The 72,089-nt window shown below is 46.0% G+C and overlaps 2 protein-coding genes across 4 annotated transcripts in view; both read right to left on the reverse strand.

Annotated features, from left to right (window-relative positions):
- Positions 1-4,240: 4,240 nt before the first annotated feature.
- On the reverse strand, positions 4,241-42,088 carry LOC115082427 (trihelix transcription factor GT-4-like). Its single transcript, XM_029586662.1, has 2 exons — positions 41,551-42,088; positions 4,241-4,475 (listed from the first exon to the last, which is right to left on the reverse strand). Exons 1-2 carry the CDS (start codon positions 41,810-41,812, stop codon positions 4,471-4,473), a joined length of 267 nt encoding a protein of 88 aa, XP_029442522.1. The 5' UTR covers positions 41,813-42,088; the 3' UTR covers positions 4,241-4,470.
- Positions 42,089-47,451: 5,363 nt separating this feature from the next.
- The window catches only part of LOC115078928, a 134,205-nt gene continuing 109,567 nt past the window's right edge, over positions 47,452-72,089 (reverse strand). For all 3 annotated transcript variants that reach the window (XM_029582040.1, XM_029582039.1, XM_029582037.1), the window contains 5 exons: positions 70,231-70,284; positions 50,999-51,043; positions 50,849-50,911; positions 50,086-50,169; positions 47,452-49,397 (listed from right to left, as the gene is read on the reverse strand). In XM_029582040.1, the coding sequence (XP_029437900.1) occupies positions 49,192-49,397; positions 50,086-50,169; positions 50,849-50,911; positions 50,999-51,043; positions 70,231-70,284 (452 nt within the window). In that variant the 3' untranslated portion in view covers positions 47,452-49,191. The remainder of the gene's footprint in view (positions 49,398-50,085; positions 50,170-50,848; positions 50,912-50,998; positions 51,044-70,230; positions 70,285-72,089) is intronic.

Consider the following 72,089-nt stretch of genomic DNA (forward strand, 5'->3'; position numbering starts at 1 on the left):
GGAGCCATTGGAGACCCGGGAACCACCGGTGGAAGGGCGGTTATGAGCGCCTCCATCCGGGACAGCAGTTAACCCTTGGTCACGGATGTTCTCAGGACTCTGTATCTGCGATTGAGTTTAATAAGACCCTCCCCCTGATTGGCTTCCTAAGTTTAACTAAGTTAAACCTTTACTTAGGTGGACACAACAATATTTAGTGCTCCCTGGCTCCACACTGTGCACTGGCCACAATAGCTCTCCTGCTTCTCAAAGTTTAGCTCCCCCAAGTTCTGAGACAGCCACACCCTATCTAGATAGAACAGGTCACTTCTAGAAGTGTGTGTCCTTTTTTGTAACTTTTACACAGCTCTTATTCCCCAATATTAATATTTAAAAGATTATTAGTGCCAGCTAACTCCAGATGAGAAATAGATTTTATCAGAGTAGAAGCTGGAGTGTTTTGGGGTTTTTTTCCCCTTAAATCTATAGCAGAGCTACCAAACAGCAATTCTGTTTTTAAATCTTAACTCTATAGCAGAGCAACCAAAAGCAAATTAATTTACTAGAATAATATCTGACTATAATGAAATAAAAATACAGACAGGATTTATACACAGAAGCCTTGTACAATACTTATAAGTAATAAGAAGGAATACTTAGCCTCAATGAGGATTCAACTCCACAAGATAATTCAGGTCCTCACTGTGCACTAGCCTCAATGAGAATTCAACTCCACAAAGAGAATTCAGCTCCAAACTGTGCACTGGCCACAATGGCTCTCCTGCTTCACAAAGTTTAGCTCCCCCAAGTTCTGAGACAGCCACACCCAATCTAGATAGAACAGGTCACTTCTAGGAGTGTGTTTGTCCTTTTTTGTAACTTTTACACAGCTCTTATTCCCCAATATTAATATTTAAAAGATATTTAAAATATTTATCAGGGTTTAAGTTAAATTTAGATAAAACTGAGGCATTGTATTTGATGGGAAACCTCCAAGCTGACTGGCCAGACTTTCCTGTAAAATGGGCTACTGATTCAGTGAAATATTTAGGAATCTGGATTCATAAACACCCGAAGCAATGGTATTCTTTGAACATACCCCTCCACGATAGAAAAGATAAGGCAGAAATTAATTGGCTGGCAAGTCCTTCTGCTATCTTTATCTGGCCGAATAGCGGTCATTAAGATGGTGGTAGCCCCGAAACTTATTTTTTTCTTATGATACCATTTCTTTAAGGCAAACAACTGGAGGAGGCTGCAGAAAATCATTCAAGATTTTTTAATGGAAAGGCAAGAAAGCTCCCCTCTCCTACACTACTTTATGTGTGCCTAAATCTCATGGGGGGTATGGATTACCAGATTTTAGGCTTTATTCTTGGGCGGTGAATTTACGGTTTTTAGGGGATTGGTGCCACAACACCTCAGAGTACACAGATGGGAATCTGGTGGCAAACATATGTGAACCCTTTGACCCAAGCTATGTTTTGCATGCTTCTACACAGGCTCTCCAGCACAAACCTTCGCAATATATATTGATTGGGGTATCAGACGCATTTGGAAAGTGACCCAAAAATTGTTGAAACTTCCTGAGCAAATCTCGCCACATTACTTCTTACGAGGGCCCTCGAAAGACTCTTTATTAATCTTACCCAAACAACCTGGGCTTCGGGTGTCCCCAAATTGGAGGTTAAAAGACTTACTAGACCCCCAAACAGGGGAGATTTACTCATTCTTGCAATGTCAGGAACGATAGGGATTAAAACTGCACCAATTTTTATTGTATGGTTACTTGAGGGCTACGTGCCGAGACTTGCTGAAGGGGGTTGAGAAAGGGATTGATAATCCCGAATACAGGGGTTTATTTGCCTGTTTTGAAGCTAAATCGGGCTATCAACCTTGTATAAATTCTATATATCTATTACCCCTTATTCTATATTCTCAACTGGTAGCTAAATAGTCAAGAGATTGTCAAGAGGAGATTACCATTACCATGCTCAAGAATATATTGCCATTCCAAAGATAACAAACAATGTGACCCTGTGGGAATTGCAACAAAGAATTTTTCATTGAATCATCTTTTCCCCAGCCAGAGCATATAAAATGCACATGATTACCTTGGATTCTTGCCTTAAATGTGGAACTCCTCAGGCATTTCTTATTCATTACTTATGGGACTGTAAGGCAATGCAGAAATTTTGGGAGGCTATATGATCTCACCTGTCAACTGTTTTTGGTATGGCAATTATCTGGTCGTGTTCGTTCTGCAATTTACATAATGATGTAGGGGAGAGCAGTTTGAATCATAAGAATTTGGGCTTTTTTTCAAAAGTGTGTCTGATAGCCAAGAAATGTATTCTGACTTGCTGAATAGAGATCTCTCCGCCGACTAGGGGTATGTGGAACGATATGCTTTTGGAACTTTTTCAACTGTAATACGGATCTATGTATTGCCATTTCTCCATTAAGAAGAAACAGTTGTTTAAGGAAATATGGTTTCCCTTTTAAGGACATCTACCAGACTCTGTTCGCAAATTAGTTCTGTTGGGGGATGAGTGAGATGGTGCCGGTCCCTCTTTGAGATTTTGGTACACTTCTGGTAGTCGTAAGCTGCAGAAACTGTGAGCTAATGGTTTAGGGGGAAGATCCCACATGCTCTATTGATTGGACAATTTTTTTCTTTTTCTGTTTTTCTCTTTCAAATATTATGTAGATGTCAGGGTTTGGGAAGTGGGGAGGGAAGGAAGGGGATTCAGATAGGATAAACGGATAAAACCAAAGAGGATGTGAGATGGTATTGTGTTACACTTGTTTATTTGTATTATGACAGTTGCTCCACAATAAAACATATTTAAAAAAAATAAAAATAAACACATTAACTACTGCTTATTAGCTGCCTTACTGACTATTTAAAAATACAATCAGTATAACTTCTGTTTATTCGCTGCCTTACTATTAAAAGCACAATCACACAAACACACAGCCCGATCCAGTAAAGTCCGTGGGAGAGCGGACGAACGCCCGCTTGGCCGGTGCGTGCGATCCAGTATTTAAATGAGGCGACGCGGTGCAAACGAGCAAAAGGAGGCGCTAGGGACACTAGCGCGTCCCTAGCGCCTCCTTTTGGCCTGGAGCGGCGGCTGTCAGCGGGTTTGACAGCCGACGCTCAATTTTGCCGGCGTCGGTTCTCGAGCCCGCTGACAGCCACGGGCTTGGAAACCGGACGTCGGCAAAATTGAGCGTCCGGTTTTCAGCCCGACAGCCGCGGGCCGAATTCAAAATTTTTTTTTTTTTTTTTTTTTACTTTTGGGGACCTCCGACTTAATATCGCTATGATATTAAGTCGGAGGGTGCACAGAAAAGCAGTTTTTACTGCTTTTCTGTGCACTTTCCTGGTGCCGGAAGAAATTAGCGCCGACCTTTGGGCGGCGCTAATTTCTTAGAGTAAAATGTGCGGCTTGGCTGCACATTTTACTTACTGGATCGCTCGGGAATACCTAATAGGGCCCTTAACATGCATTTGCATGTTGAGGGCGCTATTAGGTGCCGCGTGTTTTCCTCCCCTTACTGAATAAGGGGTAAGGGAAAACACGCGTCCAGAGCAGGGTGACAGTGCGCTCCGACGGAGCACACTTTACTGGATCGACCTGACACTAAATAATATTCCCCAATAGTTAACTTCGCCCCAATACTTTAAAAAAAGAAAATTTCCCAAGCAAAACTTACTGATTCCTTTCAGCCACCAACAAGGTGATCCTCTCCTCTCCGTGCTCCCATTGGAGGAAAAAACCCACAGGAATGAAATACTCTTCAACTCCCCAAGACCTGTGGAGGTCTTGCAGTCCTGGATTTAAATTTATACTATATCTCAGCTCGACTACTAGGGTTAAGAGGCTTGTTTCAAACTATGGAGTCATGCCTTGATTTACAACAGGCTCAGGTAGCAGGAGTTAATCTCCCAGCACTGTTGGGATTATCTCCAGGCTCCAGAGTGGTGTCTCAACTATCCAGAAATCATTCAGTTTTTGCACACACAAGTTATGGGGAGTGGTAAATGAGCTCCTTAAGAGACCTTTGGAGGTGCTGTCTCCTATTACTCCACTGATGGGCAACCCACAATTGTCCTCAGCAATTCTATCATTGGATATGAGGAGCGGTTTGATAAGGGGCTTAATTTTTTAGATCATATCTGACAGGGTGATAATTTCAGCTCCTTTTCGGAATTGTAGGAGAAATATATTCCAAACCACACACACTGTTTATTTGTAACTGTGCAGACATTTATTCAGAATCAGAGGAGATAGGATTGTTTTAAGTTCTTGGACAGGTTTAGAAAAGATCTTGACACAACAATGTATTATGTCCAGAACTACATCAAACATTTATAGCTATATTCAGGAAGAAACTGATCCTTCATTGATACAAAAGTGGAATACTGATCTGTCGGCCCAGCTAGATGAAGATGATTGGAGTGAAATGGATACCCTTAAATTGTCAGTCTGTAACAAAAACAGAGAGTTAATGTTTAGATTACTGCATAGAATTTACAGATATTACTTATTTTTTACTAAATGTAGCAATTCCAACCCTTTCTGTTGGCAAAGATGCGGAATAAGTGCCTCTTACTTTCATATGTGGTGGACATGTGGTACAATACAGGATTTTTGGAATGAGATCCTTCATTCCAAAAAAAAAGGAAAACAGATGGGCAGGAGCCCCAAAGAGAGACCCGATCAGGAGGCCCGCCCCCCGACATCATCAGCCCAGGCGCCGACCCTCAAGTGAGGCACGACCATCAGGAGTCGCTCGACCAACGGTGACCCCACCGCAAGGGACCACAGCGGCAGGCGCCCGGTGCCTTCTAAAGAAAAAAGAAGCGAAAAGAAAGGAAAAGAGAAGGGCAGGAGCCCCAAAGAGAGACCCAATTAGGAGGCCCGCCCCCCCCCCCCCGATGTCATCAGCCCAGGCGCCAACCCACAAGTGAATCCTACAATTCAAAAGGAAGCGCGATACCTAGGCGTCGCGCGCTGAAGGTGCGTGACAAAGGGGCACTCCCCTTTGTGCACCCCTTAGTGCAAACCTTAGTATTTACACAAACTAGAAAATCCTACTATCAATACACCTCATCTCAACCATCTGGCGAACCAAAATGGAAACCACCAAGCTTCCTCCAAAAAATAATTCGAATGAAAAAACCAGGAATTAGAAGAAAATAAGTACAATCCCTCAAACTCAACATACAGGAATCTAAAGACATACTCCAAATGCATGCTCCTATCATTCTTCCTTATTAACGCACAATCCATAGTTTAAAAAATGCCTATCCTCTCAGACTTACTTTTCGATAACAAACCAGATTTCATAGCAATCACTGAAACCTGGATAAGACTCTGACAACGTCTTAATTAACCAAATAGAAGACCCTTCATACAAATCATTCACAATCCCCAGACCAAGAAAAAAAAGGTGGTAGTCTAATGCTAATCATAAAGAAAAGCTTACAAATGAAACTTATCACAGCTAAGATATACTCCCTCTTTGACTCTTCAAAGTTACAAATCTGTCTAGTATACTGTGCTTCTACAACCTTAGAACGAAATTGCTCCCCATTTATAGAATTCATGATTGCCAACCTAACCCTCAATAAACCAATCATTATCCTTGGCGATTTTAACTTACACATGGACACACGTCCCCTGTCATCCACATGCAAAACAATCACAGATGCTCTTGCAACAATGGGAGTAGAACAAATAGTCAACGGATCAACACACAAAGCAGGACACACCCTTGACCTAGTTTTTTTCAACACCAACATCTGGAACTCACACCACATAAAAATCACCGAAATCCCATGGTCAGACCACTACCTCATCCATGCCACCCTTACTCATATCAATATACTCACCACAACAGAAAACTACATAAAAAACATTTCATATCGCCCTCTCTTTGATAGCAAAACACTGCAACAAAATCTCCAAGAAGAACTCAAGAACATTGACTTCACAAACACAGAAACAGCAACAACATCATGGATAAACATTACCAAAGCCATTGCGGACAAAACAAACCCAATCATCATAAAAACAATAAAGAATTGTAAACATAACAATCAATGGTACGACGACACCATAAGATCAGCTAAACGAGAACTCAGGAAAAAAGAAAGATTCTGGCGCAAGAACAAAATCTCCCCATCACTCAATGCATACCGATCCCATTTAGCAAATTACAAAAAACGTATCCATAATACAAAGAAAGACTTCTACTCGACCAAAATAATCAAATACCAACAGAACCCTAGAATGCTTTTCACCATTGTAAAAAAACCTCATCAAATCACCTAATAAAACAAGAACACCTCCCAACACAAGCAAAAGCAATGACTTTGCAGAATACTTCACTGAAAAAATCAGAAAATTAATAAACAACTCTAACATCAACCCCACTACACACACCCAAACTCCAATACCATCTCTGGAAATATCAACAACCTGGCATGAATTCCTTTTACCTGCAGGAGTTCTCTGCAGCGCAGAGGACCCAGGACCCCCTGATGTCCCTACCTACGGTAGGCCCAGTGCCGCGGCCAACTCCTCCTAGACCCTCCGAGAAAATCAGCTCCTGATCCGTTGGCCTGCCTCCCAGGCAGGCCCCACTCCTACCTAGGCCTTCCTTCTTGGAGGGCCCTCTCAGCGCCGGCCTGACCGTCCACCGGCAGGCACAAACACTCTTCTCCCCACTGTCCACCGGTGGAGTTTCTTGCGCCTCTGGACTTCCTCTCTAGCTGGAGGAAAGCCCAGGAAGTGCCGCCTTCCCTCGCAGCCTTTGACCCGCCCACCAATGTGCTCCAGGCGGCAATGTGGGACCCGACAACTATTTAAAGACCCAGAGCATGCCTCTGGCGCCGCGCGCCTAAGGAGCGCGACAAAGGGGCCAGCCCCTTTGTGCGCACCTTCGTGCAGCCACTGAGTGTGACAGTCATTTTCCCCTCCCTCCCTTTCCTCCCAGCCTTTCACTGACCACTCTACTACCTTCATAACAGCCACACCTCTACTAAAACAAACTAATGATGCTAACTTACCCCATCCCTATAATTCCCCACCTCTACCAAAACACGAGAAAGCTAGCAACCCCTACTCAGCTTCATCAAAAGGAGAACCTTGATACCCATCATGACCTCCCCCTTCACACAGTTCCTTGGTCTCTCTCTTATCTCACTAACGCTCTTCAACGTACAATCCCTCACAAAAAAAAACCCACATTCTCAATGACTACCTATTGGACTCGAAACCGGATATTTGTGCCATTACTGAAATATGACTGAAACTCACAGACATAGCACTAACCAACCAACTACCAATGCAGTTCTACGATATATTCTCAATACCCAAACAAAAAAAAAAAAAGAGGTGGCGGCATCCTTCTAGCTGCAAAAAAAGAGCTAAAATTAATTCCTCAAACCTTGAAAACTGCCTCCAAACTAGAAATTGGCCTTTTCAAGTCTAACCAATTACAAATTTGCCTAATCTATTCCCCCCGGGGATCCTAGACTCAGATCCTTCTCCTCTCATTGAACTCATCGCCAAATACATCAACACGGACTCCCCAGCTATCATCCTGGGGGACTTCAACATCCATGTAGACATGATCCCACAGACTCCCAATTGCGAAGCTCTTATATCCTTCTTCAAAGCCATGGGATTTAAACAAATCATCCCACCCAAAAAGCTGGCCACACCCTGGACCTCATCTTCATAAACTCAACCACCTCTCTCAACTCCCCCCCCCCTGCACCCCAATCCCGTGGTCTGACCATCTGATGATCACCACAGACCTATCGATTAAGAAAAATTCGACACCCCCCCCCATCCTAAAAACAACCATTCAATTCAGGAAACCTTGCTCTATGGATGACCCAAGTTCCCACCTCTCTATGGACTTACAAAACCTCGACTTTTCCAACGCAGACTCTGCCCTGACTTCTTGGCTCAACATTACTAACTCTGTGGCAAACAAAATATATCCCATGAACACTAAAGAAATTAACCCGTCTATTAAAAACAAAAAACCCTGGTTCTCACTGGAGCTGAAGAACCTTAAACAAGAGCTAAGACACAAAGAACAGAGATGGCACAAGGATCCCACCCCACTTCGATGTCAGCCTACAAAGCCACCATGCACTCCTACAGGAACATTATTCTCCACACTTTTGCGCCAGCAAAATCCACAACTTCCTCTGCGACGCAAAGGCTCTGTTCTCATACGTGTCAGCACTTACTAAACCCTCCCCTCCCTCCATCCCAGATGACAAAGCCCAATCCAAGTCTAACGAACTAGCAACGTTCTTCGAGAGAAAAATCTCCAACCTCCTAGCCCCACTCATCCTCTCAAATACCCAGCCCGCCCCCCTCTACACCTCCCACAACAGCCAAAAAACAAACCTCGATTCCTTTGAATTCACTTCTTCTCTAGAAACTGAATCTATCCTCAAGAACTTGAAGCCCTCCTCTCATCCTTCAGACCACATTCCTACAAAACTTCTACTCTCCCTTCCAAACACCATTTCCAAACCACTAGCAGAAATTATAAACTGTTCCCTAGCCCAAGGATCAGTACCTGACCCGCTGAAACTCGCCACCATTAAACCTCTTCTAAAGAAACCCAACCTGGATCCAGTAGACCCTGCCAACTTCCATCCCATCGCCAACCTTCCTTTCATCGCCAAACTTATGGAGAAACTGGTCACTCAACTCTCTATCTTGACAATCACAAGATTCTTTACCCTGCTCAGTTCGGATTCCGTAAATCCTTAAACACAGAATCCCTCTTAATCTCACTCACCGATAATATCCTCATGGGTCTAGCAAAGGACAATCTTACCTATTGGCTCTACTGGACATTTCAGCGGCGTTTGACACTGTAAATCACTCCATTCTCATTCACCACCTTGTTGACATTGGCATCTCAGGCTCGGCCCTCAGCTGGTTCAAGTCCTTCCTCAGCAATAGAAACTACAAGGTCAGAACAAACAACAAATAATCCCACCCCATAAGCTCCTCACATGGAGTTCCTCAAGGTTCATCACTCTCTCCCACTCTCTTTAACATATCTTTTTTTCCCTCTGCCAGCTCCTTGCAAATCTAAAATCAACACATTACATTTATGCCGACGATGTACAGATACTGATCCCCATAACAGATTCTATCTCCAAAACCCTCAATTTTTGGAACAGCTGTCTACAATCAATCAACCTTCTCCTCTCTAGCATCTTAGTCCTCAACACTTCAAAAACGGAACTCCTCCTCATCTCTACCAATGACATTAACCATCCCCCCCCCCATCAACAACCTCACTACAGCCACAACAACACGTGAGAGATCTTGGAGCTATACTGGACAACCGACAACTTTAAAAATTTCATCAACAATACAACAAAAGAATCCTTCTATAAGCTTCACATTCTGAAAAGGCTCAGACCACTCCTGCACATTCACGATTTCCGCACAGTTCTCCAAGCCACACTATATTCAAAAATAGACTACTGTAAATCTCTACTCCTTGGCCTCCCTGCAACCTCCACGAAACCTTTGCAGATGCTACAGAATGCCGCCGCAAGGATACTAACCAACTCTAGTCGAAGAGAACATATCACACCCATTCTCAAGAATCTACATTGGCTTCCCATCAATTTCAGAATCCTTTACAAGTCCCTCACCATCATACATCCATTCCGGACGACCAAGCTCTCATTAAAGCTACAGAACTGGCCACCTTCTTTGAGAACAAAATTATCAACCTTACCAGGCCGTTTGCCACCCCCAACCCCCCCATCCCACTCTCGATGGTCCCATTATCTCAACAGGTCGCAGGGTTAGAATCCTTCGAGACCACCTCATCACTCGAAGTTGAAAATATCCTAAAGAAACTTAAACCCTCATCCCATCCACTAGACACTATCCCATCAAACCTCCTCATCTCAATCCCAAAGACCATTGCGATACCCATCGCTAAAATCATCAACTGTTCGTTAACCCAAGGACTAGTTTCCGATTCTCTAAAGCAGGCCATCCTGAAACCTCTCCTAAAAAAACTCAATTTATCAACTTCTGACCCGGCTAATTTCCGTCCCATAGCCAACCTACCCACCCTTTTCGTGCCTTCCTGCTCCCGGCTTCAGCCGCGCCACAGAACCTCCTCTGCTGGGGCTCACGAGGCCCAATCGGGGCAAGAGCCCGCTCGCCAGAGATAGCAGCGAGCCGCACAGAGGAGGCAAAAGAAAACAAAAAATAAAAGAGGAAGGGGGAATCTCCACCGAAGCGCCCGGGCTCCTTCGGGCTCCTCCTGGGGGAGCTCCGGCTTCCAGGGTGAAGCCTCACCACTGATCACCTAAGTCCCAGAGGCTGGGCTCCTACGGGCTTCTCCCGGGGGAGCACCGGCTTCCAGGGTGAAGAGCATCGTCTGCATCCTGCCTGACATCCGCCGCCTGGCCTGCTTGTATCCAGAGACTATAGTCCATCTTTCCCCAGTCTCTCGCAGGTCGGCCCAAGGGTCCACTAAACCGAGAATCCATAACAGATTGCAAGGCCATGGACTCGGCGGATGTGCCAAGCCCCCTGGATCTTCCAGGTTTGGCCCAGCAGTTGCAGTATCAACAGCAGAACCTCGATGTCCTCACTGGTTCTGTGGGGGGAACTAACTGCCCCGCTTGGATGCCAGAATCACGCACCCTTTGCCCGCCACAGGACCAGCACCCGAGGGCCAAGCCTCTTCCGTGACTCAGCTACCTGCACCCTCTCGCTATGCTGGAGGTGCAAGGACCTGCCGTGGCTTCCTGAACCAATGTTTCATACGGTTCTCCCTGCTGCCCCGGCAGTTTCCCACCGACATGGTGAAGGTAGCCTACATCCTGTCCCTGCTTAATGGGAAGGCCTTGGTGTGGGCCTCCCCCCTTTGGGAACACAATGATTCCTCACTAGTGGATTTACAGCAGTTCATCTCGAACATCCAACAGGCTTTTGATGAGCCGGCCCGATTAGCTACGGCTACGTCTGAACTGCTACAGCTCCATCAGGGGGCTCGCTCTTTGGCAGACTACGTTATGGAGTTCCGGACTCTAGCCCAAGAAGTGGGTTGGCAAGATGGTAGCCTCAAAGCCATCTTTCTGGAAGGACTATCCGGACGTATCAAAGATGAGATTGCTGCTCGTGGTCTTCCGGAGGACCTCAACGCTTTGATAGAGATGGCTGCCCGCATTGATCGCCGCTTACAACAAAGGGCCAAGGAGTTGCACCCGACCCGACGCAGTCCAGCCTCTGTTTCTACGAGACCAGTGTCTTCACCTTAGACTTCTCGTCCAGACGTTCCCACCTGTGAACCTATGCAGCTGGGACGTGCCCCGCTCTCTGCTGAAGAGAGACAACATCATCGTTCAATGAGACTGTGCTTGTATTGTGGCCAGAAGGGCCATTACTTGGCACGCCAAAGCCTAGGAGGTCGGGAGGAGCTCCTCCTAGGTTGTGCCACAGCTCCTCAATGTACTGTGCCTATTATACTGGAATACCCCGGAGGGTCTCTTGAGACGCTCACATTCCTGGATTCGGGAGCAGGGGGTAATTTCATCCTGCAGGACTTAGTCTCCCAGTTGCGGATTCCCACGCAGAGACGGGAGGTCCCGTTACAAATTACCTCCATCCAGGGGACGCTCCTTCCAGGACCTATCATGATGTCCACGGCACCCATCACTGTCCACACCGGGGCGATCCATTCGGAGGAGATAGCCTTCCTAGTGTTGGAGAAGGCCATCCACCCCATGGTGCTAGGGTTGCCGTGGCTACAGAAGCACTCGCCCATGATTCAGTGGGATACTCTACAGATTGTCAAGTGGAGCCCGTTCTGTCTTGCTAATTGTAAGAAGGTGCCTAAGTCTCCATGACTTCCGTTATTACACTCCGCCCTTAGTCCTCCGGCACCCTATGAGGACTTCACTGATGCCTTCTCCAAGACCAAGGCGGAGATCCTTCCGCAACACCGTCCATATGACTGCGCCATAGACCTGTTACCCGGAACTATGCCCCCTCGAGGTAGGGTATATCCTCTGTCACTACCTGAAACCCGGGCCATGTCCGAATACATATCTGAAAACCTGGCCAAGGGGTTTATCCGCCCGTCCAAGTCGCCTGCAGGGGCAGGCTTCTTCTTTGTCAGTAAGAAGGACGGCTCGCTGAGACCGTGTATTGACTATCGAGGACTTAATTCCATTACAAAGCAGGATCGCTACCCACTCCCGCTAATCCTGGAACTCCTTGATAGGTTCCAGGGAGCGAAGATTTTTACAAAGTTGGACTTATTGGGTGCTTACAACTTGGTCAGAATTCATCCCGGAGACGAGTGGAAAGCCGCTTTTAATACCAGAGACGAGCATTAGGAATACCTTGTAATGCCCTCCGGCTTATGTAATGCCCCGGCGGTGTTCCAACACCTGATGAACGAGGTGCTACGGGACCTACTGAACACCTGCATAATTGTCTACCTTGATGATGTTCTAATCTACTCCCGAGATTTGCCTACACACCGTCAGCATGTCCGTCAAGTGCTCCAAATACTCAGAGAGCATAGTCTGTACGCGAAACTTGAGAAATGTAGCTTCGAGAAAACTTCCCTGCCATTTCTGGGCTACATTGTCTCCGCAGCCGGCTTTCAAATGGATCCCGAGAAAGTGGCTGCAATCAAGAACTGGCCTCGGCCGAGGGGTCTTAAAGCGTTGCAACGCTTCCTCGGCTTCGCAAATTTTTACAGACATTTCATCCCCAATTACTCTCGCATCGTGGCTCCTTTAACTGCACTTACCCGGAAGGGAGCCAATGCGGTGGATTGGCCTGATTCCGCCTGCCAAGCCTTTGAGGATCTCAAGGAATCCTTTTTGCAAGATACCTGCCTTCGTCATCCTGACCCTAGCCGGCCATTCGTGGTGGAAGTCTATGCTTCCAATGTGGCGGTTGGGGCCGTACTTAGTCAGCACTCCGATACTGGACAACTGCTACCGTGCTCATATTTTTCAAAAAAATTCTCATCTGCGGAAAGCAACTACTGTATTGGCAATAGAGTTGCTGGCCATGAAATTCGCCTTGGAGGAATGGAGACAGTGGTTGGAGGGGGCCAACCACCCAGTTACAGTATACACCGACCACAAGAACTTGGCATTCCTAAGCCAAGCCCAACGCCTGAACCTGAGGCAGGCCCAGTGGTCTCTGTTCTTTGACCGGTTTAACTTTACCCTGCGTTATCGCCCAGCCTCTAAGAACATCCGAGCTGACGCTCTCTCACGTTCCACCGAAGTCAAGGAGACTCCAGAGACTCCACAATATATCCTGGATCCCACGAAGGTGAGCCTCTCAGCGACTTCTGTGTCCTCCCAAGGGAAAACCGTCATCCCACGCCGCTCTCGTAGAGCAGTCCTTGCCTGGGCCCATGATTCCCTCACCGGGGGTCATACCGGCCGTAAAGGAACCTTAGACCTGCTGAACCGGTATTACTGGTGGCCGACCGTGAGACAGGACATTCAAGCTTTTGTGGGCTCCTGCCCTACCTGCGCCTTACAGAAGCCACTCACCGGGAAGCCTAGGGGCCTATTACAACCTTTGCCCATTCCGGTGGAGCCCTGGACGCATATTTCCACTGACTTTGTGGTGGACCTCCCAGCGTCAGAAGGAAACTCGGTCATTTGGGTGACCGTAGATCGGTTCTCCAAAATGGCGCACTTTGTCCCTCTGCCAAAGTTACCCTCAGCGCCTGACTTGGCCAACCTTTTTGCTCAGCTTATTTTTAGACTCCATGGCCTTCCACAGGACATAGTGTCAGATCGAGGCCCACAGTTCACCGCTCGATATTGGAAGGCACTATGTAAACGTTTCAACGTGCAACTCAGTCTCTTGTCTGCGTTCCACCCCCAGAGTAATGGGCAGACGGAACGTACCAACTGGACATTAAAGACTTTCCTTTGCTCATTCGTTAATGAACGACAAGACAATTGGGCCAAGTTACTCCCGTGGGCAGAATTTTCATATAATAATCATACACATGCCGCTACTGGAAGTTCACCCTTCCTCGTTGTGTATGGGAAACAACTTCGTCCGCCTCTGCCTTCGCTAAATCCCAGTGCACTCCCGGCAGTGCAGCTTTCAGCTCGTCAGTTACTTTCTTTATGGACTTCTATCCAGGGGAAGTTGCATAAAGCCAACAGGACCGCCAAGAAATGGGCATTAAGCATCACCAGCCAGTGCCTATCTTCCTCCCAGGAGATCGCGTCTGGCTTAGTATTAAGAATCTACAGCTACGGATCCCGTCTCGAAGACTAGCCCCGAGATTTTGTGGACCATTTTGAGTCGCCGAGCGAGTGGGAACAGTCTCGTACCGATTACGCCTACCTTCCTCCATGCACATACATAATGTCTTCCAAGTGTCATTGTTGAAGCCTCTTGGTCTTTCCAGATATCATCCCCGGGCTCCTGACTCTCTGGATCCTTCAGTACCAGATGACACCACTTACCAAGTTCGGGAGATCCTTGATGTGCGCTTCCATCAACGACGCTGGGAGCACCTGCTTGCCTGGGAAGGTTGTGGTCCCGAGGACAACTCGTGGGAACCTGCTCGCAACATCCTTGACAAGGATTTACTACGGCAGTTCCACCAGGACCACCCAGGTAAACCCGGGCTTGCTAAGAGGGGGCGTAAGAGGGAGGTACTGTTACGGTCCCGGTCGCGAGTGCCACGAACAGGCATTTACCTCCGTGTTCCTGGACCCGCTCCCGCTTCTGTTGGCGGAATTCGCGGCCTGTATGGCGGCATCCCCGCGGGGGCAATGCTGGTGGAAGACCTTCGGTGGATGCCCTGCTCCTAGGCGCGCGCGCACGCAAGATAGACGCCTTAGTAGGCCCGTTCCCGCCATTCGAGACTCCGCCCACTTCCTGTTTTGCCATCACAACGGTTTACAGGAAAAATATATGAGGACAAAGTAACATTAGGGTTTTAACAGAGAGTATCATAGTTAAAAAGTAAGGTAACATTGGTGGAAGTAATAGTAGGGTTAGTTATTATATATAGGAAAATGTTCTTGAATGACTATTATAGGTTTCGTGGTTGTGTTGAGATTTCATGGGTAGACCGGGTGGTATCTCTGTTTTCTTGGTGTTGTCTGGTTGGGAGTCTGTTGGCGTTGATGATTAAGTGTGTCAAATAGCCAGGTTTTTAACTCTTTTTTGAAGGTTTTGGTGTCAAATTGAATTCTTAGATTGTGGGGTAAAATGTTCCTTAGAGAGGGGCTGGCGATGGATATATGATAGATTTATTTATTTATTTTATTTAAAAACTTTTCTATACCGTCGTTTAGTAATACACCATCACAACGGTTTACAATTAGGCACGTATAAAAGTTTGGTTTGTACATTTATCTAGGGTGTGCCAATCAATTTTTCAGTTACATTTTTCAAAAATCTATTCTATATGAAAAGTGGATTGGAACTTCCATTTATATGATTCATTGGATAATCATATACGATTTGTACTGTCTCTTAAATTAATATTTAATTATGATAAAAATAGTAAAGAAAGCAATTACGCTTTTCAGTGACTTTCAGCTGTGAGTAGGTGTTTTACTCATTGATCTCATTGTGAAAAGCTTTATTGAAGAGCCACGTTTTCAAACTTTTTTTGAAGAGTTTTAAATCTTCGTCAATCTTATTTCAAGTGACATAGTATTCCATAATATTGGACCCGCTAAGGATAGTGCTCTCTCTCTAACTTGGGTCAGTTTTGCTGATTTGACCGAGGGTATGGTTAGTAGAGCTTTATTGGCTGATCTGAGATTTCTCTGAGGGACATGCAATCGCAGTGCAGTGTTTAGCCAATCAACATTTTCTTCATTGATTAGTTTATGAATTGTGCATAGCATTTTAAATTGCACTCTTTGTTCTATTGGCAGCCAGTGTAATTCGGCAAGTGTTTGCGTGATATGATCCCTTCTGCTTTTACCAGTAAGTATTCTGGCAGCCGAGTTCTGAAGTATTTGTAATGGACTGAGTGTTGTATATGGTAATCCTAGGAAAAGTGTGTTACAATAGTCTGTGTTAGCAAATATTAGTGCTTGCAGAACTGTTCGAAAGTGTGCTTGAGTTAATAAGGGTTTTAGTCTCCTAAGGGCCATTAATTTGGCATAGCCCTCTCTAACGTTTAGTGATATGTGTTGCTTAAGGCTGAGTTCCGTGTCGATTATTACTCCTAGGTTACGAGCTTTATCATTTAATTCCACTGTCTTGTCATTTTTAAGTTTGGGATTCTGAATTATTTCAATGTTTTTTCGTTCAAGGTGTATAAATTCAGTTTTTTCAATATTGATTACTAGTTCCATTTGGTTTAGTAGTTGTCTTATTATATCTAGATACAGCATTGCCAAGTTTAATGTCTTTTCAATTGTTTCTTCTACCAGTAGAATTAGCTGAATGTCATCAGTATATATGTATTGTATGATACCTAGTCCCGCCAGTAGGTGGCAGAGGGGCAGCATGTAAATGTTAAATAGAGTTGCTGATAGTGCTGAACCCTGGGGGACCCCTGTCTTTAGTTTGATTTTCTCTGATATTGTGTTTTTTATCTGTACCTGAACGGATCTGTTATTCAGGTAGGATTTGAACCATTCAATTATTTTGTTTAGTAATCCTATTTCTTCTAACCCTTTTAGTAGTATTTCATGGTTTACTGTGTCAAATGCTGCTGACAGATCTAGTAATATCATGATGTAGTGTTTTCCGCTGTCAAATCCACGTAGTACATTATCTGTTAGGGAGATTAGTAATGTTTCGGTACTATAGTGTTTTCTGAAGCCATGTTGCGAGGGGTAGAGTATGTTATTGTTGTCAAGATGTTCTGCTAGTTGCTTTTGACCAGTTTTTCTATTAATTTAGCAAGCATAGGTAAGTTTGAAACAGGTCTATAATTACTTAGGATATTTGGGTCACTGTTTTTCTTTTTCAGTATTGGTTTTATTATTGCGCTTTTAAGTGAGTCTGGCATTACTCCTTCGCTAAGTGATTTTGGCTATTGTGTTGAAAGTTATATCAGCTAGTTTTTTTATATCCATGGTTGGGATGGTGTCAATTTTATGTGGGGCGGGATTCAGAATTTTTATCATGGATTCCACTTCGATCTGGGATACCTCGTCAAAGAAAAAAAGAAGAGTGACGCCGCTCATTTGGTAAGCCCGCCCCGGAAACCCCGACGTCATTCCCGGCTCCCCAAAGCCCTTTAAAGGGCTGAGAAGGCTACAGGCGTCGCGCGCCTAAGGAGCGCGACAAAGGGGCCTGCCCCTTTGTGCGCCCTTTCGTGCGCACCAGATCATAGAAGGATAAGGCACCCACGCGAACACCTCCTAGATTCCACTCTCTCCCAACCCAAGCGCTCTCACAACAGTTCTCCTCAAGCATTCGTCTAATCCATTCCAGCTCCCATCCAGCCACTCCAACATTCGTCCAGCCACGCCAGCATTTGTCCAATCCACTCCAGCACTCTTCCAGCTACTCCAGCACTCGTCCAATCCATTCCAGCACTCTTCCAGCCACTCCAGCATTTGTCCAGGCACTCCAGCATTCGTCCAATCCACTCCAGCACTCTTCCAGCTACTCCAGCACTCGTCCAATCCACTCCAGCACTCTAGACTTAGTTTTTGGGTACTTGCCAGGTTCTTATGGCCTGGATTGGCCACTGTTGGAAACAGGATGCTGGGCTTGATGGACCCTTGGTCTGACCCAGTATGGCATTTTCTTATGTTCTTATGTTCCAGCCACTCCAGCATTTGTCCAGGCACTCCAGCATTCGTCCAATCCATTCCAGCACTCTTCCAGCTACTCCAGCATTCATCCAATCCACTCCAGCACTCTTCCAGCTACTCCAGCATTTGTCCAGCTACTCCAGCATTCGTCCAATCCACTCCAGCACTCTTCCAGCCACTCCAGCATTCGTCCAATCCACTCCAGCATTCATCTAATTCCACTCCAGCACTCTTCCAGCCACTCCAGCATTCGTCCAATCCACTCCAGCATTTGTCCAATCCACTCCAGCATTTGTCCAATCCACTCCAGCATTCTTCCAGCCACTCCAGCATTCGTCCAATCCATTCCATATTCGTCCAATCCACTCCAGCATTCGTCGAATACTCTCCAGCATCCCATCTGGGCTCCAGCCACTCGCAGCTCCCTCCACCTACCAATTAACAGTAACACAAGAGGAGCCTTAAACCCAGCTTCTTACCGGCTTCTCTCCCTCTCTTCACCTCCGATAGGAGCAGGGTTAGCTACGCAGTCGGCGCCCCAGTCCCGATGGGGTAAGGCCTCCTTACCTGCACGCCTTCCCACAGCAGAGCTGCCACTGACCACGAGACCGTAACGTTGTTTCTTCCAATCTCTCCGAGATGCTCCACAGGCCCTTCGAGCCGGCCCTTCGGTCTCCCTCCAATCGAGGCGGATCCCTCCACCATCCAATCAACAGCCGTACAAGAGGGGTTTTAAATCCAGCCAGGACTTCTCCAGAAACCTGTTTGCCAGACCTATTTACTCCCAGCTCTCTGCCCCACTCCAAAATGCACTCCTTTACCATCCCCGTCATCAACAATCACCTCAGAATTAAAGGGAAACCTCCTCCGGTTCACACCATCCTATCATTCTTTCACCATTCACACAACTGCTAGGCCTCTCTCTCTTCACCTTGACCCTTTTCAATGCACAATCCCTCTCAAAAAAATCCCACATTCTTAATGATTTTCTCTCAGAGGCCACTCCAGACATCTGTGCCATCACAGAAACCTGGTTAAAACCCACGGATTCGTTTCTTTTAAATCAACTTCCCACTCAAATCTATGATATATTCTCAATCCCCAGACCTAAAAAAAGAGGTGGAGGACTTCTTCTTGCAATTGCAACTAAGAAAGGCCTTAAGATCACCCTTCAACAATCTAATCAAATTTCTAACCTAGAATGTGCGTATTTCAAATCCAAACAGCTCCAAATATGCCTTATCTACGCCCCTCCTGGAAATCTCGAAACCGACCCATCACCCCTCATAGAATACATAGCCAAACACATCAACTATGACTCCCCCGCATTAATTATGGGAGATTTCAACTTACATGTAGACTCGGCCACACGCTCCACTAACTGCGAGACTCTCCTATCCTCACTTCGACACATGGGCTTCAAACAGATCATTAACAACCCAACTCACAAGGCTGGCCATACCTTGGACCTGATATTCGTGAACGAAGGCATCTCTCCCTCATCCTCTCCAACCTGCACACTGGTACCGTGGTCGGACCACCAAATCATCACCACGGTCCTCAAGTAGCAGACACTCTTCCCCCTTCCTTCCCAAAAACCACGGTTCACTTCCGGAAACCCTGCTCGTCAGACGTTCTAATTAAACAGTTTGCCAAGGAGCTCCCACAGCTCGATCTCTCAGATGGTAACACAGCCATCACCTCATGGCACTCCATCACCAACAAAGTCGCAGACCAAACCTGCCCACTTACCACCAAGGTTCTCCACAAGGCCCAGGACAACAGAAAACCTTGGTTCACACCTGAACTGAAGGCCATCAAGCTTGACCTCAGAAACAAAGAACATATTTGGCGCAGAAATCCTTCTCCCACAACCCTAGCAAGCTACAAATCCACCCTCAACAACTACAGGAACACCATCTTCAAAACAAAGAAAGACTTCTTCGCCATAAAAATTCACCATTTCATCTTCGACTCCAAAGCTCTTTTCACCTACATCTCTGCTCTGACCAAACCCTCTCCTTGCTGCAATTTGTACATCCTGTCGTTCGTGAGAAACACCTTGCCCTGGAGGGTATCAAAATGAGCTCCCAAATACTCCAGATGCTGTGATGGAGTCAGATGACTTTTCACTTCATTGATTACCCAGCCTAGGGACTGGAGACAATGGATCACACGAAGAACCGTCCGCTCACCTTCCTCTTCCAACTTGGCTTGGCATCGAGGTAAGGATGGACCATTATCCCTTCCTTCCGGAGGGTCACCGCCACCATAACCATCACCTTGGTAAAGGTGTGCAGGGCTGTCGCCAGTCCAAACGGCAGCATCTGGAACTGAAAAGGCTGACCCAGGATCTTGAATCATAGGAATCTCTGGTGAGCTCTGCGAATCGGGATGTGTAGATAAGCCTCAGTGAGATCCAAGGAGGCGAGGAATTCTCCCTTTTGAACCGCTGCGATGACTGTTCAAAATGTTTCCATTCAAAGACAGGGCACCTTCAAGCAGCGATTCACCTTCCGTAGGTCCAGGATGGGTAGGAAAGTGCCCTCCTTTTTGGGAACCACGAAATAAATAGAGTACCGTCCCCTTCCCCATTCCTTGGACGGCACGGGGACGATCGCCTTCAGGGCCAGAAATCTTTGTAGAGTGTCTTCTACCATGGCTCACTTGTTGCGGGAAATGCATCGCGATTCCACAAAGGCCGGCATGAGAGGCCGAGAAAAGTAACCTTTTTTTTACCACCTCCAACATCCAGCGATCGGAGGTGGTCCTGGCCCACTCCTCGTAAAATTGGGACAACCTGCCCCCGATCATCCCATCGGGTGGACCTGATTTCATTGGGCAGGCTTCCCAGTTCCGGTTCCCTGACTGAAACCACCTCTGGCAGGACGACTGGAGCCGCGAAAGGACTGTCTGGAATCAGAGGGTGGAACACTCCTCCCTGACCTGCTTTTCGGAAATCCCGAATATGGGATCGAGGACCAAATGATTTCCTGTAGGGCTTTCTATCTTTCGGCAGTTTATTGCCCTTGGAATCCCCCAGAGATTTCATCAGCTGATCCAAATCCTCTCCAAACAGCAATTTCCCTCAAAAAGGCAGACTGCACAATTGCAACTTGGAGGAAGCATCCGCTGCCCAAGTGCAGAGCCATAGGAGCCGCCGAGTCGCCACCGAGGAGACCATAGTCTGGGCCACCGAACGCACCAAGTCATATAAGGTATCCGCCACATATGCTACTGCCGCCTCCAGACGAGCCGCTTGAGAAGCTGACAAAGTCCCAGAAGATGATGGGTCCTGCGGTTTTTGAATCCATAATAAACACGCTCTTTGCATCATGCTGGCACACACCGCCGCTCGAAGTCCTAAGGAGGAGACCTCGAACACCCGCTTCAAATACAGCTCCAGCTTGCGGTCCTGCACATCTCTGAGAGCAGCCGCTCCCGCCACTGGAATGGTTGTCTTCTTGGTCACCGCTGGATACAGCCGCATCCACCTTAGGTACCCTGAGGCATTCTAAATGTTCCTCCATTAGCGGGTAGAGTTTTTGCATCGCCCGGCTGACCTTAAGCCCTGCCTTCAGGGATTCCCACTCCCGGCTGATGAGCTTTTGAATCTTCTTCAGGATGGGAAAAGCACTAGATGGACCCCGGAGACCGTCCAGAACTGGGTTCACTCCTTCGTTGTCTGAATCTTCAAGCAAGGGTCTCACCCCCAGTTCCTCAAGCACCTGGGGAATAAGGGGGCGCAATTCCTCCCTCTTAAACAGCTGGACTACGCGGGGGTCTTCCCCCTCCGCACTAGGTTCTACCAGATCTTGATCAGCGTCCCCCGTATCTACGTCTGGAGGGACCTCACCCTGATCTGCAGCGGTGTCCCACGGGGGCGGAGTGGAGTCGTTCCCCTGCTAGTCGACTGCACCCGATAGATCCTCCCAAGCCAAAGTTTCCCAGGACGGACAACTGTCAGTTCGCAGATGGGGATGCTTAGGAACTCCCACGCTCCCATCCTAGGCTCTGCGCTTTGCGAGCTTCTGAGCCAGAAATGCTTCATGCATGAGCACAAATTCCGGTGAAAATCCTCCCGGTCCCGTCTTGTCATTGCTAGAATCAGTGTCCGTGTCTCTCGATTACTCCGGTCTCGGAGTCCGCACAGTGAGGGACAGCGGGGGAGGGTCATCCTGGGAGACCTTTTCCACAGGGTGCGCAGTGGGGGTTGGGCTCCTTCCATTAGACCCAGCTGCCGAGCCAGACCTGCGTGCAGACCTTTTAGGTTTGGTCCTCTCATCAGGCCCCTTCCCCACCCAGTGCAAAGTCCGTGCACAGTGACAGGGGTCTAAATAAGCTGACCATACCCTGCAAGCCTTACAGGGCTCCACCAGAGGAGTTTCTGCCATGTTCCTCCTGCAAAAAGGAAGAAAACAGGTGCTGCCACCCAGCCCTGGTGACCCCCACCAAAAACGCTGTGAAAATCTGCCCCAGGAATGCTGGGGAGCCGAGTGGGAGGTTGAAAAAGAAAAAAACAAAATGGTCATGGCGGTAAAAATAGCTCCGGAGCTGGCGGTAAAAATGAGGCAGCGATCCTAAAAACGTCCTCGGAGGTTCTTACCAGGGCTGAAACACTCTCCCATCCTCTTCAGGGGTCTACCTGAAACCAGGCAGACTGATTTACCCTGGGAGCTGCGGTGAACAGGGAACTTGGAGCTGTTTTGTTTTTCTTTTTATACAAAAACATTAACTTCTAGTAACAGAAAAAAATAAAGCCTAAGCTAAGAATAACAGAAAAAAATCTCCAAAGGGGCTACTTCCCTGTACCGCAGACACTGAGGGGGAGCTTTCGGGTCGCTGAGGGAGCCAGTCCCCTGGCTATCAGGGGACCCGGAACCACACGGGCTAGCACCGCACGGCTCAACCTGAGGGTTGGTCCAGACACTGAACCTAGCACCTCAGGGTGCAAGAAAAATCCATCTCACACAGAGCTGCAGGTATACACGACCACCATTTGCTGGAGTCAGAGAAATACTGATGAGCTGCAGGTGGCACACTTGGGATACCAGTGCCTCGAAGCTTTGTTCTCTGACTCCATCTGCTGGTGGGAGTGCATAACCCCACTGGTCTGAACTGATCTGGGTATGTACAGGAACTAGGCATCATAGTGGATAATACATTGAAATTGTTGGGTCAGTGTGCTGCGGCAGCCAAAAAAGCAAACAGAATGTTAGGAATTATTAGGAAGGGAATGGTGAATAAATAAAACAGAGAATGATACAATACCTCTATCGCTCCATGGTGAGACCACACCTTGAATACTGTGTTGCTGCATCTCAAAAAAGATATAGTTGCAATAGAGAAGGTACAGAGAAGGGCAACCAAATGATAAAGGGGATGGAACAGCTCCCCTATGAGGAAAGGCTAAAGAGGTTAGGGATGTTCAGCTTGGAGAACAGATGGATGAGGGGGGAATATGACAGAGGTCTTTAAAATCATGAAAGGTGTAGAATGGGTAAATGTGAATCAGTTATATAATTTTTCAGGTAATACAAGGACTAGGGGCACTCCAGGAAGTTAACAAGTAGAGGTGAGAGAGCTCCTTCCTGGCTTCTTCCCGCCTCTCTCATGTTCTTCCCCCCCACGGGATGAGACATAGGTGAGAAAGCCTCTTTCTGCCTCTCTCATGTTTTCTCCCCCCCCCCCCCCCCCCCCAGGAAGCGACAGAGGTGAGACAGCACCTTCCTGGCTTCTTCCTGCCTCTCTCATGTTCTCTCCCCCACCCTCGGGATGTGATAGAGGTGATAGGACTCCTTCCTGGCTTCTTCCTACCTCTCTCATGTTCTCTCCCCCCGGGATGTGACAGAGGTGAGAGAGCTCCTTCCTAGCTTCTTTCTGCCTCTGCTCATGTTCTCTCTCCCCCAACCCCGGGATAAGACAGAGGTGAGAAAACTCCTTCCTGGCGTCATCCTGCCTCTCTCATGTTCTCTCCCCCCCCCCCCGGATAAGACAGAGGTGAGAGAGATCCCTCCTGGCTTCTTTCTGCCTCTCTCATGTTCTCTCTTCGCCCTGGGATGAGACAGAGTGAGAAAGCTCCTTCCTGTCTTTTTCCTGCCTCTGCTCATGTTCTTCCCCCCCCCTCCCCACCCAGGATGATACAGAGGTGAGAAAGCTCCTTCCTGGCTTAATCCTGCCTTTGCTCATGTTCTCTCTTCCCCTCGGGATGAGACACAGGTCAGAGAGCTTCCTGGCTTCTTCCTGCCTCTGCTCATGTTCTCTCTCCCCCCCGGGACGAGACAGAGTGAGAAGAGCAAGTTTGCTTACCGTAAACGGTGTTTTCTGTAGATAGCAGATGAATTAGCCATGCTGTATGGGTATGTCCTCCATGCCACTAGGTGGCGAAGCTCTCAAAACCTAACAAAATCTTTTAGCCAGGTACTCCTTCCCTCCTGTATCCTGACAGGCTTACCTCAAGCCACTCAGTCAGTGTCAAAGCAAGGTAGAAATGCTAGAACTGTCCAGGGAGGTGGGCGGGTCAGCATGGCTAATTCATCTGCTATCTACGGAAAACACTGTTTACAGTAAGCAAACTTGCTCTTTTCACGTAGATAAGCAGCTGAATTAGCCATGCTGTATGGGAGTCCCCAGCTGACGTACTGAGCAATTAGCATGTGTCACTGAATAAAATTTTTTTTTTTTTTTTGCTCAATACGAAATTGTGGCGGACAGTTCCTACGAAGGCTGTATTTGTTTGGAAGGCTGCACTTCTGTAGGATAATCCGTCCGAAAATGGATCATCCACCGGCTGATTGTGTAGACACTGGTGGGATGTGAAAAATGTATAGCGGTAAATTGTATCGCCACGTCATAGGTGTCTATGAGAGGTACTTGATGGAGAGGGACCATCGAGGTTGTCATCTCATGCATTTGATGTGTTCCTAGGGTTGCAGATAGCGTTTGCGACTTTCTAATATCGTTGAAATGGATATAGTTGTAGACATCCTTGGATGAAGTTGTTGACGTCATTGGACGCTCTTGTGCATTTGGATTGACGAAGAAAAACAGTTATGAGGGTCAATTGGGTGACTGAGTGCACGTATTGTAGTATACTAGTGCATGAGTACAATCAAGGTAAGTCAGCCTCTCTGTATTGTTGATCGGAAGAGGGTTGGCTAGAACATGGGTTAGATGATAGGCTGGTTAATGCAGAAACTGGACATTACCGTTAGTAGAAAATTCTGGTAAGTGTGCAAGGTTACCCTGCTGTGGTGAAATTGAAGAGAAAGAGGGTAGTGAACCAGTGCTTGTGAGTCACTTGGCTTTCTTGTAGGAATGAAATTGAACAGGAAAAACACACCTTCTGAGAGGAGCGAAGGTGACAAATGTGCAAAGGTGCAAGGAAGAACATCATTAGCCTTTTGAGATCCAGGTTAATGTGCCACGGCACCAGTGGTTCTGAAGAAGGTAATAAGCTGTAATGGTTCTTACAGGAACATGTAATGAGTAGTTGCATTGCCTTTGCTGTATCGTAGATGGAGGCAGGACAGAATTCGGGCAGGTGGGCCAGTTAATGGGCTATACCTGTTGATGAACATTCGAAAGCGCAGCAGAACAATGTCCCTGGTACTTGAATGCAGTGGAGAGTTATCCTGAGGATAGGAGATAAGGGAGCTCGGTAATGTCCACGGCCTAGGGTGTAGGGAGGCGTGGAGAGGATGGTGCTTCCGCCCAGCAAAGAAACTAGGAGCTGCGTCCATGAGAACTGGGTTGCAGATCGAAAACCATCGTAGGTAACTGTACCCTGGACGGCTTGATTATGGTGGTGCGATGAGGCACAGATGTGCTTGGTTTTCCCTTTGTTTTGTTTTTTTTGATATCCGCGATATGGCAGAGCCATCCAGTATCCTCTGCATCTCTGGAGTGTTGGAGAGATGAGTGGAAAAAAACGGAGGGAATGCATAAAAATGCGATATGACCAATCAATGAGAAAGGCGCATGGAGTTTGAGTGAGCTCAGAGAACTCGAATAAAGTGCTCCATTTTTCCTGTTGTACAGTGCTGCAAGAGATCCTCAGTAGTGAGAACGTCTTAGTGAGATTATGTTTGGAATTAGTGTTGTAGTTAGTTACCCTTTGTGGAAGCGAAGTGATGTTGAGTTTGTCCAGTCAGGAATTGATAATTCCAGCAGATAATTGATGGATGTGAGATGGATAGTTGAGGAGCGTGATTCAGTCTCTGAACTGCCACATCGTAGAGGTTTAGGAACCGCATACACTTTGTTTTTGTTTTTAAAAACAATGGAAGACGGATTCTGTGCGAATTGTGTACATCATTCCTTTGTAGAGAATTCTGAGGTATATGTGCAGAGCGTGTTTATACGAAGTCGATAGAGCTTGTGTCTGAAATTTGTACAGATGCTGAGATGAGCCCTATGTGATGGCACAGGGAAGGCAGGGATGAGCCCGTTAATATGTCAACGGGAGTAGCCACGGTTGTGAGTTCATCCCCTTATTTTTTTTTTTACTGCAGACCAAGGAATGTGAGAGGTCAATGAATGGAGTCTATTGTTGCCTGAGGCCACCTCGCAGGTGGCAGATATGGAGGCACGCATTCGTAAAAATGTTGGTGGCTACCATACGTGTCTCTGAACAGTTATGGTCTGGCTAGTTGTCACTGTAGTACTGTGAAGTAGAGTTGTACCACCTGTTGCTCTCGGGTAACTAGAAAGCCTTGTTGTGAAGCTCGTGATGCAGGCACCTATGGATTGCAGTTGTAATAGACTGCAATGTGGACTCCATGTTTCTTTTTTATTTATTTATTTTGGATTAGGAGTCCTAGATTGATTAGACAAGAATCGTCTGCCAAGATTGCCGTTTGGTAGCATTCGAATGAACAGTAGGAAACTATTGTTCAAATAGGGAAAGATTACTCTCCCTGATGACGGAAGGTGCAGCATCATAATTGTCCAGTAGTTGTTGAAAACTAGTGGGAGAAAGGCCGTATGAATCGTTGCCCATTTGGAAAAAACCTAGGCAGCACTAGGTACTGGGATGGATTAATATGTATGCCTGCGCCTGTTGCAAAGGCAGTGTGACCCCCGGGATGAAGGACGGTAGAATGATCCTGAGAGAAGGCATTCCACATGTATTATCCGTATTATAATTATAATCTTTTTAAACTGATTGAATCAGTGCAATGTAACTACAGATTGGGAATAAGCGGGGAACTTTATCCCCGAGGTAATGAGGGTAGCTGTATGATGTCTTAAAACCCAACCGGGGTTTTGGAAATTGAGGATCCGTAGGATGCCGCAGCTGGTGAGGCATCCTAGTGAGCTGATATGGTGGGTGTGGCTGATCAGCTTGGTGCTTCAATGGTTGAAAAGATGGCACTTATAAGTGGAGTAAGGTTTGAAGGTTAATTTCCATTTCCTTTCTTTTTTTTTTTTTTTAATCCTCATTAGAGGGCCGAGGCTGATTATTGGCATTGTGTTAGATGAACGCTGAGAGAAGGTATGAAAGGGACTACCAATTATAATCTCGAGGCTTTGTGTGGTATCAGTGAACTGATCGCCGAATAAGTTGTCTGGACGGGATGGTAACATGTCCAGTTTTCCGTAAATACCATCTCATACGGTGCTGGAATTAAACTATGGTAGGTGGTTGACTACCAAGGTGTTTGTTGAAGTCTTAAAGAAGACTTGCAGGTTACGGAGAAAAACAACAGAGTGCAGAAAGTGCTTCCACCTATTCTCGAGGTTCTGGTAGTGAGGCAAGGTGTGTTTGAAGTTGTGGTTCTAGATCCTGTCGAGTATCAAGATATGCGATGCAAATTGTAATGGTTAGTATGGGGGTTGTGAGCCTTTCCGAAGAAAGACTTTACCTCCTTTGACATCTCTTGTATATATACTTATATATATATGACAAAAAAACTCCTAAAAAGGGGAAGGAAAAAAGCACCTATGTAGTTTTATAATATTGGAAATTACAAAAATGTTTTTTTTGTTTTACTGTATTAAAAATACATATTTATTAGAAATATTTATAAAAAATGTTTGACATACAATACATATAATTCATTCAAAAAAAAAGTTTTTATACAAAAATTAGTATAAGAATTCCTCATAACCCCTCCTCAACCCTAATCTGTAACTAATCTCACACTATGAGAAATTTAACCACCCCCTATGTATCAGTACTATGCATTTTTAATTTGTTATAATGTTGTTTTATATATAAATATATATAAATAATGCATACATAAAATACTTATGACGTACTCCTTCGATTGTAGTACATCAAGGGTCATTTACGTCATTGTATGCCCGTGTTTGAAATTATATATAGGACATACTAAGTTACCTATAAGAACTCGGATCATACAACACAGAAGTTGTATTCGTACTCAAAAACAGGAAGCTCCCCTTGTGAAGCACTGGATAGATCACAAGCATACTCTGGATCAATTAAAGTTTTGTGTAATCCAGCAATTACAATCTCGTAGAGGTGGAGCTATCTCACAAAGTCTACGTCAAACGGAACAAAGATTCATTTACTTTTGGCAATCGTTGGCCCCTAATGGACTTAGTCGGCGAAACAATGTGACAAGGTGATAGCTAAAGCCAGAAGAATGCTGGGCTGCATAGAGAGAGGAATATCGAGTAAGAAAAGGGAAGTGATTATCCCCTTGTACAGGTCCTTGGTGAGGCCTCACCTGGAGTACTATGTTCAGTTCTGGAGACCGTATCTCCGAAAAGATAGAGACAAGATGGAGGCGGTCCAGAGAAGGGCGACCAAAAAGGTAGAAGGTCTTCATCGAATGATTTATGAGGAGAGATTGAAGAATCTAAATATGAACATCCTGGAGGACAGGAGGAGCAGAGGTGATATGATACAGACTTTCAGATACTTGAAAGGTTTTAATGATCCAAAGACAATGACAAACTTTTTCCGTCGGAAAAAAATCATCAGAACCAGGGGTCACGATTTGAAGCTCCAGGGAGGAAGACGCAGAACCAATGTCAGGAAGTATTTCTTCACGGAGAGGGTAGTGGATGCCTGGAATGCCCTTCCAGAGGAAGTGGTGAAGACCAGAACTGTGAAGGACTTTAAAGGGGCGTGGGATAAACACTGTGGATCCATAAAGTCTAGAGGACGTGAATGAATGTGGAAAAAAGGATTTGCATTCACAAAAAAGCAGGGAGTAGCTTGCTTGTTATGGCAGTTACTACCCTAAACCAAATAAGCCTGATACTTCACTTTCAATGCATATCCAGCATAGTTCTCTGCTTCAACGGGAAGGGAGTAAGACTGATACTTCACGCATATCCAGCATTGCTCTCTGCTTCAACAGCAGGGCAGAAAGACTGATACTTCACGCATATCCAGCATAGCTCTCTGCTTCAACAGCAGGGGAGAAAGTCTGATATGTCACTTTCAATGCATATCCAGCATAACTCTCTGCTTCAACGGCAGGGGGAATGAAGAAAATGGATCTATATACAGACAACAACCAAAAAGGACTGAATTACATAGTCTGGGAAAACAAATAAGCATGGGTGTAGCTTGCTTATTGCGGCGGTTACTACCCCTAACTAATTAAGCTAAATATTTCACTTAGATGCAGCTCCAACACTGCTCTCTGCATTAATGGTGGGGTGGAAGGGAAATAGAACCAAAAGGTTACTAAGAGCCAAGAGTAACACATAAGTATGAGAAAAAAAAAAGTGCAAAGTTTGCTGGGCAGACTGGATGGGCCATTTGGTCTTCTTCTGCCGTCATTTCTATGTTTCTATGTTAATACCATGATTGAATGGGAAGCATTCTTTTGAATGAATCTGGCCATGGATACAGCGAATTAGGGTCTAAAGATCATTACTTCTAACTGCATGAATAAGGGTTTAAAGATTATCACATCTAACTGCATGATAGCTCAGGTGATATCAATAGATGGGCTAGCTCATTTTTGGTTGGATAAAGTGCGGTCACGAGTAGGCATTTAATGCGGAGGTAGTGGACATGAAGGAGCCTCGCTATGAAATTTCAAATCTAAAGCCGACAGGCTGGAACAGGCAAAGAGTTCACGGTAAGGAGAGCATTTATGAGATACCGCCAAGGGCAGTTAGAATTTAGAGAGGTGGTCAGGAAGAACGTAGGTATGAGTGTGTAGCATGATGTTGGTGAATGAATGATAAATGTATAATTAGTTTGGTATTAGAATCAGTGAGTAGGGGTTTAAGGACCACGTTTAGGTCAGCTGGATAAGAGGTTATATGGTATAGATAGTTTGGAGAGCCTATTGTTGTTTGGGCACAGGGAGGTTATGAGTAGGCGTTGAAATGGAGGCAATGTATGTTTAAGAGCTTTGCTATGGAATTTAAAAAAAGGTGTGTGGATAGAATCAGAGAAGAGTTTGAGGTAAAGGGTTTACCTTTGTAATTTTGTGAAGGATATTTACACGGGAGTGTGTGTGGTGATTACGAATAAGAGAGTAGCTTGTTATATGGTGTTGTTTTTTAATTTGGCATAGAGAACCGAAGTAAGATTTATGAGACCATATTAAAGAAAGCGAGACACCAACATTTAAAAATGTTTTTGAACTCCGCGCTCTTCTAGTCAAATGGACCCTTTTTGAAAATACAGTGATATGTAAGTATGGCATTATTTGGGGAGACAAGTGGAGCATTTATAGGAGTAATATACTAAGAGCGGATTTCTAAAGCATAATGTGTATTTATAGGAGGTCGAACCAGTGCTAGTTTTGGGCAATTGGAAGTTGATCGAATACATCACACAGGTGAGGTTGTTTTGAATATTTTGGCGGCAGTAGAATAATGCTGCAGTAGGGCTGCTGTGAACATAACCAAATATAGGTTAAAATAAGTTTGAAAATATGGAGGTGGTTCAATTGTTTTTTTAAGTAATGATGTTAAATTCAATAAGAGAGCTAATGGGTTCTATTTATTTTTATTGATGTTATATAACCATTTATTCAGCCGGAAGGCGAATTTGAACCCAGCATCTTCTCTGTCTTACCTCATGTTGATGAGGTGGGCGTGAGACGAGGTAAATAATATTTTTTGTAACCATTTGTTTTTTATAAGATGTCTAAATGCAATAGTTGAAAGTTGTGAGAGACACATGTATATACATACATATTGGTATATACACACACATTTTGGGGTAGATTTTCAAAGGGATACGCGCGTACCCCCCGAAAACCTACCCCAAACCCCCTCTGCGCGCGCCGAGCCTATTTTGCATAGGCTCGGCGGCGCGTGCAAGCCCCGAGACACGCGTAAGTCCCAGGGCTTGCATGGAGGGGCGTGTCAGGGGGTGTGCCGGGAGTGACGCGGCATTTCGGGGGTGTGTCCGGGGGCGTGGTTCCGTCCCGGGGGCGTGGACGAGGCCTCCGAAATGTCTCCGGGACGGGGAATCGCGCGCCAGCAGCCTGCTGGCGCGCGCAGATTTACGCCTCCCTTGGGCAGGCGTAAATCTGCCAACAAAGGTGGGGGGGGGTTTAGATAGGGCTGGGGGGGGGTGGGTTAGGTAGGGGAAGGGAGGGGAGGGGGAGGGGAGGCAAAAGGACTTCCTTTTGCCTCCCCTCCCCTTCCCCTGTTCCCTCCGAGGAACAGGAGCGCGCTGCCTGTTCCCTCCGAGGCCGCTCCGATTTCGGAGCGGCCTCGGAAGGAACAGGCAGCGCGCGCCGGGCTTAGTGCGCGCAGGTTGCACAAATGTGCACCCCCTTGCGCGCGCCGACCCCAGATTTTATAAGATACGCGCGGCTACACGCATATCTTATAAAATCCAGCGTACTTTTGTTTGCGCCTGGAGCGAGAACAAAAGTACGCGTGCGCGTAAATTTATAAAATCTACCTCTTTAATTTTAAGGCTTTAAGTGTAATTTTATGGGGTTAAGGGTGGTAGGTTTGGAAAGTCGGGGTATTTAGAAATTAAGGTAGTTGTTACGATTGGGCAGTGGTCTGGTGTCGTGAACACCACCCTCAGGAGTGACTCCAGGTGGAGAGAGACAGGGATGGCTGCAAGGTCTCTGAAGATGACAGGAGTGAATGAAACTGGACGATGGCTGTGAATATGTGGAGCAAAGTACTGGTTGTGAACAAGTCAAAGCCCAGGCAGGGTCAAGGCAGGCAGCAGGCAACAAGGTCAGAGTCCAGACAGGGTCAAGGCAGGCGGCAGACAACAAGGTCAGAGTCCAGGCAGGGTCAAGGCAGGCGGCAGGCAACAAGGTCAGAGTCCAGGCAGGGTCAAGGCAGGCGGCAGGCAACAGGGTCAGAGTCCAGGCAGGGTCAAGGCAGGCGGCAGGCAACAAGGTCAGAGTCCAGGCTGGGTCACAAGAACCTTATAGCAAGGCAGAGGGCCCAAAGGCCACACACACTCAGCAAGGCAGAGAGCCCAAAGGCCACACATACACAACAAGGCAGACTGCCCGAAGGCCACACACACACGGCAAGGCAGAAGCCCAAAGGCTTCTGCCTTGCTACCGAAGGCCAGGTAGCAAGGCAGAAGCCCCAAAGGCCAGGTAGCAAGGCAGAAGCCCGAAGGCAGGGTAGCAAGGCAGAGACCCGAAAGCCACACACACACAGCAAGGCAGAGGGCCCGAAGGCCACACACCCACAGCAAGGCAGAGAGCCCGAAGGCCACACACCCACAGCAAGGCAGAAAGCCCGAAGGCCACACACACACACACACACACACACACACAACAAGGCAGAGGGCCCAAAGGCCACACACACACAGCAAGACAGAAGCCCGAAGGCCACACACAGCAAGGCAAGGCAGAAAGCCCAAAGGCCACACACACACAGCAAGGCAAGGCAGACCCGAAGGCCACACACAGCAAGGCAAGGCAGACCCGAAGGCCACACGCACGGCAAGGCAGAAGGCCCGAAGGCCACACACAGCAAGGCAAGGCAGAAGGCCCGAAGGCCACACACAGCAAGGGAAGGCAGACCCGAAGGCCACACGCAAGGCAAGGCAGAAGGCCCGAAGGCCACACACAGCAAGGCAAGGCAGACCCGAAGGCCACATGCAAGGCAAGGCAAGGCAGAAGGCCCGAAGGCCACACACAAGGCAAGGCAAGGCAGAAGGCCCGAAGGCCACATGCACGGCAAGGCAAGGCAAGGCAGAAGGCCCGAAGGCCATACACAAGGCAAGGCAAGGCAAGGCAAGGCAGAAGGCCCAAAGACCACACGCAAGGTAAGGCAGAAGGCCCGAAGGCCACACGCAAGGCAAGGCAGAGAAGGCTAGAGCAGGGAGCCCAAACGAACTCGATGCCGAAGCACTGGAGTCTAGGATAGGCAGGATTATAAGGACAGTCCAGGACATAGAGCAAATGGATTGGGCCAGCCAGGAGAGCCTGCTCTTGAAGGACCCCTGGTGGTGAGGCGGTTGCACAGCAGCCATAGCCGTAACAGTAGTATGGATGGTGTAGGGGATGAAAAGCACAGTGAGCATAGGATTGTTTTAATACCATTTGTTCAAAATTGTAAAAAACTATATATTATATATTTTTTAGATACAGTCATAACTGATATTGAGGCACTGTGTGTGCGGCTGGTGGTTTCGTTTGAACATACAAATTCCCCTGAAGAAGCCATATAGGTGAAACAAGGCCTTGTGAGACATCTGATTATACTATCAAAAGATACAGTGGAAAACGGACGGGGATAATTGTGATTAAACCATCAAAATCACACAGTGGGCAAATTACAAGTCTTTAAAATATAATAACTTGGAAAAAGAATGATCTTTTCAGTAATGTACTGTATTTTTCAGTAACAGGGGATATGTGAGACGTGACGATACCATCAAAAGGGACGCGCTAGTGTTATGAAGAATTCTTATACTAATTTTTATATATAAAAATGTTTTTGTATGAATTCTATGTATTGTATGTCAAACCTTTTTTATAAATATTTCTAATAAATATGTATTTTTAATACAGTAAAACAAATTTTTTTTTTTGTAATTTCCAATATTATAAAACTACATAGGTGCTTTTTTTCTTCCCCTTTTAAGGGTTTTTTTTGTTGTTTATACTAAGCACTAGCTAGGTAGACTGTCAACTTTTAGGTTTCTAGTATAGGTATTTATTTATTTATTTATTTATTTATTTATTTAATATATATTTCTATACCGGACTTCACGAATGAAATTCACATCAGGCCGGTTTACATGGAACTTAGGGGATTAACAAGTGTAACCAAACAAGAAGGCCGAAGCAAGCAAAGTTACATATAACAGGGGCATAGAACTTGGGGGCTATAGTAGCCAGGAAGTAGGCAGAGCGGAATTAACAACATATAAATAATATGAGACGGGTTAAGAGATTAGTAAACATCCCATTCCTTGGGCTGAGTCCGACGTGCTGAGTCCGACGTCATATTTTGACTTAGGGGAAGGCTTGGAGGAAAAGCCACGTCTTAAGTTTTCTTTGAAAGGTATGAAGGCAGGGTTCAAGTCTTAGGTCAGTCGGTAGTCTGTTCCAGAGGACAGGGCCTGCTGTGGAGAAGGAACGTTCTTTGGTGGATTTAAGACGGGTGGATTTAGTAGGTGGGACTTGAAGGGTTCCTTTATATGCTTCTCTGATGGGTCTTTCCGAAGAGCGGTGTTTGAAAGGGGTCTGCAGGTCTAGTGTGAACTGTTTGTGGATAGATTTGTGGATTAAAGTGAGTGCTTTGTGTAGAATTCTGTATTTTATTGGCAGCCAATGTAGGTTTCGGAGGATGGGGGTGATGTGAGCCCGTCGGTTGGTGTTGGTTAAGATTCTAGCTGCTGCGTTCTGGAGCATTTGTAGAGGTTTTGTGGCTGAGATGGGGAGCCCCAGGAGTAAAGCATTACAGTAGTCAGTTTTCGAGAATAACAATGCTGGAGAAAAAACCCCACCACTACGACACACGCAATATACAAATCCCTCCTCAACACTTACAGGAACGCTATACTCAGGACAAAGAAAGACTTTTATGCAAAAAAAATTCACAACTTCATTTTTGACTCAAAGGCACTTTTCTCATACGTCTCCTCATTAACTAAACCATCTCCTCCCTCCATCCCAGACCACCAAGCACTCAGTAAAGCCAACGAACTCGCCAATTATTTCAAGACAAAAATCACCAACCTCACCTACTCTCTCACAACCAACAATATTCCCCCAACCTACCATCTCATATCCCCACCTCAACAAAACGTTAGTCTTGTTTCTTTTGAACCTACCTCTTCACTGGAGATAGAAATTACCCTCAAGAAAATCAAACCATCATCCCACCCATCGGATCCATTACCAACAAACCTGCTCATCTCCATACCAAACACAATCTCAAAACCAATTTCTGATATAATTAACACATCACTCTCTCAAGGCCAAGTCCCCAACCAGTTAAAATTGGCCATTCTCAAACCACTACTAAAAAAACCAAACGCCTCTCCATCAGACCCAGCGAACTTTTGACCAATCGCAAACCTACCTCTCATAGCCAAATTAATGGAGAAAACTGTTAACAAACAACTGTCAGAATATCTGGAAAATCATAACATTCTGTCTCCGGCACAATACGGATTCCGAAAACTCTTAAACACCGAATCTCTCTTACTATCACTTACGGACACAATCCTAGTCAACCTAGAGAAAAAACAATCCTACCTCCTTATTCTTCTAGATCTATCCGCTGCCTTTGATACGGTAAAACACACCATACTTATAGACCAACTAGCCAACATAGGTATCAAAGGCTCAGCTCTCAGCTGGTTTCAGTCCTTCCTAAGCAACAGATTCTATAAAGTCAGGATAAACAACAAGGAATCGCTTCCAGTTCTTTCAGATCAAGGAGTCCCTCAAGGATCTTCACTCTCACCCACCCTCTTCAATATCTATCTCCTCCCTCTTTGCCACCTGCTCTCAAACCTCAAGCTTATCCATTACCTCTACGCAGATGACATCCAAATCCTTATCCCTATTTCAGAATCCCTTCAAAAAACGATCAGCTACTGGAATGACTGTCTACAGCCAATTAAAGACTTACTCTCAAGCCTCAATTTAGTATTGAATGCCAACAAAACCGAAATGCTCATTATCTCCCAAGATCCCCTCACCATCTCTTCAAGCTCCTCTCACCCAAACTCAATTAGCAAGTTCTCACCAGACGTCAGGGATCTTGGAGCCTGGCTAGACAACAATCTAAACCTAAAAAAGTTTGTAAACAATACCGCAAAGAACTGCTTTTACAAACTGCAAGTCCTCAGAAAGCTAAAACCCCTCCTTCACTTCTCTGACTTCCAGCTAGTACTTCAATCCATCATACTATCTAAGCTCGATTATTGCAACTCCCTCCTTCTCGGTCTACCCTCAAATACCATCAAACCCTTACAAATGGTTCAAAACGCCGCTGCCAGAATACTTACAAACTCTAATAAAAGAGATCACATCACTCCAATCCTTCGTAACCTACATTGGCTTCCTATTAACCACAGGATCCTCTATAAAGTGCTCACAATTATTCACAAAGCAACATACAATCTTGCTCCGATCATATTAAGCACCCAACTCCAACCTCATACTTCATCCAGACCTATTAGAAGCGCATACAAAGGCACATTGCAAGCCCCTCAGGTAAAATCATCACTGAGCAAAAGAGCACTATCTTCAGGAGGCCCCCACCAATGGAATGCGCTCCCCCCAGATCTAAGACTAGAACCAAGTCATCAGGAATTCAAAAAAAAGCTAAAAACATGGCTTTTCCGTCAAGCCTTCCCAGATATCTAATGCTACCTAATCAAGTCTTTTAACCCAAATCATGGGTTATCTCACTGTTTTTTCCTATTACAATTTTTTTCAACTGTACCTTAATTTTTGAGCTCTTTCATCTTTGTATTTATACTTTACTCACACTCCATTTACTCTATCTCTTTTATATTTTTATATATTTTTTTTTTTTCTATATAATATTTATTACTACATTACTATGTTTAATTGGTTATCTATTCTATTTGTTCCATAATTTATTGTTAGTTCTATTGTTACCTGTTTTATTGATCAACTGTTCTATGTAAAGCCCACTACTCTTTTTGGGCATTTAAAAGTTGTATGTAAACCGGATTGATTTGTAGTTCCTACAAGAACTTCGGTCTATAAAAATTAAAAATAAATAAATAAATAAATAAATTGAAGGATGGTTCTGAAGTCCTGGAAGTGGAAAAGGGGTTTGATTCTTTTTAGAACTTGAAGCTTATATATACTTATATATATATATATATATATATATATATATATATATTTTTATATATATATATATTTTTTGTAGTCATCCACTGACTTATCCTTTTTTGGTGTATATTGGAGCGGATGCTGGAGCACGAAACGTTTGCATCGTCGACTCAACTTCCCCGGAGTGAGGGGGAAGGTGACGTTCTTTTAGTTGAATTTTGTCGCTGATAGAAATATGTTGGAGGATCCAATAAGGTAGTCTTTTCTTCCTGTACTGCTGTCCACTGGAAGTTGTGGTTTAGAAGGAACCTCCAAATTTCTTAGATGCCCAGTAAGCACGTACGTGGACGTGGAATGGAACTGGTGTTCATACTAGAGATGAGCTTCGTTTTTTCGTATCAGGTCGGATTTCGGTTCGGGCACTTCGTTGAAAATTTCGTTTTTCCGAGGATCTTTTTTGTCGGCAACCCCCCCCCACCATCCCGATCCCTCCCCAAGACTTACTAAAAGTATCACATGGTAGGAGCAATGGATGGCCGGCGCCATCTTGTGCTGTGACATAGTAAGGGCAAAGGCTATCGGCCCGAGTGCAAGAGATCGCTCCAGGACCCCTGCTGGACCACCAGGGACTTTTAGCAAGTCTTACCATGTGACAGGGGCCGACCGGTGGGGGGGAAGGGGAAGTGTGGGGCTTGCTGGGCAGACTGGATGGGCCGATTGGTCTTCTTCTGCCGTCATTTCTATGTTTCTATGACCAATAGCACCGATAGCCCCTGTGACATCATAAGGACAAAGGGCACCGGCGCCATTTTGATTCATGGTCGGCCCGAGAGGGAGACATCTCTCGCGAGACCCCGCTGGACCACCAGGGCTTTTAGTAAGTCTTGGGGAGGGATCGGGATGGTGGGGAGGTTGTAAGAAAGTAAAATTGAAGGGTTGGGTTTTTAAAAAATATATATATATTTATTTATTTGTTGAGTTTTATATACCGTCATTCGGTAGAGCCATAACGGTTAATATATATAAATGTGCCCCTCCCCCCCACTAACCCGAAAAACGAATGTTCCCCGTTTCGTGGCTTGGGTCCCCCGAACCACAACGAATTAGGCAATTTTGTCGAAATTGCCTAATTCGTGATAAACGAATGCACATCTCTAGTTCATACTAGTTAGTACCCGACCTATATTGACTATATAGGTGGTATGTGTGCTCAAGGATGAACTTGTTTTTTTTTTTCTATTGGTAGGCTTCACACTGGTTTGAGGGGCCGGTGTTGCTACATATACATATAAATATAGATATAGTTTTTATTTTTTAATTAATAAATAAATTAACAAATTTATTTATTTATTTATATGCCTTGAAATTAGTATGCGTTTGTTGGACATAAGTGCGTGTGCCACACTGGGCACCTGCATCGAAGTACTGGCGCGTCCCGTCAGCTGCGCCCATAGTCCGGCTCTCGGTGAGCCCTGTGCACACAACCTGGTTGTGTGTTGGGCCTCCTTTTTTTTTTTTTACACCTATGCTTTGGTGCGTCGGGTGAAGACTCGGTCCGCTGGTAAGCGGTCATGTCCCTGCATTGGCAGTTCTGCCCTCGCATCGATGTGTCGGTGCTCTGGGTGCCACGCCGATGGGAGTGGTGCTCTCGCCCGTAGCGAGGTGCTCTTGCAGCGGCAGGTGCGTCGATGAGACTGCAAGCCGGCGGCTGCATCGATGTGCCAGTTTACCAGCGGCCCCGCCGATGCGCCGGTGTCATCACGTCGATGCATCAGCTTGCCGGCAGCCGTGTCGATGCGCCGGCGCCTTGGGTATTGTGTCGAGGCGCCGGCGTCTCTGCTACTGCATCGAGGAGTCGGTGCGCCGATGCATCAGCATGCCGGCGGGCGCTGCGTTGACGTCCTCCCGCATGCGTCGATGCCTTTAGGGCTCCGGCGCCTGCGTCGACGCATCGGCATCGATGTGTCGGCAGCCGCCTCGACGTCTGGACACAGCGGCGCTCGTTCAGGTACACCAGCGTTTGATTTAACAGTTGGCGCTCTGGTGGGAGATTTTGGCCCTTGAGCCTGTGTGTGCACCCCAGATTTGGTGCTTCGTATGCCGGAGGTCGGCCTGGATACCTGCAGTCGCCAGTAGGCAGCCCAGAACTCAATTCTTTTTACTTGTGCCACTCCCCCAGCCTCTACTCGGTTCCCGATCAAACGGGGATTAACCGAGGAGGGTAGTTGAGGTGGCCAACGTCCGTGAAGGGGGGGGGGGGGGTGCCCCGAGATGTTTGAACGATCTCGTAAGGGCAGGCTGCTAAGAAAGAAATTTATTTTTTTTAATTAACTTTTGTTGTTTGTTTCTTTTCCTCTGTTATCAGTTAAAGATATGTATATAGATGTTATTATTTTAAAATGAAGAGAGGAGAAACAGAGAGCTCCGAGCATACCGTTGTGTGGAAAAAAACAGACTAAGCAGTTTGAGGTAATCCTGTCAGGATTTTGTAAGACTGTGAGAGCTCCGCCACCTAGTGCACGGAGAACGTACCCATACAGCATGGCTCATTCAGCTGAATCTACGTGAAAAAGCTCCTTCCTGGCTTTTTCCTGCCTCTCTCATGTTCTCTCTTCCCCAGGATGAGACAGAGGTGAGAGAGCTCCTTCCTGCCTCTCTCATGTTCTCTCTCTCCCGGGACGAGACAGAGGTGAGAGAGCACCTTCCTGGCTTCTTCCTGCCTCTGCTCATGTTCTCTCTCCCCCGGGATGAGACAGAGGTGAGAGAGCTCCTTCCTGGCTTCTTCCTGCCTCTGCTCATGTTCTCTCTCCCCCCGGGATGTGATAGAGGTGATAGGGCTCCTTCCTGCTTCTCTCATGTTCTCTCTCCCCCGGGATGTGACAGAGGTGAGAGAGCTCCTTCCTGGCTTCTTCCTGCCTCTGCTCATGTTCTCTCTCCCCCCGGGATGTGATAGAGGTGATAGGGCTCCTTCCTGCTTCTCTCATGTTCTCTCTCCCCCGGGATGTGACAGAGGTGAGAGAGCTCCTTCCTGGCTTCTTCCTGCCTCTCTCATGTTCTCTCTCCCCACCCCTCACCCCCCGGGATGTGACAGAGGTGATAGGGCTCCTTCCTGCTTCTCTCATGTTCTTTCCCCCCGGGATGTGACAGAGGTGAGAGAGCTCCTTCCTGGCTTCTTCCTGCCTCTCTCATGTTCTCTCTCCCCACCCCTCACCCCCCGGGATGTGACAGAGGTGATAGGGCTCCTTCCTGCTTCTCTCATGTTCTTTCCCCCCGGGATGTGACAGAGGTGAGAGAGCTCCTTCCTGCCTCTCTCATGTTCTCTCTCCCCACCCCCCGGGATGTGACAGAGGTGAGAGAGCTCCTTCCTGCTTCTCTCATGTTCTCTCCCCCCCGGGATGTGACAGAGGTGAGAGAGCTCCTTCCTGCGTCTCTCATGTTCTCTCTCCCCCGGGATGTGACAGAGGTACGAGAGCTCCTTCCTGCTTCTCTCATGTTCTCTCCCCCCCGGGATGTGACAGAGGTGAGAGAGCTCCTTCCTGCTTCTCTCATGTTCTCTCCCCCCCAGGATGTGACAGAGGTGAGAGAGCTCCTTCCTGCTTCCCTCATGTTCTCTCCCCTGGGATGTGACAGAGGTGAGAGAGCTCCTTCCTGCTTCCCTCATGTTCTCTCCCCCGGGATGTGACAGAGGTGAGAGAGCTCCTTCCTGCTTCCCTCATGTTCTCTCCCCCGGGATGTGACAGAGGTGTGAGAGCTCCTTCCTGCTTCTCTCATGTTCTCTCCCCCGGGATGTGACAGAGGTGAGAGCGCTCCTTCCTGCTTCCCTCATGTTCTCTCCCCCGGGATGTGAGAGAGGTGAGAGAGCTCCTTCCTGCCTCTCTCATGTTCTCTCTCCCCACCCCCCGGGATGTGACAGAGGTGAGAGAGCTCCTTCCTGCCTCTCTCATGTTCTCTCTCCCCACCCCCCGGGATGTGACAGAGGTGAGAGAGCTCCTTCCTGCCTCTCTCATGTTCTCTCTCCCCACCCCCCGGGATGTGACAGAGGTGAGAGAGCTCCTTCCTGCCTCTCTCATGTTCTCTCTCCCCCGGGATGTGACAGAGGTGTGAGAGCTCCTTCCTGCTTCTCTCATGTTCTCTCCCCCGGGATGTGACAGAGGTGAGAGAGCTCCTTCCTGCTTCCCTCATGTTCTCTCCCCCGGGATGTGACAGAGGTGAGAGCGCTCCTTCCTGCTTCCCTCATGTTCTCTCCCCCGGGATGCGAGAGAGGTGAGAGAGCTCCTTCCTGCCTCTCTCATGTTCTCTCTCCCCACCCCCCGGGATGTGAGAGAGGTGAGAGAGCTCCTTCCTGCCTCTCTCATGTTCTCTCTCCCCACCCCCCGGGATGTGACAGAGGTGAGAGAGCTCCTTCCTGCCTCTCTCATGTTCTCTCTCCCCCGGGATGTGACAGAGGTGAGAGAGCTCCTTCCTGCTTCCCTCATATTCTCTCCCCCGGGATGTGACAGAGGTGAGAGAGCTCCTTCCTGGCTCGGTTCTCGCGCTGATCCTTACCTGAGCGCTGCCTCCGAGGGGCCGCGGGCCGCGCCACCCGCCTCATGAGGGTCGCCATGCGCGCGTAGTAATCTGGCGGGAAGTGGCCCTGCGGCGCGCTCTCCCGGGCCTCCCTGCGGGCCTCCCTCTCCTTGCGGAACTGCCACTTCAGCTCCTTCCACTTCCTCCGGCACTGCCCGACGGAGCGCTGGTAGCCCTCTCTGGCCAGGCTCTCGCGGATGCGCTCCCACAGCGCCTCGTTGGCCCGGCTGTCGGGCCCCATGAGCTGCTCTAGCCCAGGGGACCGGCTCACCTTCTGGAACAGGAGGCTGAGCTCCTCCGGGCCCCAGCGCTGGCCCGCGGGAATCCTGGCGGCTCCTCGCGTCGGCCGGCGACGGCGGAGGGCGAGGGCCCCCGCCCTGCCCCTGGCAGCCTGTGAGCGCCTCGGCCCTGTGGGGGCGGGAGGCGGCTCGCGAAGCCGCGGAACCGGGTGAGTGCCGCCGCTCTCTCCTCACAATGGGATTATTATTATTATTTATTACACTGCGCAGAGCGTCGGGAGAGGGATGGGCGACATTTCAGGTGAATAAAAGGGGCCGCCGCAGGGGGGGGGGGGGGGGGAGCCGGGCTGCAGCGTTGCTGACGGAAACTTTCATCCCCATCACAGGCGCGCGCGCGCCTTTTCTCTCTCGGCGCCCCCTCTCCCGCCACAATGGTGAGAAGTGATGAAGGGCGCCGCAGGCCTGCACTGTATTAACGATATATTTATAAAAAGGGGCCGCTGCCTCCCGCACACCCCTAGGTTTGTTCTTTTTAAATAATTCTTAAAAACTTTTACTACCTGGAATAATGAACGTTACGGCTTCGGAATGAGGGAGGGTCGGTCCATAGGGGAGTTTTACGGATACCAAGTCTGCTGTATCTGCTATGTTTGTTTCCTACATTGTGTTAAAACAAAAAAAACCATCTTTCTTGGAAGGCTGTTCCACACATTCACCACCCTTTCTGTAAAGAAATATTTCCTAAGATTACTCCTGCGTCTACCCCCTTTTCATCCTCATCTCATCACCCCCTCATTCTAAAGCCCCCTTTCCATTGAAATAGGCTCAGCTCCTGTGCATGGAAACCTTTGTGCTATCTGCATGTCTCTATCATTTCCTCTTCGCTCCAGAGTGTAGATGTTTAAGTCTGTCCCCATATGCTTTAGAACAAAGACCACTGACCAGTAGTAGTAACCACCCTCTGCACTGACCCCATCCTATCTATCAGCGGCATAGCCCACCAGCCGAAGAAGAGAGGCCCCGTCACACCATGCATGCAAATCCAGGGGAGCGGTGGCCCAAGAGCAGGAAGAGGCCTGCGAGGCCGCCGGTGCAACCCATCCCACTGGGTTAATGCGATGCTCTATGCTTCAACGGCAAGAGAAAATGTGGGCAAAGGATTTGCATTCACAAATAAGCGTGGGAGTAGCTTGCTTTTTGCGGTGGTTACTACCCCAAACCAATTAAGCGTGATACTTCACTTTGAATACATATATAGCACAGCTCGCTGCTTCAATGGCAGGGGGGAATGAAGATAAGAGGATTTATATTAAGACAACAACCAACAAGGACTAAATTGCACAGGCTGGGTAAACAAATAAGCATGGGAGTAGCTTGCTTATTGCGGCGGTTACTACCCCTAACCAATTAGGCTGGATACTTCACTTTTATGCAGCTCCATCACTGCTCTCTACATCATTGGCAGGGGTGGAAGGAAATTAGAACCAAAAAGTTACCAATAAGGGCCCTGACCTCAGTGGTCAGAGTAACAGATAACTATGAGAAAAATAACCGTGAAAGCTCGCTGGGCAGACTGGATGGGCCGTTTGGTCTTCTTATGCCGTCATTTCTATGTTTCTTTGACTGCAAAGGTTGTGGAAGCTGAAACTTAGAGGATTCACAGTGTTGTCTGCTGCCAGGAAAGAGTGTGGGAGATATGGAAGCTAAAATCTAATGATGGCGCCGGCCGTCCATTACTTCTACCATGTGACAGGGGCCAGCCAATGGCACAGATACCCTGTCACATGGTAAGGGGCAAAGGGCCATCGGCGCCATTTTGATTAGTGGCAGTCGACCGCCCGAGAGCGGGAGATCGCTCCCAGCACCCCCACTGGACCACCAGGTAATTTTAAAACATTGGGGGGGGGGGGGGGGGGTCAGGAGGGTGGGGGAAGCTAAGGGAGCTGTTTTAAAGGGTCAGGGTGGGTTTAGGGATTGTTTTTGTGTGCTGTTTTCCCCACCCTCCCCCAAAACGATAAGAGAACCCCCACGAACAATTTTCAATCGTCAGAAAAACAATTTACATCCCTAGCTAATAGTATGCAAATAAGCCTCTGGTTCGCTGTTGGAAAGAGTGCAGGGACTGTGGAAAATGAAGTCTAGATGGCTCACAATGTCCTCTGGAGTCTTCTGCTGGGATTGATGGAAGAAGTATGCTGATGAGCTTTTCCAGTCCTCTGCTGCTGAAAAGAGTGCAGGAGCTGTGGAAGATGAAGTCTAGATAGCTTGCAGTGTCCTCTGAAATCATCTGCTGGGGCAAGAATGCAGATGAGCCTTCTAGTCCTCTGCTTCTGGAAAGAATGAAGGACTTGTGGAAGCTGAAGATTAGAGAGCTCATGGTGTCCTGTGGAGTCCTCTGCTAGGAGACGTATGCAGTCGAGCCATCACATAGGTGTAAGCTATGTGGGTGCTTAGCATCCCCAATAATGAGCAAACTTTTACTATGTTGAGTTTAGCTTCCCCCTTTCATTTTTAAAAGTTGGCTGCAATGAGCCTTCAGGTTCACTGTTGCTGGAAAGAATGCAGGTATTGTGGAAGCTGAAACCTAGATGGCTTGAAGTATTCTCTGAAATCATCTGCTGGGGCAGCTAGGAAAAGAATGAAATGAGACTTTTAGTTCTTTGCTACTGGAAATAGTTTAAGAGCTGTGGAAGGTGAAGCCTAGATGGTTCACGGTGTCTTCTGGAGTCCTCTGCTGGGGCTACTGGGAGAATTATGCAAATAAGCCTTTCAGTTCTCTGCTGCAGATAGAAAAATCTTTGGAGGAACTGGTGGCTATCTGTCATATACTTTTTGGACATTATTATCCTTTATACTACCATCCCTACATATAACATTTGTTATCATTGGTTGGAATTTTTTTTGTCTCCACATGTACTTTTGCATAAGTGCTCTTAATTCCATACCAGCACCAATAAGCAATGAACGCCAACCAAAATTACCATATCTTTTCAGATACAAGTGATCTCTGTCTCAATGTCAAGGAGTCTCACTAGAGCTCAGTGTGAAGTCATCCAATAACTTGCTCAGTAGATTTCAACAGTGGGGATTAAGCTTCAAAAAATGCCTGCAACTAATGTCAAGAACTTACATATTTCTGGTTTCTTTCTGGTTACTGCACATCCCTTCTGCACTGGGGTATTGTCACCTTTCCCAAAACCTGTGTTCCATCCAAAAACTGACTACTTTGCCAGGCAGCAATCAATTGTCTTGGATTGTAGGTTTCACTGACAGCATTACTACAGTTAATGTTTACAGGATGCCAAATGCCCCCTTTGCTAACATCCCTGTCTATCCCCATCCAGTGATCTACTCTGGAGACTTCAACTGCCTGCACACCAAGTGGGGCGACTAGCATGACTTTACAGACCTTATAAGCTGGGCATCAATAGGATTTACTCTGCTCTAAGTTCTTTTCATTCGGTACGATGATATAGTGACACTAAAGCTGTTCTGGCATGTTGTCATCATAATCTCCGCTTCTACGTCTTCTCCCCACAAGAACTGTGATCAACAGCTTATTACATTCATGGCATAGACCATCTGTGATCCAGCACTTGTTAGTCCCACTAGGAATATCCCTGCCCCCTGCAGGAACTTTGCAAAAGCAAACTAAAGTACATTCTAAATAGATAAGCAATAAAATAAAAAAAAAAAAAAAAAGGGAGGCAAAAGGGTAGGGAAGTTCCCTCCCAGTCTGCTCCTTAATTGGAGCGGACTGGGAGGGAACTTGGGGAGGCCAAATTGTGTAATCTTACAAAATTGGGCCCCCTGCACGCGCTGCCCAAACATGTGCAGGCGGATTATAAGATCCGGCACGCAGCCATGGGAATTTATAACATGCGTACGCATGTTATAAAATCGGCGCGACAATTTGCACGCGCCGGGAAGCGCACACCTTTTAAAATCTACCCCTATGTGTGTATGTACAGTTTACAGGGAATACTGGCTAGAAGAGGATGGATAAGAAATGAATGGTTGAATTTATATTTGTATTTATGTATTTTATGTTTCAAGTTTTTATTGAAAAAATAAAAAGTTGAAACATATCCTACATGTGCACTTATTCTTATTTCTTGAGCACACAAAGTAATAAAGAAACAATTCCAATTTTTCAATTTTCTTCCATTATGCATAGCACTACTCCTTTCCCCCAGTCCTCTTTTCTATGTATGTATTTTAATATCACTGATGTTGTAAGATTACGGGCAAGTAATCAACTATTGTGCAAATAAATTGAGGCAGTGAGGATCGCTATCTTTGCACCAGACAGGCACATTACCAAGTGATCCTCATTCCCAACTCTGTGCTTTCCATCTGGTTGTGTGCCAAGTGCTAGGAATAGTCTTCCTGAACTGGTGCATCCTGCTCCCTCTCCTGCCATGTTTAAATCTCATCTAAAGATCCACCTTTTTTAAACCACTTTTAAATCTTATGCCTGATTGTCTGCTTTCTTTTCAACCGTTGTCTTGCTTTATGAAATACCCCAAGACTCTTGTTCTGTGTTTTTATTAGATTATAAGCCCTATTGAGCAGGGACTGCCTTTTTGTATGTTTGTACAGCGCTATAGAAATGTTAAGCAGTAATAGGTCCACCAGCCACCTTGCTCTCTACATTCCTAATAATCAAATTTGCCAACTATAACGGTTGTCCTAACCCTTCTCTCCTGGGCACATGACTCTGGAGACATCCTCAGTGCAAGAGGATAAGACATTAACTGGTGGACAGGTCCTAGCTACATGATTGCTTCCTTCCACACCAAGGTGATGGTCTCCTACCAAGTGATTTTCAAAGCAGCAGAGGGGCTGCCAGACTGGAGCTGGGACTGCTCTATTATGTCATCTCTAAATACTTCTGTCTGCCTCAGCTCTTCCAGTTCTGTGACTCTGGCCTTTAGATATCAGACATGCTCTCTGAGAGCCAGGAGCTCCTTGCACCAGGTGCACACACAGTCTCTGCAATAGGTAGATAATCATACATGTGGCACTCGGCGCAACAGACTGGATCACAACCATCTGTCTGCATCTTAATGTTCAGTAGCTAAAATTCTAAAGCTATTTAAGTAGCAGGAACACTTAATCAAACTTAAATAGGTGTGTTTTGGTGATGAGCAGTAACTTGCAATAGGACTAGAAGTAGTCAGTTACTAAATCCAGGTTTTAATTCGTGGCAAAGCCTGCTATTTTTGATAACCATCCGGGCTCCCTTTTCCATTTTGGCAAAGGAGGGCAATCCATTCTCATCCCTGTCATTAGGGCTTTTTTTTTTTCTTCAGTTTTCAGGCTGGCTGCTGATTTAGGCCGCCTTTGTTCTTTTCCTTTTGGTTTAAACCTTGGAACATAGCGCTCTCAGGAATGGGATTTCTTTTGATACAATAGTTAGTAACTGCGTGGTTGATTAATTTCCATCTGGCCTCAGGTTATACATATATAAATTGTAGATGGATTTATTGTTTACATGTCATGATTACTCATGGACAGTTGTCTCCATATCATCCTGCTAGGGCAGCATTTGTTTTGGTTTGTATTTTTATATAAAAATTTTAAACAACAAAAGGAAATACCAGGACATGCACATAAGCAGAAGGAAGATATCATGAACTAAAAGGCAACTTTGGTCATTTTAATCATAAAAATCACAACTCCTTTTACAGAAATCCAAATTAACTCTTGTTTGGGGAGCTTGCCAGCTTTGCAGAGCACTTGGCTGTGATGGTGGTGAAAGACAAGTTGGTTTAGGAGGGGTTACCCCATGAAGGAGCTGTGTGAGTATACAAACAGTATGGAATACATGACACGGCAACAAATTAAGCTGTTCTTTTGTTTAAAAAAATGGCACATTTATCGTACATCTCTAATTCATTCGGATATTGAACATTTTCCTCCTAATAAGAGTAAAAATATATAAAAAAATGTGACAGGGAGGTGGCGGAATTAAATACCAGTGATTACTTGTCCAGGAACCAGCTCTCATACCTTCTTAGAGCAAGCAAGTGACTTTTGCAAATTCTCTAAATTACTTTCCCACAAATATACACTCAGAATTAAATTTAAGCTACACATAGGATTAATTCACTCTTTCATACTACTTTCCCAGCACACAAATATATAAACACAGTAATAGTGCCATCCCTCGACCAAATTCCTTTGCGAGATTTAAGCACACTTTCCCAGCAAACCAATACTTAAGTCCTGCTTACTCACCAGCAGACACAGGATCTGCTAGCAGCACCCAGAGCAATTCACTTCTCCAAAACAGGGCAAAGGCTGGGGGGTTCTCTCAAGGGGCCTAATCAGAGAGATGTTCCAAGAGACTCAGAACCCTCCATTCATTGAAAGAAACAAGACAGTCTCTCATGACCTATTGCTTTAATGCACTTTCTGCAGGTAGAAAGACAGGTTAGTATGATGCAGTCTCTGCCTAGTGCCATCACAGTGATCCCAGCTGACAAATATTCACACTCACAGATCTGTTGAGAACCTGTAGGTCAGGGAAACTCATCGCATGTCCTATTTTGGATTTGGTAGCCTTGCAGCACACCTATTCAGCGCAGTTTTCAAATAGCCCTAGTGGCAGCCAAGTACATGGGTGCTTTTAGCATGCACACGTTCTGCACACTTTCAAAGAGGAACTACCCAGTTACTGCATGCATGCTAAGTGTTTCCACCTACTCTGCACCTGCTATTTGTGCACCCCCTGCTCCTTCCCCCAAGAATACTTCTCTGTAAGCCAGCTAAAAGTCTGTACACTATGGAAGCTTACAAGTGTTTTCAGCTGCTCTGACGCAACAGTTTGTAGAAAGGGCAACCTATCCGTGTAATGCAGCTAGACTACTCGCAAAACTGACTTCAAGATGTTTACTACGTCCCCTGAACCTGCAATAATATGCACAGACCTCCAGCACCTCTCACTCTAAACAAGCGACAGCAGAGTCAATTCCTGTGCTGGCCAGGGAATAGCTCTTTAAAAACACAATCTTCAAATTCTCTTCCATAATTCTGTCTATAAGGAGTTAAGGTCCTGCAGCTGCTTCTCGTGTCCAAAGTCCTATTTCTTTCCAGTGACAAGGACATTTCAATGTTTATGAGCAAGCCTCAGTCAGATCCTGCACTGTGCAGGGGGCAGTCCTCAAGCGCTGAGAAGCTGAAAAGCTGTTGCATGGTCTCCATCTCGCTACAATCCTGTTGCTGCCAGTATTCAGTAAAGATACAAGAAGCTTGGACGATAGGATCAGTGGGTACGGTTTTCACTTCATGGTCTCAGAAGCAGCTTCTGCAGCGTCTCTTCCACCTGCATAGAGTACCAGAGATATATGGGTGGGAGATGGGATCGCTGGGCTCCTCACTTCACATTGTTCTTGCTTCGTGCTCTCAGTAGCATCTCCTGCAGTGTTTCGCCCACCTGCACCAGATTGTCGGAGATGAGGTGCATGTGGGAGATGGTATCGTTGGCGAGGCTTTCCAAGAGCGCCTGCTGCTGCTGGGAGGTGTGCAAGAGCTGCGTCAGGATCTGCTGCATGCTCTGCAGAAGAGACACCACCGACACACCTGAAACAGCCACACAGAAGAGTCACACAAAAACCTAAAATATGCACCACTTCTACCAGCTCTGGCTGCAGCTACAAAACCTTAAATCAACTCTTGTCTGAGGGATCATCCATGTCAGCAGGTCCGATGCTACTGAGAGCTTTTGATTATTGGAAATAGACAGGTCAATGGATGTTAGAAAGACTCAGAGCAGATAAGTGTTTCTACTAGCTCTGCAGCACAGAAACAAAATTGGCAACATAACCGTGTCTACAGCACACAGCCAGGAAGCCGGAGAATCCAGCAGGCTCCCACTTCTAGATTCCAGCTCTTACTCTTTTCCCCATGTAACCCAGGGCTCTGCTCCTGCATAACCCCATACAAGTTACATTAAAACTTTTTAAAAATGGGACTTTTATATTTTCATCTCTTTGGAGGTAGATCCTACCAGCCTTCAAGTACTCTGTGCAAAATGATAGCACTTTATTAATAATCACCATCACCTTATGACTGTACAGCACTGTGTACACTGATGGAACTTTAGAATGAAATCACTGCTGACTTACAGTGCTGTGTACACTGATGGAACTTTAGAAATGATCACTGCTCTGACTCTGTGGAACTTTACAAATAATTACTGCTTTGTGACAGTGCAGTGCTGCGTACATGGACGGCACTGTAGTTAATACTGTGCAACTGGAAGGTTTACCTTGCAGGTCTGCAGCTGCAGCCTGATCCCCCAGCATGGTTCCAGCTCCTGCGGCAGGCGAGGCTCCATGCTCCGGCGGTGCATCTGTTACATGGTATAGGAAAAGAAACAGTTAGCCTGGGGAGGAAAACTCAGAATGTGTACCAGAAGAAAAGGCTTCAGGGGTTTCTCGTGGTTCTCAAAGGGCACATCAAGCAACAGGGAGAGCAATGGAGGCTTTGTAGGGAGCTTGTCAATGCCAGGGACCTTTCAGTAAAACTGATATTAGTGGAAGGTTAAAAAGGAATGAGTGTACAGTCTAAACTTGACAAGACTGAATTAATCCCAGATTTACCCCCACTGCATCCACAGACTTGAAAAGCTGCTTTTCTTAGAGAGACTGGAGCTTCTAGTTCACAGCAGCAATAGGTAAAACCAGGACTGGCTCTGCTTATTCTTGACATGGAGTTTACCAACAACTAGCAAAGACATTATAATAAGAGAGCAGTGCCCTAGCAATCCAAAGTTTAATTAAGATGGGCATGCCACAGCCCCTGTGCATATTCCAGTCCTGGGTTGTTTGGTTTCCTATGGAATTTACATTTTAAGTAGAATTACTTAAAAGGACCAGTAAATGAGTCTATTTTGTCCATCAGTACTCCTAAAAGTGACATTTCATTTTTTTTTGTACAAACGTCCCAGAGCTTTCAGTCCTTCAGGTGAAGTATCAGCTTTATGAGAAATAAGATGTATGCCTGTTAGACACAGATGTATAGTTTCTCACCGGCCTCTCTCTCTGAGATCTCCTGCTTTATGGATAGTGATGGGGCGAAGGAGGTGATCGAGGCTGCAAAGAGAAAAGAGACCACACCAGAACTAAGAACACCAAGAACAGAAGGAGAATCAGGTGTAACCCCTAGTCATATGAACTTACCGATAACAGGGAGAGGGGGGATATAAGGACCACAGGTGCTGCAGTCTGCAAGAGAAGTCACAATTACATTCAGAAAAGACAATACTGCCTTCCCCCATGATCAGAGTCTTTGCTCATTAACAGTGCCCAGCATCCTAAAATCTCCAATTTTAATTTCTATCAAGCACATCAGCAACAGCTGGGAAAAAGTGCCTAGGAGTGAGAGGACTGCTTTATGTACATAAAACAGAAGAATAATGGTAAAAGGAAAGAAACCAGTATGAGGGTGATATAAGGAAGGGCAAAAAAATTAGCATTCAAAACGTATAAGAGATCTCAGAATGAGGATGATGGGAAGAATATCTGGAAAAGCTGAGGGAAGCAGAGAAGGTTGTCAGGCCAGCAACGATGTGAATGTAAGAGATAATAGCAGAGGTGGTAAATCAAGGGGATGGCTTTTTTCAGATATGTCAGTGAAAGGAGGAAGGTGGTGCTGGGACTGTAAAATAGAGAAGAAAAGAACTGTGGAAGGAGGACATGGGGAAAGCAGAATTTTATTTATTTCTTCAAAATCATATCTCCACACAATGTTCGATGCAGATTACAATTTCAATTAATACAACATATCACAAACTGGAGAAATTACTTACCTGATAATTTTGTTTTTCTTAGTGTAGACAGATGGACTCAGGACCAATGGGTATAGTTACTCCTGATAGCAGATGGGAGACGGAGTCATTTCAAAGCTGACAGCTGTGCAGTATTCTCCTTGAAAAGCAATTGTGGATATATGGGTGCTCTAATAACTTGATTAACTTGGTTAACTTGATTAACTAGGTCTGGTTCAACTGATTTCCAAATTGGAGACCGCCAGTGCACTCAACCGAATAACGCCAACACCCGGCAACTAGGATGTCTTGAACTAAGGGTAATATCTGGCTTACCCGTGCTTGTCTTGTTCTCGGTGTTTGTCACCCGAGTTTTCCGGATTTTGGGGCAGCCGTGGGTGGGATGCTGAGTCCATCTGTCTACACTAAGGAAAACGAAATTATCAGGTAAGTAATTTTTCCATTTCCTAGCATATAGCCAGATGGACTCAGGACCAATGAGATTTTATTTATTTTTTTACTATACCGACATTCGTTAGAAACATCATGTCTGTTTACATTAAAACATAACAGTAGCAAGAAAATGCTTTACAATAAACACATTGGAAATTAAAACAAGAGATTGTGGCTTTACAGAACACACAGATATATTAAAAACAGGGGTGGAAGCTACAGGGGGAAGGAACGGGGGGAACTATGTACAAGCATCATATAGATAGTAAAAACAATTTGCTACTCCCGAACAGGGCGGGAGGCTGCTCGTGGCCCACTTAGTACTGTCCTTGCAAAGGTTGTGTCCTCCCGGGCCTGGACATCCAGGCGGTAGAACTTGGAGAAGGTGTGTATGGAGGACCTCGTCACCCCCCCGACAGATCTCGGCAGGCGACAGCATCTTGGTTTCCGCCCAGGACACTGCCTGGGCCCTTGTTGAATGAGCCTTGACTTGCAGAGGTGGAGGCTTCCCTGCCTCTACGTAGGCCGCCTTGATTACTTCTTTGATCCAGCAGGCTATATTGCTCGCGAGGCTGCTTCCCCCTGTTTCTTCCTGCTGTGAAGGACGAATAGGTGGTCTGTCTTTCGCACAGATTCTGATCTTTCCAACGGACTAGGAGTCTGCCGAGGTTAAGATGGCGAAGAAGGCGTGAGTCTTCCGCATCCTTATGTTCTTCTGGAGATGATAGTGAGATGGTTTGGTTTAGATGAAATTGAGAAACCACTTTCGGTAGGAAGGCGGGGACAGTGCGTAGCTGTATGGCTCCCGGTGTGAACCTGAGGAACGGTTCCCGACAGGATAGTGCTTGAAGCTCGGAGATGTGATGGGCTGAACATATTGCCACTAGGAATGCAGTCTTCAAGGTCAGGAGCCATAGTGACAGACCGCGTGTTGGTCTGAAGGAAATTCCCGTGAGGAAGTTTAGTACTAGGATTGAGATTCAATAGGGATATCGGCCACTTTAGGGGTGGTCAGATTTGTTTGACCCCCTCTCAGGAAACGTGAAACATCTGGATGGGTTGATAGGCTTATGCCATCCACTTTGGCTCTAAAGCAGGCCAGCGCAGCCACATGAACCTTGAGGGAGTTGAGAGACAATCCCTTCTTCAAGCCGTCTTGCAGAAATTCCAGGATCATGGGGATTTTGACTGTCCGCAGGAGGATCTCGCGGTCCTCACACCAGGCTCGAATACTCTCCATATTCGTATGTAGGCTAGTCATGTGGAGAACTTGCGTGCTCGAAGCAAAGGGTCAATCACTGCCTTAGATTATCCGCTTTTCTTCAGGTGAGTCCTCTCAAGGGCCAGACTGTAAGAGAGAATAGTGTCGGGTCTTTGTGGAGGATCGGTCCTTGCCGGAGAAGGTCCCTGTGTGGAGGTAGGCACAGAGGGTTCCCCACAAGAAGTCTTCGCATGTCTGCGTACTATGGCCTTATTGGCCAGTTCAGGGCCACTAGAAGTACTAGTCCCCTATGGCGTTCTATCTTGCGGATGATCCTGCCCAGTAGTGGCCATGGGGGAAAGGCGTACAGCAGGTCTTCCTGTGGCCAGGTCTGGACAAGGGCATCGATTTCCCGGGATTGCAGTTCTAGTCTGCGGCTGAAGAACTTGGGAACTTGGGTGTTGGACCGGGTTGCCAGGAGATTCATGGCTGGGGTTCCCCAGCAGTTTACTATCAACTGGAAGGCTGTGGACGACATCATCCATTCCCTTGGGTCTAGAATCTCTCTGCTGAGGTAGTCCATAGAGATGTTGTCTTTTCTCGCGATGTGGGCGGATGAGATCCCTTGCAGGTTTGTTTCCTCTCACGCCATGAGGTGGGGGGTCTATCTCCAGGGACACCTGTTGGCTTCTGGTTCCTCCCTGGCGATTGATGTAGGCAACTGTTGTGGCATTGTCCAACATGACTGTCAGACTTACCCCAGAGTCCGTGGATGAATTGTAGGCAGGCTAGTCTGACTGCTTGGGCTTCCAGTCAGTTTGTGTTCCATTCCACCTCTTCTTTGTCCTATTGTCCCTGGGCCGTCAGTTCCTGACAGTGTGCTCCCCACCCTTGCAGGCTCGCATCCGTGGTGAGCAAGATCCAGTCTGGTGGGGATAGTTTTACTCCCTTGCTAGCTGGTCTTCCTGTAGCCACCATTGGAGCTGGGTCTGAACCTCTGCTGGTAGCTGGAGGTGAATGGAGTAGTTCTGGGATGTCTGTTTCCATCGTAATAGTAGGGAACGTTGTAGTGGGCGCATGTTGGCCCTTGCCCATGGAACGACTTCCAGAGTTGATGTCATGAGACCGAGGACTTGGAGGTAATCCCATACCTTGGAGCGAGCATAGTTCAGTTTTCGCAGCTGACCCAGTTTTCTTCTTCTTGGAGGGGGGGGGGGGGGGTTGGGAGGGCTGCAGGCAGCTCTTGGCTGTGTTGATGACCTACCCGAGATTTTGCAGCAGATTCTTGACTCTGGTGGTCGCCTGGTGACTTTCCTCTGGAGATTTTGCCCTGATTAATCAATCGTCCAGGTAAGGATGTACGAGGATTCCTTTCCTCAGTGTTGCCACCACTAACACCATGATTTTGAAGGTCTGAGGGGCGGTGGCTAGTCAGAAAGGTAATGGTAATGATGGTCCAGTATCGCAAAGCATAGGAAGCGCTGATGGTCTTGATGGACCGGAATGTGGAGATAGGCTTCGGATAGCTCCAGTGAGGTCAGGAATTCTCCCGGCTGTACTGCCCTTATGACTGAATGCAGGGTTTCCATGCGGAAGTGTGGTACCCTCTGGTAACGATTGACAGACTTGAGATCCAGGATGGGCTGGAATGTACGTTCCTTCTTGGGAATGATAAAATAGATGGAATAGTGACCAGTATTTTGTTGGTGCGTGGGCACGGAGTTATTGCCTTTAAGATGAGTAGTTTAGTCAGTGTGGTTTCCACTGCCGTCCTCTTGGAGAGGGCGTGGCATAGTGATCTCACAAATTTGTCTGGAGGGATGCTGTGGAATCCAGATAGTATCCCTCTCAAATGATGGTTAAGCCTGGGATAAGCACAGAGGATCCTTAGCTGTGGGGGAGTGAGGGGTAAAGCCTGGGATAAGCACAGAGGATCCTTAGCTGTGAGGAAGTGAGGGGTAAAGCCTGGGATAAGCACAGAGGATCCTTAGCTGTGGGGGAGTGAGAGGTAAAGCCTGGGATAAGGCACAGAGGATCCTTAGCTGTGAGGAAGTGAGGGGTAAAGCCTGGGATAAGCACAAAAGATCCTTAGGAGGGGTAAAGCTTGGGAGAAGTACAGATGATCCTTAGAACATAAGACTTGCCATACAGGGTCAGACAAAGGTCTATCAAGCCCAGTATCCTGTTTCCAACAGTGGCCAATCCAGGTCACAAGAACCTGGGGGAATCCCAAGGGGATAGATTCTATGCTGCTTATCCCAGGGATAAGCAGTGGATTTCCCCTTGTCCATATTAATAATTGTTTATGGACTTTTCCTCCAGGAACTTGTCCAAACCATTTTACATAATAGCTTTCACCTCATCCTCTGGCAATGAATTCCAGAGCTTAATTATGAGTTGAGTAAAAAAATATTTTCTTTTATTAGTTTTAAATGTATCACCTAGTAACTTCACTGTCCCCCTGGTCTTTGTACTCTTTGAAAAAGTAAACGACTGATTAACCTTTACTTATTCCACTCCACTCATTATTTTATAGACCTCTATCTTATCTTCCCTCAGCTGTCTCTTCTCCAAGCTGAAGAGTCGTAACCTCTTTAGTCTTTCATAGAGGAATCATTCCATCCTCTATCATTTTCGTTTATTTATTTATAAAAATGTATTAATCGCTTTCCAATTTTATGGTAAAAATTTCCAAAGCGATGTACATGTTTAGTTATCACATAAAATGTTACAAACAATAAAACAATATACATCCATTAAAATAAAATAGCTTATCATGTTACCATCCCGCTATAACAACCATAAAAATACCCTACCAATTCAGACCTCATTGCTAGACCCCTTAAGCTTAAAGAGTATTCCCAGGTTTAATTCAGAAGCTCTGACATCATCAACCATGTTTTTATTTTACGCCGAAATCTCATCAGGTCCATTTCTTCCCTGATGTCCAATGGATTCCATAATTTGGGAACCATCATGGAAAAAGACAGAATTTGAAGTCTTATATGATGGAAACTCTTAACCGAGGGAAGTTGTAGCTGTGAAACATATGACAGCAAGTAACTCTAGGTGGGTGTTTCCAAAGGATCTTGTTCCATAAGAACATAAGAAACATAAGATATGCCATACCGGGTCAGACCAAGGGTTCATCATGCCCAGTATCCTGTTTCTAACTGTGGCCAATCCAAATCACAAGTATCTGGCAAGTACCCAAACATTAAATAACTCTCAAGCTGGGGGCGCTGTTGAGCGATCGATGAGGGCGGTCGCGTAGCGGCAGAGCTCCGTTCCCCCGGCAGCCCCTTTCCCGCCGAAATCAGTGCAAACGGCCCGACTTTTTGCTAAAAACAGTACCTAGCCGTACCCGACTCTCCTGACCAGCTGGACCCGATGGCCACGAAACGCAGAACCGCCGATTTGCGGCAATATTCGTATGGCAAGCTGGCTCCTGACCCCGACCAAGATGGCGGCTCCGACGGGGAAATCGCTGCAGGAAACGGTGAGGACAGCATGGCGTCCCCTGAAACCCACGCGGCTACCCCAGCTACCCCGGAGGGAACCCCTCTCACTCGGGAAGAGGCACGCCAATGGTTCATTGAACTGCGAGGTGATATGAAGCAGCACAAGCGGGAGATTATGGAGTCGGTGGCAGAAGTTAAAGAAGGCCTAGCAGCCCTGGGGAACCGGGCAGATGAAATTGAAAACAGGGTGGATTCTCACGGGGAGGCCCTGAATACTTTACATTCTCAAGGATTACAATATAGAGCTGATCTCCTTGCCCTTCAGGAGAAAATTGAGGACTTAGAAAATCGGAACCGGCGCAACAATTTACGCATCAGGGGAGTGCCGGATACCCAGGACTTCGCTGATGTCACTGTGGTGGCTCAACAAATTTGTCTTCATATTCTCTCCGCGTGTCAGGGCAATACACCTGACCCAGTGCCTGCCCCCTCGGACATCTCCTTGGACCGTGCACATAGGGCTTTGGGGCAGCGCCGTGACAAGCAGCCACGGGATTTGGTCATTTGCTTCCATAATTTTCAACTTAAGGAGAGAATATACTCGGCCTTCCGCTCCATGAAGGAGATAACTTGGAAAAATCAGACCATCACCATCTTTCAAGATTTAGCCCCTGTTACACTGCAAAAGCGGTACGAGCTTAGAGAGGTGACCTTGGCTCTCAGGGAACAGAGTATCAGATATCGCTGGACATTCCCCTTTGGACTTTTGTTTCAGGCTCAGGGGGTGACTTACAGGATTAAAAATAAAGCGGAAGCGCTGGAGGCATTTACTAAAGCGCACATCCCTGCGACGTTTCAAGTGCCCAAGATGGCGTCCCCGCCGGAAAGCCTGGATACAGCTCCTCGCTGGCAAAGGGCGGACAAAGGCGGGAAGCGACTTCGAAGACAGTCTGATATTCGACGTTCGCCACCGAAAGACCAAGGTTGAGCTATCTCGATTGGAGACTTTCTCTATCTGGACTGATTGTTCTGGAGCAGGTTTGGTTCATTCTGTGACACTGCGGGTTCCTGCTACTTTTTGACTACATGGCGGGGGACTGTGGACGACACGGTGCCCTCTGCGCTGGGTTTTTTCAGCTATTTTTCAGCTATTTTATGTTGTTTGTTACGGTTATAGGCCGTTTTTGAGTTTATCTGTTCATGTTAAGCTGGTTGGCGGGGGGGGGGGGGGGGGGGGGTGTAAGCTGGTGACTGCCGGAAGTCGGGTGTATACGGCCTCCATTTTATGTATCCCAAGGTGGCTTGGAGGGATACAGTTGGATTGATGGGGAATACACTGGGACACATTCTGGGAAACACATGCGTTTTTGCTATCTCGGGATCGGGGGAACTGATTGGGGGATTATTGCGTTTCGTGGGCCACATGGTAAGGGAAGGGATTGTTTCGCCATTATTCTGGATGCGATCAGCACTTCTTATGAGATATGGCTACTAAAATTTTATCACTCAATGTGAAGGGACTAAACACTCCAAGGAAACGCTTGCTGCTCCTTAAGGAGCTTCAGCGGCAGGGGGCGGGCATAGCATTTATTCAAGAGACGCATGTCAGGAAACATCATGAAAGGCTTTTGGCCTTTCCTCAATTCCCTACTTGTCACTGGGCAGCCAGCTCTAAGGAGCGGAAATATGCTGGAGTGGGCGTACTAATCTCATCGGCCTGTGTTCATGAGGAATTGTTCAAACTGATAGATCCTAAGGGCAGATATATTTTTCTGAAAATCCGGGTGGGCAACAGTATCATTTCCCTGCTTAACGTTTATTTTCCACATACAGATCAGGTGGCCTTTTTGACTCATCTTAATGAACTATTGCTGCAGCACTTGGAGGGGGATTTAGTGCTGGGAGGGGACTTTAATGCTACTTTAACGCCCTCGCTGGACCACAGTACAGGAACCAGCGCAGCTCTTGGTTTTCGGTCCAAGTGGCGCAGTTTCCTTACTAAATGGGGTATGTTGGACATATGGCGGCAGCGGTACCCACACTCTAGATCCTACTCTTTCTACTCTCCCCCACATGGCACATACTCTCGGATAGACTATTTTTTTGTCTCTAAGCAAATGCAAAACAGGGTACGGAAAACAGAGATTGAGCCCATTACATGGTCTGACCATGCCCCAATATGGTTCGCAGTTGATCTACAGGACGTTGCCCCTGGGTATAGGCCCTGGAGACTTAATGAGGGCTTACTTAAAGACCGGGATTTTGTGACCAAGATGGAGTCGCACATGAAACTCTTTTTTCAGGAAAATATGACAGAGGATGTGAATCCCTTAACGGTCTGGGAATGCTCTAAAGCGGTGATGCGGGGACTCTTTCTCTCCCAAGCTGCCTATTGCAATAAGACCCGGGAGGCTAATAGGCTTAGTTTACTCACTAAGTTGGGGGTCCTGACCAAGCAGCATAGTACCACCTCCTCGACCTCTGTTTATCGCCAAATCCTACAGATTAAGGGACAGCTTAGGTCCCTGGATGACGAGGTTGTTAGCCACCATATGCTTTTGTTAAGGCAGAAATTTTTCGAGGGTGGCAATAAAGCAGGGCGCTATTTGGCACAAAAATTAAGGGCCAAGAGGGCACAGGCGACTATCGCCAAGTTAGTTACCCCGGGGGGTTCTCCCACTACAACGTCGGAGGGTATACGGCAGGCTTTTACCAATTTTTACGCCCATCTTTATTCCTCTGATGGTACGATCACTGATGCTGCCATTACCGACTACCTGCATTCAGTGCACTTACCTTCCTTGACTGACTCACAGAGGGCTTTTCTAGACAAGCCTATCGAGACTGCAGAAGTGCTTCTAGCTATTAAACACCTAAAGCCCGGTAAGGCCCCGGGTCTAGACGGCTTTACGGGAGGTTATTATCGCAAATTTGCGCATCTTTTGGCGGGACCTTTAACGGACTCGTTCAACTCTCTTTTGCAGGGGACCAATATTGGACGGGACGCTAACACTGCCGGCATCACAGTGCTACCAAAGCCGGGGCGTGACCCCACACAATGTGCCTCGTTTCGGCCTATCTCCTTAATTAACATAGACCTTAAAATTCTAGCGCGAGTCCTGGCCGCTCGTCTTAATGGAGTTTTGCCAATTTTGGTACATAATGACCAGGTGGGTTTCGTCCCGGGGCGGTTGGCGGCGGACAATGTCCGGCGGATCATTGATATTATTGATTGGGTACATGCCGAGAGAATGCCAGCTATCCTTCTCTCCCTAGATGCGGAGAAGGCATTTGATCTAGTGCACTGGCCTTTCCTCTTTCAGACACTAAATACCATGTCCTTTGGCCCTTCTTTTCTGACTTGGTTGGAAAAATTGTACAACCATCCTCTGGCGCGAGTCAAGGCCAATGGCAGCTATGGCATGCCGTTTGAGATCCAACGTGGAATCAGACAGGGATGCCCTTTGTCCCCCTTATTATTTGCCCTCTTTCTTGAACCCTTTACAACGACCATCCGAACCTCGCGGGGAGTGGTGGGAGTGCGGAAGGGGGAACATCATTTTAAGATATCCCTCTTCGCAGATGACGTGATGTTCACTATCACAGACCCAGGGTCCTCCTTGCCGCAGATCATGTCCGAATTACAGCGCTTTACCTCTGTGTCCGGTATGAAGGTTAATTATGACAAATCGGAGATTCTTAATCTCACTATGCCGCCTTCGGAGGTACAGACTCTGGGGCGCCAATTCCCCTTTAAATGGGCTACCTCGTCCCTTAAATATCTGGGAGTCCGACTAGGCTCTACAACTAGTCAGCTGTATAAGCTAAATTATGATCCACTAGTGCAAACTATCCGTAAAGATTTAAATAACTGGCAGCATCAGATGCATTCCTGGCTGGGTCGTCTCGCTATCGTCAAGATGAATATCCTGCCCAGATTTTTATATTTTTTCACCACGATACCAATTTTTTTGCCTAACTCCATATTGAAGAAATGGCAGCAGATGTTATGCAGTTACATCTGGCGCAAGCGGCCTCCACGGGTGGCCAGGGCAACGTTATATCGACCTAAATCTCAGGGGGGTGTTCAGTTACCTCATTTATTGTGGTATTATTTGGCGGCGCAGCTTCGAGCTTTGGTGGCACTCCATCGCACTACTGACATCCCGCAATGGGTACTGCTAGAACAGGCATTGGTAGGGATGGTTCCCTTATCGGCTCTCCCCTGGCAACCCCCTTTGACTGGGGGATATATTCAATACACGCCATTTGCTCTTCGCACCACCCTTAGGGTGTGGCTTCACTGGAAAGCTAAGTTGGTGGGACCAGAGCGATATTTCACCATGACTCACCTTAACACTAATACGGTTTATTCCATTAATGACACTTCCGTGACTATGAAAAGCTGGGTGTCCGCCGGCATTACAAGACTGGTACATGTACTGCGTCAGGGGACACTGTGCACTCTAGACCAATTACGTACCCAACGGGTGTCGAGTGGTGGGGATTTTTTGCATTACGCCAAATTATACCACTTTGTTAAGCGTGGATTGAGGGGGGGTACTCTCAAATTGACAGGTACTTTGTTCGAAAATTACTGTAAATATGCTTCCTCCATTAGAGGTGTCATCTCCAAGATCTATGGCCTTTTCAACGGGCTGTTGACAGATACCCCACGCCATCGCTTGTTATGGGAACAGGATCTTCCCTGTCACCTGGATGACACTGACTGGGATTCTATTTACTCCCTGGCTCACAAATGCTCGGTGTCGGCCAGTTTACAGGAAAACTGTTATAAATTAATTTACCGCTGGCATTATACCCCAGAGCGTCTTCATAAGTTTAAACCAGCACTATCCAACCAATGTTGGCGGGGCTGTGGTCACCTTGGTACCTACTACCATATCTGGTGGGAGTGCCCTAAGGTGGCGTTAGTATGGCGGGCAGTATTGGATTGGCTCTCAGCCCTGGTCCTCGCCCCGGTGTGCGCTGAACCACAGCACGTACTGCTCGGCCTGCCCTTACCTGATCATAAAAAAGACACACAGAAATTTTTGTTACAAGTCTTTATTGCTGCACGTACAGAGATAGCTTTCCACTGGAAGGAGGCCAATACCCCCAGCTTAGCTAAAATTCAATATAGACTTCACACATACTACCAACTTAGTAGACTCACTGCGGTGTGTAGAGACCGGTTGGCGGCGTTTGAAAGAATGTGGGGCTCCTACATCAAGTGGTTAGAACTCCAGAATGTCTCCCCCTAAACGGATGTCACCATTATTGTTGGTTTTGCCCTGGACTGCTCCATCCTTGCTACATCCTTTTATTACTGGTCCCTGCTGGGATGTCCCCCACTATATCCCTTTACATCCTTTCCTTTGAGCCCTTTCCTCCCTTGCCTTGTCCCCTTGCTATTTGGTGGTCTCACTACGTTTTATCTCCCTGGCGAGATTCTTGCATAAATTTTTTTTTTTTTTTCTTTCCCTGATGGATATATATTACCAGTGTATGGGGGGGTGGGGGGTGGGCTGACGGGGCTGGGGTGAATGTATAAATGGAAAGTTCGGTCACTATTGGCTATGACTGTCTTGTTTCACCTTGAGGTGGATGGTTACTAATACGGTACATTTTTTGTTTTTGACTTCTGTATTTATTCATGTTTTTTCTGTGCTAATGTTATGTATCCATGTTTTGCATTGACTGATAATAAACTCTTTAAATACAAAAAAAAAAATAACTCTCAAGCTACTATTGCTTATTAATTAATAGCAATTTATGGAACTTATTCAAACCTTTTTTAAACCCAGTTACACTAACTGCCGTAACTACAACCTCTGGCAATGAATTCCAGAGCTTAACTATGCCTTGGGTGAAAAATAATTTTCTTTTATTTGTTTTAAATGAGCTACTTGCTACCTTCATGGAGTGCCCTAGTCCTTCTATTATCTGAGAGAGTAAATAACTGATTTACATTAAGCTGTTCAAGACGTTTCATGATTTTGTAGTCCTCTATCACATCTCCCCTCAGTCGTCTCTTCTTCAAACTGAACAGCCCTAACCTCTTAAGCCTTTCCTCATAGGGCAGCCGTTCCATGCCCCTTATTTAGGTTGCCTTCCTCTGCACCTTTTCCAGTGCAACTGTGTTAGGAATTATTAGGAAGGGAATGGAGAATAAAACAGAGAATATAATAATGCTCCATGGTGCGACCTCATCTTGAGTATTGTGTGAAGTTCTGGTCACCACATCTCAAGAAAGATACAGCAGAATTAGAAAAGGTACAGAGAAAGGCAACTTGGTCCTAGCATTTAAAATCTTGTGAGGACAGGACCTCTCTCATTTGCGGCTCAGTGTGCTGTGGCGATCAAAAAAGCAATGTTAGGAAATATTTGGAAGGTAAAGGCAAATAAAATGATGGATGCCACAATGCCTCTGTATTGCTCCATGGTGAGACCACACCTTGAATACTTGTGCAATTTTGGTCGCCGCAGCTCAAAGAAGACATTTGCTTTCTTGGCTGCTGCTGCACCCTGAGCAGAAGATTTCAACGTATCAACAATAATGATGCCTACATCCTTTTCCTAAATGGTGATTCCTAATGTGGAACTTTACATTGAGTGGCTATAATTTGGGTTACTTTTCCCTAAGTGCACCAATTTGCACTTGTCCACATTAAATTTCATTTGCCTGCCCAGTCTACCAATTTTGCAATGTCCTCCTGCAATTTCTCACAATCATCTTATGATTTAACAACTTTGAATAATTTGGTGTCATCTGCATATTGATCCCCATTATCCAAGTCATTTGTAAATATATTAAAAAAATAATGGTCTCAGAACAGATCCCTGGGGCACTCCACTATTCTCCTTTCTCCATTGGGACAATTTACCATTTAGCCCTTTCTCTGTTTTATTTATTTATTTATTTAACAGTTTTATATACCGACCTTCATAGTAAATAACCATATCGGATCGGTTTACAATTAACAAGAATAAAAACTGGGGTAACTATTCAAGTAAACGAAAGATAAACAGTAGGTAGGAATGAGTCAAAGTTACAATCAACAGGGAAGAGAACTTGGAAGCTTGCAACAAGCTGGAAAGAAGATAAGGCAGGAAATAAATATGAAGTGATGCCATAGGGCGTACGGGTTAAAGCTTAATGGTGCTTTAACCTGGGAGAGTCAGAGTCCATTCGTGAGTATAATCACCATAACGGGTAAGCGTGAAGGACAACTAGTGATTGTCTGGTGGGTCGGCGAAGGCTTGGTGAAAGAGCCAGGTTTTGAGTCTTTTTCTAAAAGTTAACAGGCAAGGCTCCACTCTGAGACTTGAGGGGATGCTATTCCAGATAGATGGGCCAGCTATCGAAAAAGCTCTGTCTTTGGTCATCGAGAGGCGTGAAGCTTTAGTAGGGGGAAATTTTAGGGTGCCTTTGAGAATATCTCTAGTTGGTCTGTTAGAGGAGTGGAGTTTGAATGGGATTTCCAGGTCGAGTTGAAGATGATGATGGATAGTTTTATGAATTACGGTGATTGATTTGTATAGAATTCTGAAATTAACTGGTAACCAGTGTAGGTTCCTGAGGATGGGAGAGATGTGTTCGCTGCGGCTGGTACTGGTCAGTAATCTCGCAGCCGCATTTTGTAACATCTGCAGTGGTTTGGTAGTGGATTTGGGAAGGCCTAGGAAAAGGGCACTGCAGTAGTCTATTTTGGCGAACAGTAGCGCTTGGAGGATTGTCCTGAAGTCGTGGAAGAATAAGAGTGGTTTAAGTCGTTTTAGAATCTGTAATCTGAAGAAACAGTCTTTGGAGGTTGTGTTGACCATTTTCTTGAGGTTTAGACGATTGTCTAGTATTACCCCAAGGTCTCTAACCTGCTTGCAAGTAATGTGAGAGAAGTGTGGAGATGGTGGGGAGATATTGATTTCGTTTGAGGATATGTGGAGCAGCTGTCTTGGAGGCATTAAGAACCAGGTTTAAACTGTTGAGTAGATTAGTGATGGATAGAAGGCAGTTGTTCCAATGGGTGAGCGCTTTTGAGATTGATTCTGTTATCGGTATTAGAATCTGCACGTCGTCTGCGTACAGATAGTGAATTAGGTTGAGGTCTGTTAACAATTGGCAGAGGGGGAGGAGGTAAATATTAAAGAGGGTAGGAGATAAGGAGGAACCCTGAGGTACGCCAAGAGTTGATTTAGTTAGGGGTGACTCTTTATTGTTGATTTTGACTTTGAAAGTCCTATTGCTGAGGAAGGACTTGAACCAGTTGTGGGCAGATCCGGAGATGCCGATGTCTGTTAGGCGATCCAGCAGGATGGTATGGTTGACGGTGTCAAATGCCGCCGAGATGTCTAACAGGACCAACAGAAAGGACTGTCCTTTGTCTAACCCCATGATAATATGGTCAGTAAGTGAAATGAGAAGGGTTTCCGTGTTGCGTGATTTACGGAACCCATATTGCGATGGGTATAGGATCTTGTGGTCTTCAAGATATTCAGAAAGCTGGGTGTTTACCAGTTTCTCCGTTAGTTTGGCAACAAATGGGAGGTTAGAGATGGGTCTGAAATTAGCTGGTACATTAGGATCTAAGTTGTGTTTCTTGAGGAGGGGCTTGAGTGAGGCGGTTTTTAGACTGTCTGGGTAGCTTCCTTGCGTTAGAAGGCTGTTTATGATGCCGGTCAGAGGTTCTGAGATCACATTTGGGATGAGAAGCAGGAGTCTCGATGGGATGTTATCAGCCGGATGGCTTGATGGTTTCTGCCTTTTTAAAAGGGATTCAATCTCTTTAGTGGAGATTGACTCGAAACTGTCAAATTTGGGTCTAGTAAGAGACTGGAGATTCTCACCTGGCTTGGGAGGTGTAGTATTTGAAGGCAGGAGGGCGAGTGTATTTAAGATCTTCTGTTGAAAGAATGTAGCGAGCTCATTAGCCTTGGAAAGAGCTTGTTCGTCTGGAATAGGTGGGGGGGGTAGATTTGGTGATTTGTGTCACGTAGGCGAATAGGGCCTGGGCATCATATTGGAAATGGTGTATTTTGTTTGCATAGTATTCCTTTTTTTTCTGTAGTGATGTAAGAATCCCTTGTATGTAGAAAGGGTAGAAGTGTTAGGGGTTTTTCGCCATCTGTTTTCCTTATGGCGTAAGGTCTGTTTCATTTGTTTAAGTTCAGCGCTGAACCAGGGTTGATTTCCCTTTTTGTTGGGTTGATTGATTTGGAGACTAAAGGGCACCATTTGTTTGCGACCGCTTCTGTAATCTTTTGCCAGGAGGATAGGGCTGAGTCGGGGTTAGCTAGGTCTAAGTTAGAAAGTTCTTTGGAGAGCTGATCGCTGAGTGTATCCGATGGACATGCTTTCCTAAATTGAATGGTGGAAAGGAGTGGGGCGGTGTGTGTCTGTTTGTGCGTGGAGAAGGAAGATTCTATCAGGAAATGATCTGACCAAGGGATTGGGATACAAGAAGGTTCTATAGTGCATGTGAAATTGGAGTTGATGAATATTTGATCCAGAGTGTGTCCAGCTTTATGTGTGGGGCTGTTGATGGTCTGAGTAAATCCCATAGCGCTGAGGGTGGTGAGGAGTGCTTCGCAGTTTGCAGAAAGAGGTGTTGCGTTTGTATGGAGGTTGAAATCCCCCATGATCATTGTTGGAAGGTCTGAGTTAATATGTTTCACGATGGATTCTATGAGATTCTATGATGTTTTCTATCTTTTAACCAGTTCGCAATCCACAGTAGGATACTTCCCTCTAACCCATGACTTTCTAATTTCCTAAGAAGTGTCTCATGAGGGACTTTGTCAAATGCTTTCTCGAAATCCAGAAACAGTATACCAACTGACTCACCTTTATCTTTCGCTGTGGGAAGTGAATGGTAAAGCCTGGGATCCTTAGCTGTGGGGGAGTGAGGGGTAAAGCCTGGGATAAGTACAGAGGATCCTTAGCTATGGGGGAGTGAGGGGTAAAGCCTGGGATCCTTAGCTGATGGGGAGTGAGGGGTAAAGCCTGGGATAAGCACAGAGGATCCTTAGCTGTGGGGGAGTGAGGGGTAAAGCCTGGGAGAAGCACAGAGGATCCTGAGCTGTGGGGGAGTGAGGGGTAAAGCCTGGGATAAGCCCAGAGGATCCTTAGCTGTGGGGGAGTGAGGGCCACCGTGCAATTTATTCTATGTAGGGAAAACATCAAGAAAAGTTAAGACACGGATAATGGAACATTGCAGCCAGATCCAAAATAATGTGGAAACTGCCCCTTTGGTGGGTCATTGGTGGAAGCAAAAGCATTTGATTGAAGATTTAAGTTTTTTTGAACTTCAGATGATGAACAGCAGGAGAGGTGGGGGTGTAAATACAGTGTTGTTGAGGGCAGAACAAAGGTGGATATTCTCTTTGAAAACTTTAATGCCTATGGGCTTGAATGATCGAGTGGATTGGGCGGCTTGCCTTTGATTTGGAGGTTTCTGATTGGCTATGGTTTGATTTATAAGGTGCAATAGGAAGCTACCCAAGTAATTCCGCTTTTCGAAACAGCTGTGAGACGTGACCTGTAAATGCTGAAAGATAGGGAGCGTCTTTGTGAGTGACTTGGTGGTAGGTTTTTTTCAATTTTTCTAAAGTTTTTCTAGATGAAGAGTTGAATTTTAAAAATAGGGGCAATGTTTTGTGTTTTTTTCAGAAAGAGGAAAGGAATAAAAGTGAAACTGTTGAAAGTTTTTCTTCTGTGCGGAAAGATTAAGATGAGCTGAAGGTCGAGAAAAGAGGTTTGTATATGGGTGCTGACAGGATATTCGATGCACATATATTGACTAAAAATGTTTTTTGTTTTAGAAAAAGTGGTATTATTGGAAAATAATGAAAAATGTTTATTATTGGAATGTAATTTTGTAGAGAGGATACATATGGGTGAATTGATGGAGAAGATTGTTTTGAAGATTTGGTGCTAGTAATGATTTGCATTATGCTCCCCCGAAGAAGCCTATTGGATGGCAAAACATGTTGGGAGTATTAATCCGTGATGAAACAATGTCATAAAGAGGGAGTGTTAAGATCAGATTGAACAACATTAGAGAATTTTCACCACAAAAGATTTTAAAATGTATGTATGTGTGTTTCAATGTTTGTTTTAAGTGATTTGTGATGTATTTTGAAAATTGATATTCACTCTGTGTATTCGATGAAGCAAAAATATTGCAATAGTGCTGAAATGTTTGATTGGAAATTTTGTATACAATTAAGATTATTATAAGTATAATTAAATTATATGTCACTATTTTTGGTATATTGTATCCAGCATAACTCTCTGCTTCAACGGCAGGGGGAATAAAGAAAAGTGGATCTATATACAGACAACCAATAAGGATTGAATTACATAGTCTGGGTAAACAAATAAGCATGGGTGTAGCTTGCTTATTGCGGCGGTTACTACCCCTAACTAATTAAGCTAGATATTTCATTTAGATGCAGCTCCAACACTGCTCTCTACATTAATGGTGGGGGTGGAAGGGTAATAGAACCAAAAGGTTACTAAGAGCCAAGAGGAACAGATAGGTATGAAAATAAAAAAGTGTGAAACTTGCTGGGCAGACTGGATGGGCCGTTTGGTCTTCTTCTGCTGTCATTTCTATGTTTCTATGTAAAATCTGTGATATATTTTTATAATTGCCAGTATTTGTATTCTATTGAAGATAATGCCAGCAAAATTTCCTGCATAACCTTATACCTGCTAATTTCTGCTCTGATTATGTTCAAGAAACTTTATTTGTACACTTTTGAAAACGCAAGCCCCCTTCTCTGCCCCCTGCTCTCGGGAATGCTTCTGCTCAGTCCTATTGGGCAGGCAATTCAATAGGCAAAGCACTCTTATCCAAAGAGCTACCAGTGAAAATTACCCTCTGAATGTATCGGATTTCACTCTCAGCGTGCTGGAGTATGGAGCTTACCCAAGATAATGCAATGGCATGCCGACACCTTCCATGTGAACACCAGAACGCTAAAAGACATTAAAGATACACTGACCAGAGAGGTAGTAACCCATCCAGGTTGAGGGGAAGCCAGGCGTGTCTGACCCAGCCAAGGGTAACAAGGGCCACCTGGTCAGCCACACCTTGCTGGACTTCTGCCAGCAAGGTATGGCTGACAAATGAGAATCAAAACCACTGTGGTGAATGTGACATTTAATCATGCGTCACTTTTACAGACAGCTTGTATTTTTCATCTCATTCTCTAAAGATATTTTTATAAAGTTCATAAACTTCCAGCAGGCTTGAGTAACACAAGTTTCAGCGAGTTCTTCCGCCAAATTCTGTGATATTATATGGATTACAAGGATTCACTGCTTCTCTTGGGATCCGTGGCACTACGTTATCCCCATGATTCACAGGTGCTGTACTGTCACCAGGAGTCATTGCTACTCATAGGTTCTATCATATCATGCTATAGTGCAACATGTCTTCAGACCGTAAGTTTCAATGAGCAGGCATTGTCTTATATGTCTTGGCACAGCACCAAGTAAGCCTGACACCACTATACGAATGAAAAATAATTATAGAGAAAAAAAAGCAGCACTGAATCTTGGGGATAATGCAACATCACAAGCTTAAGCAGCAGAGCCTCTAGAGACCTGAAACAGTGCTGCCCTACCCTGCTTACAAACGGGCTGATACAGCACAGTGCGCTCCGACAGAGCGCATTGTTAACCTGCTATTGGACGCGCGTTTTCCCTTACCCCTTATTCAGTAAGGGGCGGAAAACGCGCCGAACCTAATAGCGCCCTCAACATGCAAATGCATGTTGAGGGCGCTATTAGGTATTCCCGTGCGATACAGAAAGTAAAATTTGCAGCCAAGCCACACATTTTACTTTCAGAAATTAGCGCCTACCCAAAAGGTAGGCGCTAATTTCTTGGGGCACCGGGAAAGTGCACAGAAAAGCAGTAAAAACTGCTTTTCTGTGCATCCTCCCACTTAATATCATGGCGATATTAAGTCGGAGGTCCCGAAGGGAAAAAAGTAAAAAAAAATAAAAAATTTGAATTCGGCCGTCGGCTGTCAAACCCGCTGACAGCCGGCGCTCTTGTCAAAAAGGAGGCGCTAGGGACACGCTAGTGTCCCTAGCGCCTCCTTTTGCCCATTTCTACCGCTGGGCCTAATTTGAATACTGTATCCGCTCTCCCACGGTCTTTACTGAATCGGCCGAAAAGTTCTGTAACTTTAATAATAAACCCTTCAAGATTGGAAAAATATTTTTGCCGCCTGGTGCTCACTCATTCATAGAGAACAGAATCAACGCTAGTGTACTGACGGATTGGAAGATGCTTTCAGAAGCAGCAGTCTCTTGTGCTCACTGTGTTCCAGCACTCTTTCATATGGCCGTTTTTCTCTTTTCACTTCCTGCATCTTGATTACAGTGTTTTAGTTATTAACACTGTCTCTCCCTCCGCATATAATTATCCCATCAAACTGCCTACCTGTCACTCTGGCAGTCATAATCTTCTGCTGTCTGTGAGAGATTACACTAAAGATCATTGGTGATTCTTACTTGAGAGAGGAGAAGGAGCCGTCTGACCCACCGGCATCTCTGCTGAGCAGCTGGCTGCAAGCAATTAAAAACAAGAATTAAAACCCATATTTGTTCTTTCAAAGTTTTATCACCAATCATCTTATTGGAGACTTTTGAGCTGCCCTGGAATCTTGACTTACTACTGAATGCATTTGAAGATTAGTGTATCCTGCACCATGGTTAGACCACTGTGTTTTGAAATATACTTGTAAGTTTAATGTAAACTCTGTATCCACTAGCATTTGCAAGCCTATTTAACCATATAGAGGTCTATTGACCTTTCTTACTTTAAATTCTGTTGGCTTCAAATCACAAAATACTCTAGACTTTAGTTAAATACATTTGTTGATTCTTTCAGCAATATCCTGGTGTAAACCTTTGGCTTCACTCAAGGTAGCAAATACCCACAGGACTTCATCTCATGTCCTCTAGCAGGGGTGACCAACTCTGGTCTTTGAGAGCCATAAACAGGCCAGGTTTTCGGGATATCCACAAAGAATATGCATGAGATAGATTTTCATACAATGATGGCAGTGCATGCAAATTTCTCATAGCTCTTTCATGAGTTGACTAATCAAGTTCAAGTTCATGAATAATCAAGTTCAAGGTGTATGCCTAAATGCCTGCAACACAAAGTCGTATCTAGGTCAGCAGGACTTTGATATAAGGACAAATTTGAAATTGCTAACAAAACGTTTTATATATTTCGAGTTCAAGCCTCTTAAATTGCCCACTTAAGTTATTTGAAATTGTTAAACATTACTGGATCACTAAATATAAAAGTGGATTCTTGAAAGTTGATTGTGAAACATGTGTCTTTCAAAAATTATTTATTTATAAAGAGAGGATGGATTCTGTGTCAGCTCAGCCTTACCCTCCTGTAGTTTAGTCCAAGTTTTGTGCGGTCAATAGAAGTTTACAAGATCATGACCAAAGATCTGCTCCCTTCCCATTAGATCCATGCCTTTTTGGGTTCTGTGTAGGTTATAGGACAAGTTTCTTAATATAAATTGCTAAATCTTAACTTTTCTTTATCTGAGGGTATAGTCCCTGATTTCATTAAGGAAGCCTCAGTTTGTCCAGTTTTCAAGAAACCAACCTTACCCACCATGAATCCATCAGCTTACAGACCAATAATCAATCTTCTCACATTAGCGATATTCTTGAAAAACGTACTGCTACAACTAGACACCTTTCTGGAGAAGAAAGCAGAGCTGTTTACCTATAACAGGTGTTCTCCAAAGATAGCAGGATGCCAGTCCTTACAAGTGGGTAACATCATCCAGTGGAACCCAGCCTGGAATTTTTATGTCAAAAGTTTCTAGAATGTTGATCGTGCCTCACTGGACATGCCTAGCATGCCTTTTATGCCACATGCACACATGGAGGCCCCTTCAGTCTTATTTCTTAGCAAAAATGCAGAGAAGCCAACTCCAAGGGGATGTGGGAAGGTTTCGTGAGGACTGCCATCCTGCTGACCTCTGAAATCATCTGTTATACAAGTAAGCAACTCTGCTTTCTCCAAGGATAAACAGAATGGCAGTCTTCACAAGTGGAGAATCCCTAGCTACAGTCTGCCTGAATGAAGAAAGGGGAACACCAAAAACCAATGTTAACAGGCATAACTGCTTTTGTTTGCAATAGACCTTTATTTCTTTCCTTATGAGGGCAGTCTGGAAAACAGTGGGCCCTAGGAAGAGGCAGAGTTGGGTTCTACACCTCAAGGAAATTCTGGAGCAGATTACCCAAACCTACTCTCGTGTCAAGAGTTCTTGTCCAAACAGCAGTGCAATGTCAATGTGTGGAGAGGTCTCCATATTGCAGCTTTGCAGATCTCA

Source organism: Rhinatrema bivittatum, chromosome 1 (assembly GCF_901001135.1).
Source record: "Rhinatrema bivittatum chromosome 1, aRhiBiv1.1, whole genome shotgun sequence".
Taxonomy (NCBI): Eukaryota; Metazoa; Chordata; class Amphibia; order Gymnophiona; family Rhinatrematidae; genus Rhinatrema; species Rhinatrema bivittatum.

What these genes read in the sequence shown, in the direction of transcription:
- LOC115082427 (XM_029586662.1), bottom strand. Translation starts at nt 41,812, where the DNA reads ATGGGGCCCGACAGCCGGGCCAACGAGGCGCTGTGGGAGCGCATCCGC.